This window comes from Tetrao urogallus (genome assembly GCF_951394365.1).
Source record: "Tetrao urogallus genome assembly, chromosome: 3".
Taxonomy (NCBI): domain Eukaryota; kingdom Metazoa; phylum Chordata; class Aves; order Galliformes; family Phasianidae; genus Tetrao; species Tetrao urogallus.
Window position 1 is genome coordinate 80,568,578 of NC_136815.1, and position 72,089 is coordinate 80,640,666.

Below are 72,089 nucleotides of genomic sequence, written 5' to 3' on the forward strand. Positions count from 1 at the left end.
CACATGAATAATTCATACTCTGAACCTCTCCCAGTTGTAGAGACCTGGTCCACAGGAGAAAGTTGCAGTGATTTAACCAAAGGTAATTTTAAATTGATTTTGTGCACAAAGCAATATACACAGTCATTTACATTCTTTTGATTTATCAAATAAATAGATTTTAGTGAAGTGAAATAAGTTACAAAGCAACACCACTTGAAAATACTTGATAAAAATGGCTTTTGAAAAATCCAAGCGAAATGGTGCAACTTCTGTTTGTAGATGAGCTCCTTTGCATTACACTCCTCCTTCCATGAAGATTTCAACACGCATGCAACTGTTTTCAATGAGGAATGTGTTTTTACCTTTCAAGAATTAGCAGTGTTTCTCTTTCATTTTTAAATGATAGATCTTAAAGTGCTTTGAAAGAGGTAAGTAATCATAATGGGACTAACAATTATTAAGAACATTCAAACAAACCAGGGGAAAACAGCATGACAAAAAACAATGACACTTTGGTGCTCTAGAAAACATAATTCTAGGAAAGACATGAGGAGACAAAGTAGATTCACCAAAAGCAACATGGTATGCTGACAGTAGGACATCAAATATTTGAACTCTCAATCCAACACACTTATTTACTAGATACTAACCCACCACGGTTAACTTAAATCACTAAAGAATTGAAAAAGAATTATAACTAACAAAATTAAAGACAAACAAACAAAAAAAGAAACACATTTCAAACTCAAAAGTCTGTTCAAAAAGCCTTGCACAAGTATGGACACATCCCCTTCTATTTCAGGAGTTTAATGTACAAAGATCTGCACGATGTTCAAAAAGGTTATGTGCCAGACTAGTTTTCAGTTAAGGTTGTAAAAGTGCAGAATTGCTCCACTGAACTTAGTGGTATTAAGCCACATGCACCTATACACAAGATCAACAGTGAGGCTAAGAGCTTTCACATAAGCATGTAATGTATTGGCTGTTTAGGCAAGACATGCAGCACGGGAGAAGTTGTGTAAACTCAGCATTTTTTCAAAACTACAGGGAACAAAGAGGATTTGGCATGATTGTGAAAGAGTCTTCAGAGATGGAAAAAGAAAAAGAAAGAAGCCACATCTCAAGCTGCAGAAAGTGTACTGAAGGTGAGTTATATTTTATTTCATTTAAAATATATTTTAAAAACATACTGTGTAAAAGAATTGGGATTCTAAATAATTTATTATTTACATTAGCAAATGCTGTTTGACTGTTATTCTACAGATAGAAATGAGAAGTCTGCAAAGGAAGGGAGTTGTACCAACTTCTTCAGGACAACGTAAGCCCCACTACAAGGAAACATGTTCAAAACGTCCTCTTTCACGTTTCAATCCCTTCAATTTCATATTTGCAATTAGATCACAAAAAGCTCAATGACAGGCCACGACGGTGAGTGCTGAGCTCTCACTGCGAGAGCCTGGAGATCATAGCACTCTGCAAGAGAGAGACCCCAAAGAGATTTTAACCTTCCACTACTCAGTAGTCAAGAGGCTGCAGGTTCCAATCCTGCTCGTGCTCCCACTGTCACCAATGCATTCATGTAACAACAAAGCCTGCACCCGGCCCTGCAGGCGTATCTCAGAAAGCCAGAAAGACCCTTTGAGTCAGGCAGGCCTGGGAGTGGGTGTTTTTCCTACTATTGTAGGCACACTGTAGCTTATTGTTCTTTTTCAGTCCAAACACGCAATCTCATTGGCTTCCTCCCCATTCTCTGGGGAGAAACATACATAGGGAACTATCACTCTGATATAAACAACTGTAAGCACCATTCACATTTTCTGGTCCACGTGACAAAATTCATATCCAAGTGCCTGTCGTAGCATTGACTGCCCTTAGCAGGGCAGCTCAGCTTTCCCATCAGCTTTCCAGATCTTTGACATCATTCAGGTACCTAAACATCATGTGTAGCCCATTGCAATGCCAGCTGCTGTCTGCTTTACTACTCATGGAAAGAGGGAAAGAGTAGTAATCTCTTCAGTGATTACATGAAAACCCATGATTGAAAGAAGTAAAGCAGTCAGCTTGTATTCTGTATTCTAGAGGCACTCAATGGTGTTTCTGACGTCTTGTGTAAGGCACCAGTCATCCGGCAGCTGAGCAAGAAGTAACCTGCAAGGCATCCATTAAGCAATTGCAGACGGAACTGACAAAATTCAGCTGGTTGGCTTGCCTTCTCACTTACACAGCAATAAAAAGAGTGGGCACGACATCTGGGGAAGTTTCTGGTGGTATCCTAAAAGAGGAAGCCTCAACTTGCACTGCAAGCCAAGAAGCACAGGTGATAGCACACCACAGCACGAGTTCTAGCGGCTGTATCAGAGCTGTAGTTACCACAGACATTGCAGAGATTTCCTCAAGTCCCAGGAGGCCTCTGCTGCCTTGTTTTCATGGAAAATGAGTTTGTTGTTCACAGTGAAGCAGCTACCTCCTTACAAGACGTCTCTGCAAGACACAACAGAAGGCCAGACTACAAAGCCAGCTTTGTGATGTACTTGCTGCAGCTTCTTAGCTGTTGGTCTTGCCTGCAGATCCTTACTCACTGAGATGCAATGCTGGAGACAGCAGAGCTTATGGACGAAGAGGTTGGCTGGATGCTGGCTGCCTGTGGCATTGAGCAGTCTCAGTCCAGAATATCAGTCTCAAATGGGACCAGGTGGTAGTATGTCAAATTGGTGACATAGGCTGTTGGGTCATCACTGTCTTCTAGCTCTGAGGTAAAGTCACTCACACTTTCAAACCTGAGGAGAAATTAAAACAAAACAAACAAAAAAAGGCATTACATCATAGGGACATCCACAACTTCTCTGGGCAGCTGTGCCACTGCTTCACCATTCTCTGAGTAAAGAATTTCCTGTTAACATCTAATCTCCACTTTTTTAGTTTAAAGCCCTTCTCCCTTAAAACCATTTTCCTTTGTCCTACCATTCTCAGAATATGTAAAAAGTCAGCCTCCCTCCTATTAATAAGCTCCCTTTAAGTACCGGAAAGGCTACAATAAGTTCCCCCCCAAGCTTCCTCTTCTACAGACTCAACAAGTCCAGTTCCTTCAGCCTGTCTTCACAGGAGAGGTGCTTCAGCCCTCTGATCATCTTCTCGACTCTCCCCTGGACCTGCTCCAACAGCTCCATGTCTTTCCTGTGCTGGGGTTCCAAGCCTGGACACAATACTACAGCTGAGGCCTCACAAGGTCTGAGCAGAGGGGAACAATCACCTCCTCTGCCCTGCTGGCCACCCCTCTTTTGATGCAAAAAGACATTAGTATTGATGAAAAAAAAAAAAAAAGTAATTGATATGAATTTTAAAAATTGAATGTAGATGGAATTTGAAGAAAAGTACTGGGGGAAAAGGGAAAGGCTAGAATATCTGGAGACTGATCCCCAGAAATTTTTGAGAAAAGACATTTCTGCGGGGGTCATTTGGAAAAAGAGCTGCAGGCAAGAATGTCTCTACCAGTATCTCAAGTTAAGTTTCTGAGTAAATTTAACACATGGACTTGCTTTACAGCAGAGTAGTGCTGCAGTAGTAGTACTTCTAATGCTGGTTTACAGCTTGAGCTTTGCGAAGCTCAGTTTGCAAGGCAAAGATCTAGAGTCCCAGTTCTTTTTTCTGAAATCATCAGTGTCTCGCTCCCTCTCCTGGCAGCTTGAAATTAAAACATATGCAAGAAGTTCTCAAGCAAGTCCGTGAAAATCAACTGCAAATAGTGAAGTTACAGTTTCGTGACATTAGCCTACATATCATTCTCCTGATGCTGAAAGGTCAGAAATTATATCTTCCATCACTTCTGTAAACCAAAATTCAGCACTCACTAAAGAGGGTTGAGATATAAGTGAAAAACATTGCCCTCCATGTCCTTAAATAAACAGAAAACCTTCTTTGTAACCCATAGAGACGAATGAGCAAAGGAGTTGGCTTACAGTAAAGCAAGAGAACTATTCCCTTTTACAGCTGTGCCGAAACACAAATATGCAGCATGTTAGGAGAGCAAATTCTCAATCTCTTTAGATAGCAGTCTGCACTGAAAGGGGCTTTTTATGACTTCTCTGCAGCATGGCACAGACTCTTCACAGCTCTTGTCATTATCATACCTGAAGTTTACATCTCATGACATCTAGTCACTATGTTCAGTTGAAGTTGACCTGGATTAAAAACACAATAAATTCATTTTCAACTCCTAGGGCTTTTCTCCTACAAACAAACGAATAATTTCCTGGGACACAACCTTTATTAGGCAGCTCTAGATACCTCTGGAATTAGAGCTTTCTGAGTCTAGAAAAAATGCACAGCTACTACTCAGAACTGATCCCATCCACCTTCTCATCGTACAGCCACGTTTATGAATCAGCTACAGGACAATGAGAACTACGGTGCGTGCACACAACTCATATTGTTCTCTCTGACTTTCAAAGCTACTAGTGTTAAGGAAGGAAGCAGCAAGTGAGCTCTGGAAAAGTGAGTCATGAAGCTGAGGTTCACATTCTTCCATTTTATTCTCACAACATTTGGCAGTGTCATGAAATGCCTCGGTTCCCACACAAATGCAGAACGGAAACTGCCTTTGTATGCAGATTGAACTTGCACCTATGAAGTGAAAGGGTGAGAGTCTCCTCCCTGCATTTGTCTTATTATAAAGACAAATGTTCAAGACAAATAGGAAACAATGACTACAGCATCCTTCCTACAGAGTCTCACTGCACTCCCTATGGCAGTTGGACTCCTGCAGTTAAATAATGCAATTGCAGATGTCCTTCTAACTTCAACTGAGAGAGCCCTAAGAATCAAGTACTTCAGAAGGTCTAAAAAGACTGGTAGGATAAAGAAACAGATAACATCTCCCACTCCTCCCTCTTCTCAAAACTCAGTTTCTTGGAAAGCATCACAGCTTTTTGGATAGCAGAGTGCCTACATCCTAGAATGCATGGACACAGATGGCTCTGTCCGTTTTCCACACTCCTTCCTGGTTCTTCTCAATCCTAAACTATGAGAACCACAACTTTTTGAACAGAAACTCAGGGATTTTCTCCTGCAGTTCTGTTACTATGATCTTTACTTACAACCATGGAAAAAACTCAGTGTCAACTGAGCTTCAAATGTTTATTGCCTTCATTTCCCTGCTCCCTCCAAGTTGTTTGCTTGCCTGCATGCGTGGGAACACGTGCAGAAGGGATTTGACTTAGTTTCTGGCAGCTAACTCCCAGCTGATGTTGTGCTGTCTTACAGACCACTGGAGGCCCAGGAACAACGGGTTATGAAACACCAGTGGGGCAGACAGAATGACAATGCCAGAAAAGGAAGCAAGAAAGCTATTTGGACTCAGCTTTCTTTCTCTTGCCAATTATAGAAAATCAGACTTGCACCTGGAAGGCCACATAGATTTTGTGGTACTTCAGTCTCGCTGATAAGGTAGTACAAGCAGCATGTGAGATACAAAGCAGTGACATTCACATGCTGCGGGAAGGCAGAAAGCATTCCTTGCTGCTGGAAAGAAAGTGCAGACACAGGAGTCTGCAAAGCAGTGCTCTGCAGTGCTTGGAAGAAACCAAACCCAGTAAATCAGAGTTACAGCCAGAAGCTGTGTAACACATAAAACTACCAACAGGTCTTTCCCTAAAATAAAGTTTACAGAACTCTCGACACATTATGTGCAAGCAGTACCTGAACAGAGCTCCTTCCATTTAAGAATAAAAAGCATAGGAGCAGCATTTCCTTTTCTTGTCAAGCGTAGGATTATTTTTTTTCTGGAAACCTTCTGCACCTAACTTTACCAGCTCCATGCTGCTTTTGCATTGCCACACATGAAAGTTTCTCCTGTGGACAACAAGATGCTTGCACCAGCACCACCACTGTCCTGAAAATACATGCCTGTTACTGGAGCAAGTTTGCCAAAAAGGCAGCATGTCCAGTTCCAAAGCCTCTGCTGCCTGCTGCTGGCTGGAAAGACAGAAGTGCAAACAGCACCGGCAGAGGAAGGCACTTCTATGTAACAAAACAAGGAGTTTGGATGCATTTATTTGCCACCTTTGCTTTGAGAAGCACTGCAGAGTACAGAAAGCATGTAACTGCTGCTTTTGCCACATGGAGGCTGAGCACACTGGGTTCACCACATTTTGCAACAATGTGGTATTCTGCCAACCAAAATTAGAGAAAATGAAGGAAGCAAAAAGCAGTAACAGAGTAAGCAACTCCAGCTTGCAAAAACACGATAGTTTCTTTTGCAAGAAGTTTCAGATTTTTCAGGTGATGGGCCACTCAGTGGCTAACCCAGCAAGCAAGCCGACAGTGGCTAACCCAACAAAATCCAACAGTGTAGCAGGGCCTTGGCAAATGAATGCTATTGGGTGCTTCTATCAAAAAAAATGCTTGCTTTGCAAAATGTCTGATTCAAGTACATCAGCAACCAAAACCGATATGGATTTTTACTGAAAGGAAAAACTCCCCATTTGAGGATAGACAAGTCCACAAGGAATTGATTTCAGAATAGAAAATATGAATTCTGTAAATCCAAATCTACAGAAAACAAAAAGGAACTGCATAGGGTTTTGAAAGGTTTATAAACTTTCTTTCTAGGTTACTAGTCTACACTTAAAAATATAGGAAACTTTTGTATTTAAAAATAATTCAGTCTTTACAAGATAGCTTTTCTATATGAGTGCCATTACTTCCAGGCCACTACCTCCCTGATACAAAATACAGCTAAGTTTAGGTCATCATGTACAACAGATATTTAAAATGTATTAACTTCTTTGTACTCAATTTAACTTCCTTCAGGGGAGTTAAAATACAGATGCACAAAGCTGAGCTGTTATTTTGGATTAATTTCTTCCACCACTGTTTCTGGGAATCCACACCTACCACCCGGTCTTTATCATATCAATATTTTCCTGCCTGAGTATTTTCTGATGTGTAGGACAAACATTGGGATGACAACTAGACGACAGAAGTTTTCCATCCCAGACCAGTAAGTTTTCCTTGGGCCAAAGCATTCTTTTAAATCAATACCTTTTGAAATAATAAAAATGAGGCAGGATAAGGCCTTCTTTGGTAATCTGCTCTAATAATTTCATAGAATCATAGAGTGCTTTGGGTTGGAAGGGACTTTTAAGATCATCTAGTTCCGAGCCCCCTGCTGTAGGCAGGGACACCTCCTGCTAGACCAGGGAGACCATTTATCACTCTCCATACTAAGAGATGATCTACCAGGAGCTATCAATTTTAATGTCCAGACAGTGGCCTCATTGAATGATGTTCAGCTCATCATTTTGGCCTCATTAGTACAAGCGTATGAATTGAAATGCTGTTAGTAAGTTTTAGGCTCAAAACAGCAAGTGTTAAACACTCCTTCTTATAACAGAAAGACTTTGAGAAATTACAGTGGAGCCAGATACATTTCAGACTCTGAGAAAATCTTGTCAACCTGTAAACCCTTCTGCAGACTGGCAATGATCACATTTCAAACGTGACAAGATGAATTCAAAGATAAAGCCTCCATAAGGCCTTTAGTGCTCTGTTTCCATCATTTTGATTGCTCTAATGAAAATACAGGTCAATGTTTCTCATTGAAAACATTTAAATGCTTCATTACTTGAAGCTCACTGAAACATCAATCACTTTCCATGACAGAAATCAACAGGAGCTGACTTCCATCAGTACCCATCTGTCAATACAGCACTGACTTAAGACCTAAATGAAAGCCCTTCTGGTTACTGGTCTCTGGTCCAAAATATCTACACGCATTAGCAGGCAGAATTTACAAATAAGGCTAATCTAACATCCTTCCTCCTTAATGAAATACATGTTTCAGCAAGTCAAAGAGTGTAGCAACACCTGAGCAGCTGCCCAGCTTCCTTTGATAAAAAGAATGGTGTTTTGCTCCCCTGATAAATATTTGGGATAGCCTGTCTGTCGGGATCCTTCAGTTTCCACATTTGGGCTCAAGTCATCTCTCTTCACAATCATGAGAGAAAGAAGAAGTTCCTCTGTTTTCACCTGGCAGGATCCCTACGACAGCCACAGCTTTTTTCTTACAGACAGGACCAAGTGAGGTCAATTTCCAGAGAGCCATTTTATCCATTTTAATGGAAAGAACTGTGAAGCCTCAGCTATCAGACCCAGTAATCTTCAGCCAGTTAGAATGACAACTGCACCAGTCTTGCTCCTACTGAGAGAATAGCATCTTGTTATGGAAATAAAAAACAGCCAAAAAGTGACTGTTGATCTGAAACCTGACAGCATTACTCGTGGATAAACCACACTTACAAGTGTTCTGCTGAATCCACATCCAGGTGCTTCTCTTTTCCATTGGGTATACTGTGGTCAATGACTATTGTTTCAGTGTTCGCTAAACAAAATCCATTTGATCGCATGATTTCTGTCAGAAGAATAAAGAGAAACAAGATGAGAGTCCAAGAAACAGAAAGCTGGAAATAACTACACGTCATACATACTTGACATGATTGTGAAAAGGGATGTAACACTGAACATCTGTAGAGGAAAGCAGAAAGAGAGTTTGTTTCACAGCTTCTTACACCTACAGATTGCCAGTGCTTAAGCAATCCTATTCACATCATCAATTCCTGATAGAGAGCATCTGAAGCAAGGCCAGGTCTCAGTCCCACTATTGCCAGTGGCAAAATAGGCGTCACTTTTAGCAGAATGGGAGCCCATGCATACAGTTGCAATTTACCATTTCTCATAATTGTGTTTTTCCTGGACAGATTTCCAAGGCTTAAACAAGTTAAGCAGGAGGAAAAAAAAAGAAAAAGAGGAAAAAAAAAAAGCCCATAACAGAAGAAAGGAAATAAAAAGATACATTCCAAATTATCTGAGCAATCATCATTAAGTTATGTAAAACAATACTGTCTTCTACGCTGCCCTCAATTCTACTTGTTTGTCATTGTGTAACAAGTCTCCAGTCCAGAACAGCTAAACTTACATCTAATTCCACTCACTAACTACCAGGGAAAGTGTTCAAAACTAAAGAGCAGTTTATCTGTTGTGAATAAGAAGTTTAACCATGTTGGTATTATATAGAAAGGCAAACTAGGCAAATCGCAAGGACTTTTTCTAATTATACAATTTCAGATGATGCTAGTGCCAACACAACAGGAATGTACTTCTCTAATGAGTGGGAAAGGAGAATGGAGAGAGGAATGAGGTAATTTTTAAGTGTACATTACTGCATAAAAGCCAAGCTAGAATTCACTTCCATATTTTTCTGAAGAAAGTCTGTATTGTGTTGCAACCTGCTTCAGCAGAATATGTTTGGGGGTGGTAAAGACAAAGAAAACCAGCAGAATGACTCATATTAAGCAAGCATCGTGCTGCAGAATACAATTTACACCATAAATTCAAATTCAGCTTCCATCAAAGAGGAGGGGCTTCCTCTCTTCCCCATCACTCATCACTCTGAACAGGCCCACGCAATGGGCAGTTTGTTCTTTCAGAGAGCATAGAATTTGTTGGTCTGTTTTTCTGAGCCCGCAAGGCATGCAAAAAGCTGAACTATGACCAACAAGAATGCCACAATTTTTCCTACTGTCCTTGCCACGACCTAAAAAATTACAGCATTTTATTGCAGCGCAAACCGCTTTGTTAACATTTACTGCCACCTACTGACAACACCGACAGACTCCAAAACCATTTCCCCCAGTGTGCAAAATTCAGATGAGGCAAATGTCATTTCATCATCAGGTTTTCACCTAAGTTCTAAAAATCTATTTGTGGCAACCAGTTAGATGATGACACAGACTACCACATGGTGCTTCTGAATAGCTGCGTAAGTCTTCCTCTGTTCTTCCTCCAATTAATTAGGTATGATTCAGCTACTAAAATCAATTTAGTTCACTTTAAAACAAAACATGTTATTGTTCTGCAGACATGGTTTCCACAGCTCTTCTATATGCAGGCTGGCAGGAGGCTTCCCTTTACTGCTAGCCTGTCTATCAGTCAGACACCCTGACTGTGAACTTAGATTTCTCTTGATCCTCTTCCCTCTGTTGTATCCACCACATGCTGACAACCAGTGGAGACCAACCAGTGGATGTGAGCACAGTGCCAGCGGTTGGTGATGCATTTCAGCAGCGATGACAGTGGGTCACTTCTGCTGATGCAGATGTTTACAAGTGCAGCATGCAGGCTCTTGTACATTGCTAGTGAAAATGCTGAGTTAATGGGGGTGACTGTTGAAAAATAGTGTTCTGTAGCTGAAAATTTGCTCTCTCGAATTGTGTTGTTGTGCTCTTTATATTTGTTGTAATTTGCATAGAAATAAGTAGGAGACACTACTTTCGGAGTCACCTATGTACTGCTGGATCCCTCAATTCATAACAGGCAGGTGCAAGGACTCACTTTGCAGCCCCTGCTCTCACAGGGCAGCAATATATTTCGGACAGAAAACAGTGAATATGTTCTCAGGGTTCAGTACTGAAAACACTTCTGGGTGCTCAGAAGCAAAGCACGTAAACCACATTCACCTTTGGAGGCTGACAAATATCAGGAAACACACACATGAGAAATTTCACCTTCGATTTCTACAGCAACTCAACACACCATCCAAAGCTCGCTACTCACAGCTGGAACATTAAACACACTTGTTGGCTCCTATCTGCCGGGCTCAAGGAGCCAGACCTGCACCATCCCCTTCGCAGCATGGCCCTGAGGCGCTGCTTGATGAGCACCATCCTGTGCTGCGCTGTAGCCTCTGCTCAGGGGCTCAATGAGAAAGCACCAGACTGGCTGGCAAGACCACATTTTTTGCCTAGGCACCGTGTTAGGCAGTATGCTTCAAGATAGTTATTGGTGGCTTCCTAAGCAATTTACCATTTAATTAAAAGAATATTTAACCCATAACTAATTTGCTTAGTACCAAAGCTCAGGACCAGAAACAAAAATAGAAATCTACCCTGTTTATGAATCAATCCTTAAGACATACTGTCTACATCTTTAGCACGTTGACACGCTACCTAGTCATTAAACAAAGTATTGTTAGTACCTATGAAAGCTGATGTATTCCATACTAAAGATCTTATGCACCTTGGAGAACTATGCAGTATTTCACTCTTATTTCACTCACCAAAATAAGCCCTTTTGGTGACACTAAAACTGCCACCTCATTGGATAGCTCGCAGACTGCAAGCTCCTAAGGAGAAATCTGCAGTTCCCATTAAGCCCAAAGGAAACTTTTCAACAGAGAAATACAAATCTGTACACACCAAATGTCCATACACCTTCTAACAACAGACAATAGCAGATTCAGTGGGGGTGGGCTAAAAGGACAGGCAAGTATAGAATGATACTGCTCTCCAGTTTACCTTCCAGCAGGCTGTGGTTTAGAAACTTGCCACTGTCTCCATCTGTGTCAGGTCTCAATGTACTCTTCATTCATTTGCTTGCTTAATTCCTTTTTGAAGTCATTTTTACTTTCAGTTCCATGATATGCTATGACAATGACTTCACTCCCTAGCCAAGCTCTGGATGAAAACAGCAGAATATTTAACCTTTATTTTGTTTGTTTATAGCCTATTATCTGCCAGCTTTACTGGATAATTGATGTTATTGTTTGGTGAGAACAACAGAATAATTAAACCTCCTCCCATTCAGTTTTGTAGGCTTCCATCATAACCCTACTGTTATCTCTTTCCAAAGTTTAAGTGTAGTTCTTTGACCTTTTTCTTGGAGAAGCCGTTCAATGACTTTAATCCCTATCCTTTATTTGTGTGTTTTAAGATTTAATTATTTCCTGTCTGAGATAGAGAGACCAAAATTGCACACACTGTGTTCAAGGTGCGATGTTTCTCCTTCCTTCTCTCCTAACAGTATTTAATATTCTCACAGCTTTTGCTAGTTGCTTGGAGAAAGAACAAAGAGAACAACAAATAAAGTAATTTTCATTCTTTAATTCTCGAGACGACTGTTGGAAGCAAACAACTCTTACCTGATATTTTAACTGGACTTTGAAAGCTTGGCTGAATCTTATGGACATTGTCATTCTTTAGAACTTGGTCCAAAGGAGATCTCTCAAAGAATGTGAGGACTACTTCAGATCTTGAATACTTAAAAAGAGAAAGAGACGTCCGCTTTTATTACCAACACTTTGTTTTGTTTCTCTCCTCCCTTTACATCCCTTCCTAGTACAACAGAAAGACTTATTACAAAAAACTGCCTGGAGACATCATTACATGGTTCTGACACTCAGCACTTCTCCAAGATATTCAGTGGATTGTTGCTTCTTTTACATTTTGGCACAGGCCATCACTTTCTAATCTGCATGCAAGTGTGTGCCACCATCAAGGCAGAGTCAAGCTGGGCTAAGTGTGGAGCTTGGCTTACTCACCTTCCATGGCATGTTTATTATAGTCTTCAGAAGCTTTTCCACTTCATTAAGTCTAGCTTCTATATCATGGGCTTCTTTTATTGTGATGAGCCCTAGAAACAAAGTAAACAGACTGTGGGCATAGGCTTCGTACACATTTTCATGTGTATACACACTTCAGCAGCCAGAAGCACCAGCTCAAGAAGATGTGGAAAGAACTCAAATATTATGCCTTCCAGAAATAAGACTTCTAACCCACACTGATGATAAAATGTGTGCCCAAACAAAGGTGGGTGTAGTTACACAGTCTCAGGCCTGACACAAGTTCAGCTGTTTATGATCACGTTTAGGAGCTGCAAGACAAGCAGAAGTAGAACCACCTACACCCTCACCCAGTTTTGCTACACAATATTGCCAGCAACAATAATCAAAATGCTGTTTTCTGCTTCCCAGAACCATGATTCATCCTTTTTCTGTCAATAAAAAGCAGAAGAAAACCAAAGAAAGCCAAAAAACACAACCCACAGATCAGATGAAAAGACAAAACACAAACTAAACAGAAGGCTTTGAGAGCAGACATGTAAATCCCAATGGCAAGTCCACAGATTTCTCAGTACCACATTCTTCAAGTACAAAACAACTGTTTGGATTTTTGTTTTTTTTTAATTACAGAATTATCACAGAGCTGCAGAAAAGACCGACATGGAAATTTTGTGTTCAGTTGGCCAGAATGATGCATTACAATGCTTCTAATTTTGAACTGCTCGATAGCGTGATTTTCAAGTGTAATATCACATTCCATATGCACACTCTGCAGGGCGTCCATAGCTTCCCTCTCCCCTAGCAGGGGCAGGGAAATCTACCACAGGCCATATGCACGTACAGGAAATATGAGGTGAAGCAAACCCCATCTCTCTAACAGCCCCATTATTTCTGGTGTTGCAACTGCACTTGTTCTAATCCAACCACTGATTTGCCTCTACATGTGTGCAGTTTTTCCAGTGCATAACATACACACGTGGACTGAAATACCTAAGAGACTACTAAAGACCACAAGTTTCACTAGTTAAAACAAATAGATGCATAAATAAAATGACTGAAAGTTGGAGCAGAAAAAGACTTGATAAACCGAAACCATCTACACAAAAATTGAAACAATGAAAAAAAGAAAAAACAAGCCAAAAGTAGCAAAGCCGTCTGTGAGAAGCCACCTCGATGCACTAAAATGCTAAGCGCTAAACTTGTCTAAGTGCAGTCTCTCTTTTGCACAACCATCTCTATTTAAAAGACAGAGGTACAGAAAGAGCTGCCAAACCCACCCAGTCTGGGGCCAACATTCATGGGATGTTTCTGCTTGCATCAGCCCAAGCTGAGTTACTGGTGTGATGTGACCACATGCAAACTTTCCTGACAAAAGCATGACTTTGGAGCTGCCAGCTCTCCTCAAATTACAGATCCGAACAAAACGAGACTGTCTCTGGAGCAGCCAGGCTTACTTGACAGTTGTCACATAAAATAATAAGACTTTCTATTGCTCGACATCCCTCATTTTGCATTTTTTCCTTTACATGATTTTCTCTGACACCTCTTTGGCACAGTGTGCTCTGTCCTCTGACAGCAGAGACAGGCCTAGAAGCACAGCAGCGTTTCCTGATCCAGCTGGTGTACACCACAGTCAAGTAGCTTCGCATGGGTAAACATGAATTAACTCATCTGCATGGGTCCACAGGTTGTGTGTTAGCTGGGTTGTGCTTGATGCCTCAGCCCAGACCTGCAGATCAGCACACTTCATCTTCCCAACTGCTGGGTGCGTGCAGGCCTGGGCGGCTCCACGTTGCCCCATCTGCAAGTATGTGCCTGTCCCACATCTGATGGAAAAGAAAAAAATACACCTCACCAACAACAGTGTGCAGTGTACTCTGAGGAAAAGCAGCCAAGCAGTTGGGATTTTCTCTCATTAGTAATAATCAAGAGAGGCATCTGCAGCTCTGCACAGCCTTGCTGAGCCTCAGTGAGAGAAGCCAGGATGGCCAACAGCCCACAGCACCTCCACAGCTCACCCCAGGGGAGGCTTCACAGCTCTCTGCCTTCACCAGGAAATCCAGCCCCACATACTTCTCGCGTGGGCTGCTGGAGAGGCACCCGGCACACAAACCCACCGGGAAACTGGCATGGAACATTCCAACATCTAACACAGTAACCACTGTTTCCTACTGTAGCTTTTACTGATATCAAAACCAAAAGGCAGACAGCGTAGGAAGGAGAGTAAGTGATGCATCTGCAGGGACAGATGCCTATATACATGCTGAATGGCTGTGGATGTGCAGCTCTGGGGTGCAAAGCTGCTGACCCACTGTGGTCGGTTGCAGGGAGCTGAGCTTGCTGGGGAGCGGCCTTCCTGTGTGGCAGCCCAAACACACAGAAACCACTTGACTGCCTATATATATGCTGAGCCCTGTAATTTCTTCTGCAAGAGCTACAGAGATTGTAAGGCTCTCATTTATCGTCAGTCTAAAAGGCTCTGTTTTTAAGAGTTAGCAGATGTGCCAGCGGTTTTCAACTCATCGTGGGCTATGATCCCACAGCCCAAAGGACTGCTAACAGCCCAACATCTGCAGTGCCCTCAGCCAGATGCCCCATGCACAGGCACTGGGAGGAGTACAGCCTGGTCCCTCCCCTCGCTTCCTTCCAGCCCTCCTGACTGCTTGCTGTCACAAGCCCCAACACAAATGTGCCATGATGTCCTAAGCGAGCATGTTGGTCTTGCTGTTCATACATTGGCCACATATGCAGCATGGCAGCCTACAACTCCAGAGGGGAGTGGATGGGCAGTGCTGATCTCTGCTCACTGCTGACAGTGACAGGACCCGAGGGAACGGCATGGGGCTCCATCAGGGGGAGGGTCAGGCCCTGGAACAGCCTCCCCATGGAAGTAAACTGCTGGAGTTCAAGGAGCACTAGGGCAATGCTCTTAGAAATATGGTTTGAATGTTGGGTGGTCCTTTGCGGAGCCAGGAGCTGGACTTGCTGATACTTATGGATCTCTTCCAACTCAGGACATTCTGTGATTCTATGATCTGTATGGCAGCCACAGAGCATCCTGAAGCCTCTGTTTTCTGTCTCCGCTCACAGACCAAAAGTGTGTGTCTATTTTTTCATCTTTCTGAGTGCCTTTCTTCAGACAGCTCACCCTAAAATAAAAGAGAAGACACTAATGAAGCAACCAGTAGCCCAGAACCAGTTGTGCTTTCTTCCACTTGTTCAGTATGCCACAGAGCTGTGCTCAAAGCTGGGAAATCTCTCAGTGAGGTCATGGTGAAATGCTGTTCTCATGCCTTTCCCTCTGCCCTGACTGCTGGCTGACTGCTAATTGAAAACATGTGTAAACTCCTCCCAGGAAAACTCTGCTCTCTGTCTTGTTACCCCTACTGTGCTTAGACAATTAACTATCATTTCAAGTGATTTAAATACTATAAACACCTGTGTTTATAGGGCTTGAGGTAAACGGGAGCCTCGCTGGCTCCATTTTCTTTATTTATTTTACTACAAAGCTGTCTGCCAAATATGAGAAATCCCTAGGATTTTTTTTTCATAACAGAGCCCACATGCTGGGTCAAGGGAGGGACAATGCAGGCACATCGTGTGACCAAGAGTGGCACCTGCCCATACCTGGGATATTTGTTTTCAGCAGTGTTCTGCTGTGTACACAGCCCCTGCAACCAGTGACCTAATTTTGGGGGAGGAAAACTCCCCTTGACATCTTCCCTGCCCCTTTCCTGACCAAGAGCCCTGAGCAGAGTCCTTAAGACTGGATGAACAGGATTTGCCCACAATTTGAAACCACGCAGACATAGTAACTTCACACATAGCAACACATCTGTGGAAAAACACAGCACAAACAGCAGCATGGGCTGCAGCATCTTTCCTGCTGTGGGACCCTGGTGCCAGAGCAGCTGCAGGAGCCTTGCAAATCAGGCAAGCAGCTGCATCCCTGGCACGCTCGGCCATGGTGTGGGAGAGAGGCCCAGAGCTGAGAAGAAACAGGAAACGAGCTCAGCAGATGAGGAGCATGACCTGGGAGCCAGTTAGTGATGTCAGCATCCAGCCTTGACAGCCTGTCCTATTGCTGCCCTATGAGCCACCAAGCCTGAGTCTGCAGCTAATGACATGCTGACAACCACTTCTAACACACCACACAGCTTGTTGTGAGACTGTGACGTGGCCCTGATGGCTGATGCCCTCGATGAGCAACTTGTCTCAGGAGTCCTTTAGGGCCTTCCAAAGAAGAGTGAATCCATTCCTAAATCAAGTATTTCTCATAAATCATTCCTTGCTGATGATCTGTTTTCCTGGAGAGGTGTTGCTATGTACAAACTGCTATGTGTGCATGACCTCAAACTGTGGGCAAACCTTGTTTCTCCAGTCTGGAGGACTGCCCTTGAGGCTTTTGGTAAGGAAAAGAGCAAAGAATAACGAGAGATCTCCTGCTTTCTCCAAATTAGTTATAGAATCATAGAACCATAGAATCATTAAGGTTGGAAAAGACCTCTAAGATCATCCAGTCCAAAAGTCAACCTACCACCAACACTGCCCACTAAAAACTTCAGCAAGTATAGGTGACTGAGCAAGAACAGAAGTCAAAGCATACTTTTGAAGATATGTGCAAGATGGAATGGTGATGCTATTAATACTACATATTACAGTATGCACTTGAAGATTAAAATATTGCATTGAGCTCTCCTCACCTAATCTTCTCCCCAACCCCTGTGAGAAAGATGGCAAAGTAGACAGCAAAGTGAAAAAAGAAATAGCAGAGAAATACATGCAGAAATCTCAGTGCATTTTGCTGAATCTCCACTGCAATGAAGATTTACGGCCTATAGATTCTTATCTTGAGCCCACCCTTATCTTTCACACAAGTCCGTGACTGGCAATTATGGATTACAGATCTTTAAGGAAGACACCTAAGCTGTCTTGCACAGATGACTGCTACTCTGGACTCTCTCCTGACCAGATTGTATGGCTTCAACTGGAGATATGCTTCTTTTCCCCACTTGCAGTATTCATTAATACAACAGTGCTCAATCTTTTATATCTTTTACCCTCATTACTTCTTCTTTCCCTCAGATAACTCAAACTCTTGTGTATATGCAAATAGAGCCACATTCCAGGATGAGGATAGAGCAAGCAGGTCCCAGCCACGAGGAGGTATTTGCTATAACAAAATGATGTACAACGGAAGGGACTTCAGGCCATCAGCTGGTCCAATCCTCCATCCAAAGGAGGGTCAGACCAAGTTACTCAGAGCCATGTTCAGTGGACTTCTGGATATATAAATGCTGCTAGAAGGACAAAGGAATATTCAGAGGCAAAAAAAAAAAAAAAAAAAAAAATCCACCAGAAAAAAAAGCAAGATGGGAAAGATTGCTTCACACAACATTTCTTCAATAATTCTGCAAAATAACTCCACAGGAGTCCATTCAGTCCAAAGATGTGATAAGATCCAGAGAAGGGCAGATAATTAGAGGCAATGAGGGATACCGGAGCTCCAATTACAAGAGACCAGGATACCACTTTTCTCCTCTCTGTGGGTGATTTATACTGTCTTCTAGGGCATCTGATTCTCATCACATGGAACAAGATCCCAGAGCTGTGTCTGTGGTTTTAGTCAGGCAGCACTTGTCTGATGCCTCTTCCTTAATTCTACTGCTCTCATCTCTTAGGGAAGATGCATTTGCCCCTTCCCACACAAGAAAATTCATTCCACCTCATGCATATGACAAGCCTCTGCAGTCCCTGAAGCTGTTACAAAGGGTGTGCTATTCATGCAGTATCGCTGACGTGGTACATCTTGGTGGCATTACTCGGGGAGCAGAGAAAAAGATACGATGGAGTTGAAAAGAGGGATGCAGGAGGGTGGATTGGAGTTTGGACTTTGAAGATATTGAAATCAATCTGTTAGACATAGAAAGACAGAGAGTTTTCACAATCCTGAATGCTCTTAGCTCTAGCACAAGCAACCGCTTCCTTGACAGATCACACAGAACAGATGTAAAAACACGGATGGCACAAAGTACAGCTCAAACTGTCCCAGTGACATCGCCCAGAGCAGGGGCTGTGGCCGTGGCCATCTGAGGGCCCTGGTACACTTCTCAGTTAAAGCTGAGCAGCCCAGACCTCCAGCTGCCGGGCTTTTCATGCAGGGTTGGGAGACAGGCAAACGGCACCTCCCAGAGACAGACCTCAGCGGATAGCCCTTCCCCACTGAGCTCCTGTCTTGATGCCTGATGAGCCACAAGAAACGAGATGTCCAAGAAGCACAAGATAAAAGTGAGCCAAGCAGTCAATGCCTAATGAAAAATGCAGGCTCCTACAGACACTTTCAGTGCTGGATTCTTATCAGGTGAGACCTGTCATCAGAAAACAACCTCATTTCCATTCCTCCCCACCAAAATCCCCCCATACACGTATTGCCTCAGTCCACCACAAAAAGGCAACTTGTGCCCAGCTTTATAACAACACGGCAAGCTTCGTTTATCTCCAGCATTACCGATGAACCATGAAATTCAGCTAATAAAAAACCCAATCCCAGAAGCCCCAAACTCAATTTCAGTCTCACAGCACTGCTAGAGTCTGATAACCGAGAGCAGCATCCTTTGTCGGCCAGACAGACGCTCCGAGTGAGCCCCACTAATGAACTGCTGACAATGTCAACAATGGGAAGAGCACAATAGATGCAGTGTATTTATCTGCATTGTCACAGCACCCAAACAGCTGCTGTCTGTGGAAAGCACTATGCTGCTCCTGTGGAGTTCCCTCTCTGCATAAATCACGCTCCCAGATGGCCCTGTAATCAACAACAGTGTAATGCAGCATATAGAAAACTGTAAGCTATGAATACGGCATTCGTAGCAAAATATGCAGGAAAACATAACATTCCCAGGCGGCTCTTCAGGAACTCTGCTGTGCACAAGGCCTTTAGGCAGCCCTGCAGGATTTCCCAAGCACTTCCTGGCACATCTTCCTGGTGATGCAGGAAAGAGATGGAGCTCGGCATCAGCCACCAGGAAGGGCTGCCCAGGGGCTGCTGCAGGAGAGGGGAGAGTTGCTCAGTGCTATGAGCATGCTGCACACAAAGCTTCCATAGGAAGGCTCCTCTGCGGCTGGACAGCTTTTATGGTTGGACAAAGGTTGCGCGCCAGCACAGCAGATGATAAGAGAAAAGCTCTGGGGAGCTACAGGTAAACCCTGGTGGCAACAATCAGGCGAGGGAAACCTGAAAGGGAAGAGAACCGAAAGGTCTGGCACTGTCAGGAGTTGGACTCAATGATCCTCATGGGTCCTTTCCAACTTGGGATATTCTGTGATTCTGTAATTCTGTATTCTATGCCTGCACTGAGGTTGGGGCCAGATGCATGACTGCACTGAAGCTCCATCAAGCCTTAAGATAAATCTTTTCCAAGAATCTCCAGAAGTAATATTTAGAGAAAACAGAAGGCTAGAAAAAAAAAAAAAAAGAGTTCTTTCCCAGATTAATACTTCACTTCCAGCATCTATTGGGTCTGTCGTAACTACTGCAAAATCACTGATTTTGACTCAGCTTCCAGGTCCACAAGGCTGTTTTTCTCATAAAAAAATATAAATACAAAAGCAGTTCACTCTGCATACAGAAACAGACTAGTGGCATTAAGAGTGAACCAGCTCATGCTTTTCTGTGATCTTCTTTTGTGCACTTGCCTAGAGGAAGGGAAGGGCACATTTCAGACACAAATCAGATACCAGCAGTGAATCATACTCAGTCACACTGCAGGTAGGCACTTACCAGGCCCTGTTTACTGGCTCCCCGGCTTGCCTCAAGTTGGCCCTCCGCATCACAACGCACTCCAGATGTGTGCGTGGAATGCACTTTGCCACATGGTGTTGTCAGTTCTTAAAGGTGTGTCACAACCCCCAGGGCCTCCTCTTCCCTCCTACCAAGGGATGGATAAGGCAACAACGGGTGCAGAATGTCATACTTCCCATCCCCTCCTCTGCAAACACCCACACATCCAAGGAAGAGGAGTGAGTGCACAATGGTAACAACTGGCTCCTGCTGATACTGCTTACATTTAAAAAATAATCATCTTTCTTTGTAAAGGAGTTAGAAAGGCGAAAAAGCTCAGCCTTGCACTCCTCATATCCCTCACACGCAGCATACTGTGGCCTGACCCAGCCGTAGGATAATGCTGGCTCTTTTAATGCTCCTTAAGCAAATCTGTAGGAATATTGGACTCCTTCAACGCAATGCAAGTTTAGTTTGCAACATTTTACCACTTCCTCCAGATAAAAGGCACAGCTAATATTCAGATTCCTTCAGAAAGATAAACACACACATAAGCATACATTTCTTATGCATATACATGATGTTTGTATGCATAAGATGAATATATGAAAATATACACACAGATGTATATGACTGAATGCTCACGCACAAGACTGTGCTTTCACCAGGTGTTTTTGCTGGGTTAAATATACTGAGCTTTGGATCTCTGCCTTCAAACAGAACATAAAGAACCCACGCATACCCCAGAGGTTTCCTAAGGGCCACCTATGCATCACGCAGTGTGCGCTCACAGCCAAGTATCACTGGCATCAGCATCACTTAGCCAAACGGGACTCTTATTCAGGTTCAGTATTAGGAATTCTTCTCAGAAAGAGTGGTGAGGCACAGGAATGGGTTGCTCAGGGAGGTGGTGGAGTCACCATCCCTGGAAGCGTTTAAGGAAAGAGCAGATGCAGTACTTTGGGACATGGGTTACTGGGTGATAATGGTAGCAGGTGGACAGTTGGACTGGATGATCTTAGAGGCCTTTTCCAACCTCAATGATTCTACGGTTCCGTGATTCCGTGTCCCAGTATCATGCAGTTACACAGGCTGTGGGCAGTCACTTTAGAGCACAAGCACACTCAGCAAAGTCATTTTCTTTAGCAGAGGAGCAGCTTCATTTCAAGGAGTATTACTGAAATTGTGAAGCATGCGGCGACTGCTGAGAAGCCATTCCTGACTGTACTCTGTCTCTGCTGCAGAGTGAACCCCCACCTCCTCTCCAGGCTGAATAGATTACCATCTGCTTCTATTAGCTTCCCATTTTTCAAATCCTGGACTGATGATTCGCTCAGTGCAGACTCTACCGGGGTCTGCTTCCTAGGGAAAGGTAGGTGAAGGTTGCCAGCTCCGAGTCTTAGGGAAGAATCGAAGATGCTTCCTCTTGCATAATTTGCAAAAGCAAAGTTTGGAGGCACTTAAGAGAGGCAAAAAGGGCTGCGGGCCGCCTCTGCAGGGGACCAGCAGGGACTGAACCCCGCTCCGCCGCCCCCAGCCCCGGCCGCCTGCAGAGGGCAGCCGGCACCGCCGCGCCGCTGGGGCGATGCCGCCGCCTCGGGATGCGCCGGGACCCGGCACTGAGAGGGGTCCGCTTTGCCCCATTTAACCCCCGGTGCGCGGGGTGCCGCTGTCCCCGGATGGCGAGGATCGGAGGAGGGCTTCTCCAGCTTCTCCGCGAGCAAACCGCACATCGGATACCGGCTTCTCTCCGCTCCCGTTCAGCCGAACTACCCGGACAGCTGGGGAGACTGGAAAGCTGGAAAAGCGCACAAGATAGATGCTCCGTGCCGCCCGACACGCTTGATATAATTCAGAGCAAAGCGCAGCGTTGTCATAGAAAATATTCCCCAAACGTCAAACGCATTAGAAGCGGCCCCAGAGCGGCCCCAACCCTTCCGAGCGCGGTTCGCACCCCCGGGCTGCGTCACCTCCTTCGGAAACCGAAAGGCAGAAGGAGCGCGGCGCGGACTGCTCTGCAATACTGGCTTCGCAGAAAGTTATGCGAGGAATTGCGCTCGCTCCACACTCGCTCCGACCACTGCCAAGCGACGCAGCCTCTTTTTTCTTCCTTTCTTTCCCCCCCCCCACAGTCCCCGTGGCAAACAACACGCCGACACGCGGGGGCTGTCCGCCGCAGCCCCTCTCCCGCAGCCCCACGGGCCCTCCCCAGAGGCACAGAGGGGCAGGGACCTTACGCCCGCAGAATCCATAATAATAATAAAAACGGCGCAATGCGAACCAGCGGCCCGGGAGGAGTTTCCGACCGCGAAAGGCCGCCTCCCCGTCGCGCCCCGTCCCGTCCCGTCCCGCCGCTCGCCCCCTGCCCGCCCTGGGGACACCCGCCCGCCCTGCCCGGGGAAGGCAGCGGGGGAGAGGCGAAGCCGTGCCCGCACCTTGGAGCAAAGGGGAGCGGGAGAGCTCGGGCCGGTCCTCGGGGAAGGAGTCGAGAAGGCGCTTGAAGAGGCGGCCCAGGTCGGAATAGCTGCGGTGCAGGTAGAGGATGTTGCGGTCCGACCACTCGGTGCGGATCTCGTAGAACTCCTCCTCGTCGCCCCGCCGGCTGATGATGAGCCGCCGGATGCCGTTCACCCAGCAGCCCCGCACGTACATGTTCACCAGCGAAGTGCCTTCGAACACGGCCGAGGCCATCCCGCCGCCGGCGGAGGGCGAAGCGAAGCGCCCCGCCCGCCGCCGCCACCGAGTTAAGGGGAGGAGGAGGAAGAGGAGGAGGAGGAGGAGGAGGAGGAGGACGGGGGGTGCCACCCGGCGCACCCCCCGGGGCGGGGGAGCGGGGCGGCCCGGCCCCTTCTGCTCCCCCCCTCCTTCCCGCTGCGGGAGGGCTCAGCCCCGCGGGCGGGCGGCGAGCCGGGGGGGCTGCGCTCCGCACCCCGGCCCCCCTCGGCCCTCCTCCCCGCCCGCCCCTCCGCCCGCAGCTCTGCGGATCCTCCTCTTCCTTCTCGGGACGGTTTCGCAGACGCCACAGACATGACAAGGAAATTTTTCCCCCTCCCAGTGACCCTAGAAGTTTTTATTTTTCTTTGAAAAAAAACCAAAAAACTTTCATCCCGGCCGCTGAGGAAGGAAGCGGAGGAATACGCAGCGCACACCGCCTCCGGCTGCGCCGCGCTGTCAGCGCCCAGCACCGCCCCAAGGCAGCCCCAGTGCCGGAGGGGAGCGGGAAGGCGGCACCGCTGGGGGCAGAGTGCCGCGACACTGGGGAAAAGAGGGACAAAGAGAGGAAGCAGAGGGGCTCGGGGCTTGCTCAGCCTCCAGATGCCCATGGGCTGCAGATATATATGTGGATGAAGGCGAAGCCAATGACAGCGTGTGGTGACGTGGGGTGTGTCACCCGGGATGGTGCCTCTGTGGGCTCCACTAGGAGCATCCCGTGGGAGAGGAGCTCGGGGCATGAATTCCCGGCCTGCCATGACCCAGGGAAGGGAAGGCTCTACCTTGATCAGTAACATCCTTATCAGTGACACAGATGATGGGATGGAGTGCCCCCTCAGCAAATTTGTGGATGACATCAACCAGAGTAGTGCAGTTGGTACGATAGCAGCAAGGGATGCCATTCAAAGGGACCTGAAGAAGCTTGAAAGTTGGGCTCAAGTGAACACAATGAGTTTCTATAAGGCCAAGTGCAAGGTGTTACACCTGGGTTGTGGCAACTCCAGATTCCACAGAGTGGAAAAAGAATTCATTGAGAGCAGCCCTGCCAAGAGGGACTTGGGGGTTTTGGCTGATGAAAAACTTAACATGAGCCAGCAGTGTGAGCTTGCAGTGTGGAAGGCCAATGGTATCCTGGGCTGCATCAGAAGAGGGGGGGCCAGCAGGAAGAGGGAGGGGATTGTCCCCCTCTGCTCTGCTCTTGTGAAGCTCCATCCTGAGTATTGTGTCCAGGGCTGTAGTCCCCAGAACAAGAAAGACACAGAGCTGCTGAAGCGGCTCCAAAGGAGGACCACAAAGATGATCAAAGGGCTGAAGCACTTCTCTTAAGATAGTTTGAGGGAGCTGGGTTTGTTCAGCCTGGGGAAGACAAGGCTCTGGGGAGACCACAGTGCAGCCTTTCAGTACCTAAAGGGAGTTTATAAACAGGAGTAGGACTGACTTTTTACATGGTCTGATAGTGACAGGACAAGGGGGAACAGTTTTAAAGTAAAAAGGGAGATTTAGGTGAGATGTTACTAAGAAATTCTTTACTCAGAGGGCAGTGAGGCAGTGACAGAGTGGCAGTGACTGCCCAGAGAAGCTGTGGGTGTCCCATCCGTGGAAGTGTTCAAACCCAGGTTAGATGGGGCCCTGGGCAACCTGAGTTGGTGGGTGGCAACTCTCCTCACAGCAAGGGGGTTGGAAATGGGAGGGCTTTGAGGCCCCTTCCAAACTAAGCCATTATATGATTCTATGATTCCTGCCTGCAGCATTTTTGGGGAGGTCAGAGGTCATTGTCCTCACACGACCTAATATAAAATTTAAGTTAATTCTGGCTACCATGGCACCCATGGTTCATGAGACCAGGAATTCACATGTAACAATGCAGGGGCTGTTTAGCCATTTGGAAGAATTGGTGGAAGCCAGAGATGAAAATACTGTTAAAGATGTTGACCAATGAATGTTGTTTGGTCTTTATGGTAAACCAATTCCAAACCTACAAGTGCAGTTATGTCTCACTCTTCCTATTCAAATACATAATTGCGTATTTCCTTAACTTCTTTGCCATAAAATTGGTCTTACTTCCATTTGAAGCACAATCAGATGGAACGAATGCACTCAACGAAGCCCTTCCAGAAGCACACACGCACCTGCTTCCTGCAGCCTCACTCTGCAGCACCTGCAGCCATTTCTTTCACGAAACCTGAAGCTGTAAAACCAGGACTTTGAGATGTTGAAGCAGATGCTGGGGAGCTGAGAGTCCCCAGACTGCCCTCACTGTGGCTGGGCTGGGCCTTGAGCTTTCCTACAAAGCCTGATAAAGGGAGCAACCTGGGGCACAGGCTCTCCCTGTGTTCAGTGCAGTGTGTGGCACAGGCCCACCCGCTTCACCTTGGCTCACCACAAAAGGGTTCTCACAGCCCCATTGGGCTTGACATCCCACATTCAGCAGATGCAGGCCCCTTGGAATATGCAATGCAGCTTTGCAGGAAAAGAACCGCTGCAAACCTTTGTCCTGCAGGAGGATCTTGACACAGTTCATTTTGTTCAAGATGGGCTTTTCTAAGCTCTCCTCTTGTTCCAGTACTAGGTGGTCTCCCCAGTCCTTTTGTGCAAAAACAACATGAGAAAATAAAATGCCTTCTCTTCTGAGAGTTGCTGTAGAAACCTGAAATAACCACAGATCTGAAAGAAGTGATACTAATAGGAAGAGAGCTGCAAGGCTTGTTGGAGTTCAAAATGCATCTGGACAACACTCTCAGGCATATGGTGTGATTTTTGGGTGGTCCTGTGCAGAGGGAGGAGTTGGACTCAAAGATCATTATGAGACTCTACGATTCTATGAAGGCCAAGTCCCTTTTTAAAAAGATGTCAGCCTTGAGTTGCTTCTAACTATGCACATGGCTTCTGCTTGCTCTTATTGGCATTTTTTGCCTTTGCAATGGAATGAATGTTGCTGTCATCAGCCTGCCCACAAGCGTATGCAGCCCTGTAGAACCTCTGAGGCTCCAGCACCTCACAGAGCTCTGGCTGCAGCTGGGTTCAGCAGGGCTTTGGCTAGGAGTCCTCCACTTCTGCTGGGTAATGGCTCAAGCATGGAATGGCTGGTTCTGTTTTTCTCTTTCAGTCTGACTGCTGCCACCCTTCCAACTCTATTATCAAGCAAAAGCCTGTCATGCTTGCACATGAAAAATGAGCTTGCACCAAAATTTTTCCTTCTAAAGAACTTGGAGTTGACCAAATGACACCAGATCCCAATCGTTAAGAATATGAAAAGTAGACCTATCCCTGTATTTGGTTCTCATCCCAGCTGGCAGGACACATACTTCTCACCTATGTCCTCTCACCTAGCTGCTATATGTAGCAGTGTAATGCCAGCCTGCTGCTACGCCTGGGCACAACTGCCCTTTGTGAAGGTTGGCTTAGTAATAACAGTCTGTGACTGCATGGCTCTGTTAAAGTTTTATTGCAAAATGCTCACACACAGGAAAGCAGTGTTTGCATGGGAATAGCGGCGTGCTGAGGAGGAAGGCAGCCCTTGCAAGATTTTTTGCACTGTGGAAAATAAAATGGACGAGCAGTGAGGATGGGCAGTCACGAGGGACACAGACATCTTGCAGATGAAAGTATCTTTCATTATCAGCACCTTCTATTGTGGCTATACCAATTGTATCTGTCATGCACTTTTAAAAGTACATAGAGGGCATTCATTTGCATTTGACTAGTTTTTCATATATATGCAGCATGGGCAGAGAGAGGCACTGCGCAGCAGATGCTCTTCAGCAGAAAATGGGGAACATGTATTTGCCTTTTTTAAAAGAAAGGCTGTTATGGAGAGACATTTCATTCCTTTTTGCGTAACGTGTTGGGTTGCTATTTTCCATATTTAAATTTGGAGACAAAAGTAATTAGTGGCAATTGCACCTGAGAGAATAAAGATGCTGGCAGAGTATGTTTTATCCCCTTGTCTTTTTGTGATCTGATTGTTTTACTGGAAGCCTATAATACCACTGGGATGCAAGTATTCTCCTAAGCACTTATTATCTTCATTTCTACCTAGGAATTTTTCAGTCTTGCATTCAGTTTCACAAACCAGTAATCATTCATTTAAAATGCATGTAGAATACACACCACATGCTGCTCATCAGGCAAGGTGACCCAGATTCTTTGAAGATTGATCTGGCTAAAAATTCACTCAAATCTTTAACTGATGCAGCAAAAACTGCCTGAATTTGAGTGCCAAATCATGGGGTTTGGAAGCCTAAGAGCAGGTAACTTCCTTCTTATGCTGCAAACTATTGCTAGGAACACAACTGAAGATGAATGAATCTGTGCTTCTAAACTCATGGTGTGCTGTGACATCTGCTGGCCCTGTCTTTTCAGGCTTCTTTATCCACGCAGTAATGTCAGGGATATTTGCCTTACTCTCACATACAAACATGCTATGAAGACTTCTGAAAGCCAACCCCAGTCAGCCTTCTGGGCTGCATGTGCACACTGCTAACTCACGTCCAACTTTTTTTTGTCCCCAACTCCTTCTCTGCACGGCTGCTTTCAGTGAGTTCTTCTCCCAGACCATACACACATCTGGGACTGCCCTGACTCTCTTCCCTGTGCAAAGATGCCCCTGTGCACAGGTTTGCCAGGAGATGTGGGTGAACACTGCAGCATGGTGACATGAAGCAGGAAGGAGCCAGAGGCAGAGAGGGAAGGTGTTTCCTTCATCTGACACTGCCACCCAAACCCATCCCTTTGGTGCATCTGCTGGAAATAGTCCGAGAGGAGCAGGAGGAGGGATAATATCTGCTGGGGAGGAACAGGCTTTCTAGTTGTTCAAGTCTTCCCTTGCTCAAGGAAGCTGACTTGCTGTATTCCTGTAAATAAGCAAAAATTGCACCCAGGTTCCTGACTCCATTAATAATTTCTCTTTCTAACAGGAACAAGTGTTCAGGACTCAAACATTTCAGCAAGTTGCTTAACAACTCAAAAAGCAGGAATGCTTCCCAGACCTGGAGTCACCAAAGACATCTTGCCTGGTGAATCTGTAAAATTGTTCCTTCTGTGAAAACATGGCCCGGCCTCTGCAGCAAAGGATGAAGTCACATTTCCAGCCTCAGATCTGTGAGCAGGGGAGAACAGAGCCGATGTGAAGACATTCAACTCATTTTGCTCTGTTGCCACTGCAGTACGAGAACAAATAAAATAACATTCCTCTTGCTCAGCTGTACCAAAAATCATTTGGAAAGCAAGAAGAGCTTTATTCACTTACATATACAGCGAAAACAAGACAGCGAGCTTTGAAGAGCAGCCCATGCCTCTGTAATACCTGCAAGCAATGGGGAGTGGGCCACCTTTTTTATTTTCTCCTACGACGTGCAACTTTCTGCCAATTGTTTGGGTTTCATTTGTTTTCTATTTTAAAGAGCAATGCAATGACAAAGCAGCTCCCGATGTTCTAGTCTTCAGTTCACATGACAAGATCATCTGAACACCACTGTGAGATTAAATGAGCTCCTGAGCGAAGCATCCTTTCATGCTCCTGTGCGGCCACTGGACTGCACGAGGCTTGAGCATACAGCCAGAGCACTGCTGGGATTCTCTATTCTCACTTTGTTCTCCTCTCTCCCCCAGGCTGATTCTGTGAAGTACTGAGCCCTCCTGGAGCTAACGCGACTTTAAAAAATGCTCAATATCCTTCCAGCTTTGGCTTCCTCATAATATGGCCTTTAATGTATGCACAACCTATTTTTAGAATCTATAACATGTTTTCTGGGTAAAACACTGCTTGAAAGACCCCTTCCTTTCCCTCTGAGTTGACAATGAATTTGATTTAATAGAAGAGCCTGAAATTCTTTCCATTAAAAAGTGTATTATAAATGCTCAAGAAGCTGTAACTGCAGTTGAAAGCTAGGTATATTCCTGCCAAAGGGTAAACTAGCTTCATCTAATAGGAGAATAGTTCTAGTGGAACAACTTACCCTTTATGAGCCTTTTTCCTAGAGACAACATAGAAAGTATGTCTTCACTATGCTTCCAGCAGAGCAAAATAAATTAAATATACCTGCAGGTTACTGAAAAAAACCACCAAACACTGGCATAAAAATACGCAAGACAAAATTTATCTGCATTTTCAGACTCTTAGCCCACTGCAGTCAACCAAGTGGGCAATAAAAGTCCACAGCGCTGGGATTTGGTACGGCTTGTAATGATCCCGTGTATGGCCTAAGACTGCACATTTGTATTGCACATTGAAATAGAAAGCCTTGAAGTGCTCTGCAATGACAATATCATCATTCTGAGTCTGCAGAAGGGGAGACAGAGCCCTAGAGCAGAGAAAGCAGCTTGCCTAAGCCTGCAGAAAGAAACTGTCTCAGAGGTTGAAATATTTGCAGCACTTGGCACGTGGACTTGTATACAGCCTTTAGAGAACATACTGTTTTGCAGGGAAAAAATCACATTGCGTATTTCCATTAGACCTATAAATGCAAAAGTGAACAATCTGCACATGCTAAGAGGTTGTGGCTTTTTCTTTAATATCATGGTGCTCTAATGTTCTTCTGTGCTTTTCCTCGTTATTGTGAAGAAATATCATCCAGCCTAAAAACAGTAGGGTGAGCATAATAACTTCAAGCTGGGCATTTTTTTGCTACTGTTGTTAGCAACTGGAACAAATTCTTCCTTTGCTCTCCCTGCACCACCCTAGGAGAAGCAACTGGCTTTGTTTTAGATGCTGGCAACTCTGTCTGTATCCCAACTAGTGACAACTCTCACTGAAAACATATGAGCCATCCAGCTGAACTGCAGTACCCTGCTCTTGAACTCAATTTTAAGGGCACAAAATGTTAAGGGCTTAGCTACGTGAACACAGAGCCCTTCAGCACTTGCTCGTGGCAAGGAGAAGTTCTCAATGAAAGGAATACATACGGAAGTTGCAGCAACAAGAATGCTGAATATGAAAGAAATGCAGGATTGGACCCTGAGCCTGATGAACAGGTATTACTGAATTGCATTCATTCACATAGCTGCATCCATAAGTTATAGCTCATCAGTGTTTGCTGCTACAAACGCTTCGAGTCAAAACAAGCGTGAGTGATTGGATGTGTCTACACAGCATAATTAGAGATGTAAACAGTGGCTGCCATTGCAGAAACTAGAGCAATAGGCTAAGTAATTACCTGAGTTATTTCAGTCCAGCTATATTCTGTATCCTTAGTGTAATTACAGGAATTAAAGTCAAGCCCATCATACCTTTGGTAGTTCAGTTTGTGTGCAACAACAACATATTCCTCAATTTTTATGATGCTCCCTCTATAACCAGGGTGGCCCACACTCTCCCCCATTTTTAGTTGTCAGAGCCACAATGTAAAGGCCATTAATGAAAACAAGGTTAATTATGATTCAGAATGGCTTCAGAGGGGATCCCTTCTAAAAAACAGCAGAGTGGGGAGTCCACACACTGTGTCCTGTTCTGCCTTAAAAATGAAGCAAAACCTCACAATGAATGTCTCTATGTTCCTGAGTTCTTTTCATGCTTAATGTGTCTATGTGAATGTACCAAACACAAATGAAGCTTGAATAATACACAACTATTTTTCCTTTGTTTTCCTATATTGCTTAGCATTCTATTTTTCAAATTCTTCCCAAGAGCAAGAAAGAAACAATTTCCCTGCCCCCCTTCTTTTTTGTTTCTTTTTCCTCTTATTCAGGAAGGAGCTTGTAGTGAATCTGTTAGGACCATTGTGCTATACTCACCAGTGTAATTTAGTGCAGCTCAAGTCTGAATTGAGGCTCTCTTTCCTATGAGAAAAGATATTTCCCCATATGACAAGTACTTTCCCTAGAGCCCTGTTATTATTTATCTAATTATGAAGGCCAGAATACCTTGAACATACGTATGGTTCATATATGCATTACACATAGTGAAGGTCATATAAGTTAGCACAGCACCTCTTAATAAAAAAAGACAAAATATAATGGACAACTCTCATTATTCTCAATACAAAGAGGCTGACAAAGCACCTACAAAACTTTCATCTTTGCATAGGCCAGTGATAACTTCTTCCTTAAAAGATAAATTCAGTAACTTCAGCTAAGGGATGACTCTCAACTAAGAGTGAAGCCACAAAGGAACATGAAGAATGACACAAAAGATACGCAATGGTTTCAGTACAAATGACCGCTGCAAAAACAACTTCTATCCATGCTAAAAGCCTTTGGGCTTGGTCCTACAACTGCTCCAAGCAGAAAAATACATACTGTTTCACCATGGTATCTTGTTTGGTATGGTGTCTTGTTTGTTTGATTTGGATGAAAGGGAGATGCAGAGACAGTGGGAATTGTTCCCACACTTGCAGAATATGCTGAGTTGGGAAGGGACCCACAGGGATCATTGAGTCCAACTCCTGGCTCCACACAGCACTACCCAAAATCAAAACCCTCAATTCAATATACAGCTCATTTGCTAATCCCACTATAAACCAGCTTAAGTTACAAACAAGGTCTGGCTCAAATTAGACCAGCTAAAATATTTACAGACTTCTCCTGTTTCAGCACACAGTGTTGTCACGTCCCATGGGACAGAACCCACATGCACTGTAACATGGTGCACCAACCCAACTCACTCTGTGAGACAGGAGTATTTACAGAAGTACAAGACCTTGATTACTGCTGCAAGCAGAGCCTGTGCTAATGCAATATTCTATTGCAAGATTACTGTAATTTTAATGCATATCTTTTTCAGGCCTCCCTAGCATAGTTTTAGCCCTAGTCATCACTATATGAGCCTGATGCAGTCCTTTATCCAGGACCATCTGTATCTTCTGCTGCTTCAGTGAAGCTAATACAAAGAGAATAGAAACAAACAAATAGAAATTAACTGTATTAGAAGTCTGCAGTTGTGCATACAATCACTGACCCCTGAAAATAGCTGATAAATAAGACAGTTCAAGGAGCAAAGGTTTTAATGGCAATAGTTCAAAAGAATGTGACTTCAAAAATCTAAGCATGTAATATAATGAGAAAGCAAAGAATTGTGTAATGCAGACATCTAATGGGACATGCATATTGTTATACAGATACTAAGGAAAATAATTAACCAAAGAAGAAATTGAAGATGTCTAGTGATAAAAACAAAAGAATTCTGAAGAATTCTGCTAGGGAATTTATGAATGAAGGCTGAAAGCTATTCTTAACTTCAGTTCAGGGACTAAGAGTAAAAGAGGTTTTCTCAGCTTCTGTAGATGGGAGCCTCTACACAAACAGGGATTCACTGCTGCAGGAACATCATCTTGGCTCTCTCATCCCAGACCCTAGCAGCTTAATCAGTAACATTAAATGATGCAATTATATAAGTAAAGAGATAGGATAGTACAGTCTTATCTTAATGTAAATACAGTACAAATTGCATCTACTGACTGGTCTGTTGTTTGAGCTGGCTCTCTTCAGTTGCTGCCTGGAAAAATCTAAGGTTTATTTTTCTCCTATCACTTAGGTTTCTCAGTTGTCTAATTTCCCATTTCGCTTACCCAAGCACAGGTGACAAAAACTGCCCAGAATGGTTACATGCAGCTGCTACACAGACTCACAATTTTTCTCTTTTAATGTTTAGCAAACACCTTACACTGGTTCTTACATTATCTCATGCTAACAACCACACATAGGCCTACCAAAAAAGTTAAGATTGAATAAGAGGTATATACAATTAGCTGAATGTTTCTTCTCCAAATGAGATGCATATTCCACTACTAAGCGCAATTTTCCTTGAATTACATACTTTTGGAAACCCACTTGATAGTGTGGATTCCAAGCACGTGCTTTGCTTCAAGGAAGTAATAGTTTTATGAGACTATGTTTTCTTTGCCGTTCAATTGCTTTCCCATAGCAATTGTGATCCAAACAACACAACACTGCCTGCAAAGTGAAACTCCCAAACAAAACAATCTGGAAATAAAAGCACTGCTAACATTACAGGAATACTGTTTGTTCACAGGGTACCAAATGCAAACCAAGATTTTCTAGTTTCTTCGAGAATGGTCTGATCATTCAGCTTGCAAGAGTGGATGGGAACAGAAAGGGAAATGGTCTTTGTGAGGACTAAATGCCTTCTTCCTTAGCGTTAAAGATATTAATTCCCTTAAGAACTGGAAGGTTCTCTGCATCTGAGCATTTTGGAGTGATGTCACTACACAAACACTGCCTCATCAGTGCAAATCTTCAGGGAGCTCTGACTGCACCAATGTACAGGCATGTGTCAGCACAGTTAAACACAGGTGCCAGTTAAACCCATGCTGAAGTAGGCAGACAATTGGAGATTTACAGCTAAATGCTTCAGTGGGGGCACAACTTAAGCTTTCTTTTCTTTTTAGCTTCCTAGAAAGAAGACTGGGAAGGATCTAATGAAGACACAGGCATCTGCATAGATGAAAAAGAGATGAAGATTCTGATAAGATCTACAGGGAATAAGAAAGCAGACAAGTCTATAGCTTCAAAAGCACAGCAGCTTTCTTGTCTTTATTGCTGCACAGAAAAATCAATGCCAGGGCTCTACATCCTCCTATCCTGAAAGGAAGCAAGAAACACAAAGGCAAAACAGCCTAAATAATAGCCATCTGCTTGGGGGGAGCTGTCAGTGGCATGATTTGCAATATGTGATGGACTGAAACAAGCATGTCCTTCTGGCAGGTGGGGTGGCCACAAGCTTTTGTTCTTGCCTTGGCTGGGTTCACAACGCTACCTTCTTTTGAGCTAGAAGTTGAGCAACTTCTCTCTTCTGAGTGACTTGATTCCCACTGAGTGCCAAAAAAACCCAAACATCTGTCTCCATATCAGGAACATAAGAATTTTGTATATAGCAGCTGAGTAAAACAAGGGAAACTCTTTTGACTTCCTCTCCTCCTCAGCTTTCATTTTAAAAAAGTGTGTGTGGGGGAGAGAGTTTCAACTGCCTCCTAATTGTTCCCCAGCTTCCTGTCAAAAGATCCAAACTAAATCCCAGGAAACTTGTCATTCCCTGTCTGAGGCAGAGCTCAGGAGAACAATAGATGGCTACAATCAATGGTTCTGCAAAGACTTGTTAAAATATAAGTTTGCATTGCTACGCACTATTGAATAGCTCTAATGCAGCTCTATTGGAGCTCCTATTACATTTCTGCTTTACATGTTGTGTGTTGAAAGTCACCAACTAACTCATCTTTTAGCTTTTCTGATGGTTGCTAGGACAAACTATCTCTTTCTCAAAAATAGATGGAATATAAAGGTCAACAAAGAAATTTACAATAATACAACATAAAATCATGGCAGTCTAATTTAACACAGAAGAGCTCATTTTTTCCCAAAGCCATCACTTCTTATCTTCATTTCAGTTTCAAAGACTGATGATGCCATAACGCCTAAGATGGTGAAACAGATTGGCCCTTGAGTCATTAGTTATTCTTCATATCCTTCTCAACACTATCTCACTAATTCAACTTGATTAGATTAGCAGTTACTCTTGGTGTAAGCTCCAAACTTGTTTATCTTGAAGCACTAAAAGTAGTTTCCCAAAGCCATATCTGGTATACAAATGGGTTCTCCTGATATTCCCAGAAAAAAACAACCTTCCTTTTCTTTCTGAAGCAATGACAGAGTTGTCCAGTTGAACAGCATGGCAGATGGAGCCTGCGCAGCTCACCCTTCATATGTTTGCCGCTGCCAGGCAGAAACCCATCACAGGACTGAGGGAAATAAAAATCAGAATACAAAGCAGGTTCTATTTTTTATGAAGATGCCACTGTCCTGTGCTTGCTTTCCACCATCAACACAAAGCTATTAAAATGCATAATTTACAGGTTGCTTGAATATATCTGAAAAGATATTCTCTATAAGGGTCTCCCTATTCAAATCTCGCACAGATTTCCTCTAGTAGCAGAGGACATTAAAGAAGTAGGAGATTTGAGTATGATTTATTTGAGAAGAATGTCAAGTGTCATATCTTATTTTCCTCTCTCATTGCTGACACTCATTTGAATCTCCCATTGAGCACTGGGAACACCCACGTTATCAGCTGTTCCCACTCACTTAGAGACTTGAAAGATAAAATCTGAGAACAGTGAACAGGACTGGAGGCCCAAATCCTGTTTGTCTGGTCTTGAGGCAGAACTAACCACATGTTGAATTAGTTGTTTGCTCCACAAGAAAGCATGAAGCATAGATATGTATAAGCATCAGTGGTTTATTTGGAGAGATCCGATCCAACCACGGCACATCAAGGAGATTAAGAGGCCGAGTGGAGCACAACATTCTCTGTCCTGGTGAGAACTGGGAGGTGTAATGACCAAACTGAAAACCAGACTGCTTACAAGAAGCATTTCTGCATATGAGTATCTAGTGCCTACCCACAGGCAACCAAGCTTGACCAAGTCATACAACTTAAAAATGTCAAGGTCACCAAGGAAAGTCTGTGGAAAAGAAACCAAGAATAAAACTCTTATTGTCCTGTCACTACAAGGCTTTCTTTCTTCTTCTGTTAAAGTAATTCATTTTGTACAGACTTAATAAGCTAAATCTTAAATTCCCTCCTAAAACAGTCTTGGATCCAAGCTACCCTGAGCATTAGTTTGGTGTAATTGAGATCAGAATTCAGACTTCCATTCTTCTTCATTCCTTACCAGGCAGCCTCTCCTCTCTATCAAAATAAAGCATAGATTTCAGTTACAGAATTAGGACTTCATCTCTACGTTAGTAATTAGAAGTACATTTTTTGCAGTGTTTTTTGCCTCATTAAAGGCACCATGGTATTTCTGAAAGGTAATGATAGCTGTTACAACTAATGATCATTTAGAAATAGAAGTGTTCCTGCAGGATAAACTTCCTGTCTACGTCTCAGTCTCCCATGGAGATTGTTAACAGAAGCATCGTCACTGCCTTTCACTTCCCAAGGACAGGAAAGACCATTGGAAGGACTCCATCACAGTTATTAGGCCACACGTTTCTTTTGCTCAGAAAGGGTGGCTGAGCTCTTTAACTCCTTAAGATCCTCAGAAAGCTCAAGATCCTGTCCCTGAGTTGGAGAGGAAAGCTATCGAGGAACAAGGCTTCAGGAACTTGGCTTCAGTGGCAGCTCAGGGCTGCCTGGCCAGCAGCAGCACTGCTGAGGAGGTGCCAGGGTGGTGTTGAGCAGCAGGCTGGGAGGAGCCGCAGCACAGCAGCCAGGAAGGCCAGAAGCAGCTTGGGCTGCACCAACAGCACCTCGGGCAGCATACAGGGCAGTGGTTATTCCCTTTTTCTTGGCACCGCATTAAGACTGGAACACGGCATTTGATGCTGGCCCTTGGGACAAGAAGGATGATCACGCAGTGCAAGTCCAGGCAACTGGCAGGCTGCCAGCGAGGAGAGCTGAGGGACCAGGGATTGCTCAGCCTTGAGAAGAGACAGCTTCAAGGACCTGACATCTCTGAGAAGAGACATGGGGGCTCAGTTTGCCCGGACAGTCTGTGCAACTTCTGACCTTGGAGATTTCAAGAACGTGGCTGGTCAAAGCCCTGAGCAACCTGGTCTTATCTCACGCCTAATCCTGCTTCGGGAAGGAGGTTGGACTAAAGACCTACCAAGATCCTTTCTAATCTAAATCTTTTTAATAGATGAAAGATTTCTATGCAAACAAGTTAAAAAAAAAAATCCTTGTCATAGTAGATCTGCAAAGATTTAGGAAACAAAACTTTCCAGATTCAATGTACAGAATAAAAACCAAACAACATCCATTTTCCTCAATGTATAATACTGAACGTTACATTAAAATTTATTCCAGATATTGTTATTTGACATGTAAACTTTTTTTCTGACTAGTCATTTCAGAGATTAACGAGTTTAGGATTTAGAGAAAAGAAATCCCTCATTTCTCCTGGCAGGTATCCATAGCAAAGCAATTATTAAAGATTAACTGCTGCTTAAGCTTCTGAAATAGGACTTTTGCCTGTTTCTTCCAAGAAAATCCCTGCTTCCCCACTGTACAAACATAAAACCAGACTAAATCCATTTGTGTCATCCAGAGATTCTTATCCTGTCTATCGTGGCCTGAGTCTGATAACTCCCAAAGAAAGAAATTTCTCCTGATGTATACCAGAGGGATTGAGAATCGAGTGACCCTCCGAATCTCAGCATAAATGACTGTACAAGAAACAAAAAAGCAACCAAACCAAAACAAACAAAAGCAATCAGGTTATGTGTTTTTTAAGAAGAATGAAAAGTCATCAAAAGAAAACAATGAGTGAATATAATTTCTCATGGCATAAGGCACAAGTAGGAAGCTTCGTAACGCTTTCATAAGTTCTGAAATTTACATGCTATATAAATTGGTCAAAGGGGTCTGTGGGATCTGAGCCAGGGAAATGTGCTCCATGAGGACTTCTAAAGTCCTGTCAACAACATAAGAATAGTCATGAAATGCCCAGAGTGCTTATTATTGCATTTCCCATCAAAGGGCCAGACAACGTACTGCCTTCTTACAGAAATGAAAGGAGTCAGAAACCACTTGCAAGTCATACAGCTGCATTAACTCATTAGACACTGAAAACCATGGGCCTGGTTTAATTCTTCATAATGACTACAATGACGATGACCAACTTGAGAAAGATGTTCAGGATCTGGTTCCACATGAAGAAAAGCTTTTAACTAAACCCTGGGCACATTTTAGCTTTTTGATCTAGACAGACAGTCTTTATGGCAACTTCTAGGGTGAAAAGTAAGATCTGTGCTGAAAACCTACCTCATTTCATGCTTTGAAATGGTACACTTCTATTTTCAAAATAACTTCCTCTCCTCCTTGAGTAACGCATGTCTAAATATTCTTCCATACACATCTGTATTTTAAAAAGCATTCCAGAATGAAACCCTCTCCCCTGACAGGAAAAATGCTTTTGGGAATTTGTAGGAGGATCAGAAATTTAGCAACAGCATGCAGAATAAAATATTAAAATCATATAATGCCTTTTAAGAAACCGAACTTTCAAAAAGTGGCATTTTCATTTGTTCTGGTCTTTGGAAGTTCTGTGATGGAAAGCCCTGCCCATGCATTTTCTTGCTTTGAAGTCCTAACACATTTGTAAAATAGGAAAAAATTGAATCTGGAGCATTGGGTCTGTAATTACATATCATCATACAAAATAAGGGGGAATAAAAGGCACATGCTTCCTCGAGCTGTAATGACCGTGCCCATAATGGAGATGGTAAAGCCTCAGGATAAAATTCTAGCTTTGCTGAAGTCGACACACAAGATTTCACCCTCAGAATTTCCCTTTGAGGACATGACCCTTTCCTTGTTTTGGTTTAGGTCTGTTAGTTTTAATGATGACTTTCAATGACACACAACTCCCACGTACCAAAAGTAAAAAAGCCTGGGTGTGCCAAATTATTTGCTTCATACACAAAAAAGGAAGTTTTCTTTAATATTATGGATGTCATTGACAAATAGAGAATTGATCTCCATACTTTTAAGAAGAACAAGTTTCTATTCTAGGTAATATTTAGCAGTCCATAATACAGTAAGTTGGCAAAGTCTTTATTTTTAACAAAACATAAGGGATATATGTATTTTTTTTCCTTCAGAGCAAATATTTTTCTTTATAATCAAAATAAGAAATTCATTACATGTACCAACTGTTTTCTTTTTCGGAGTGTGTTGTGTGTCTCTAACACACTGCTCTACATAGGGAGAGATATTCCAGTAACAGATGCTGTGTTTATAGTGGGGAAAGAAGGCCACTGATCAGAAAAGATTGTATGCAAAAAAGATTAGGAATAGTAATTTTTACATGTCATGAGATTCTGGGACATGTAAGAAGGAGCTACTAGCAATCAGAAAGTTTATTTCTTCCTTTTCCTGGAATGCTTTCATCATATCTTTCTAGGGTTGCTACTAACAGTAAGTGACAGATAGAAAAATAAGGAATAGCATTTAAAAAGGAATATCTCCTTGCTTATTTTTGCTTGTCTACAATAAATGCATTGCACAAAAAGGAAGACAAAGGAAATCAAAAGAGACTGTTTCTCTTGCAGTGGTAGTAAGCAGAAAAAAGTAGTGTATTTGCTAGCAATCACTTGCATACCATCCCAAATTATGATGAAACAGCAGCTCTCAATTGGATTTAAGGACAATTTCATCTTCACTACACCAATTCACAAAGGGTAAATACTTACATAATGGCCTTGTTACAGCATACTGAACAGGCACACAGTGATGCACTGATGATCAGTGATCCAGGTCAGACATGATAAGTATTTACCAGTAAGTTCAAAAGGAAGCACACTCGAACACTACTGCTATCTTGTCCTATCACATATATGTTGTTAACCTTGCTTTCAAATTATGTTTTGCATCCCGTCTTTAAGCCTGTAATTCTGGTTGGATCAGATCATTTAACACAGATTATTACCAAGACTTGCCCAGAAGTAACAGTTTTGGGGAAGCTTTGTTAATGTCTCTCTGGTCATTCCTTCCCACCTCCTCCTCATTTCTGGTATAGGACTACAACTACAACCCAAGATACCTTTTGCTTATGGCATATTGTGTAATAAAGCACACTGCAGTTGATAACAATTTATCTGCTCTTCTGCAACACGTAACACCATGCTGCTGCTATGTTTTGTTGTGCCCCGAGCCAATCTCAGTAAAACATTACAAACATTTCCATATTGCATTATCATAATTTACCTTCATTTTAAAGTACTTCCAAGGATTAAACCTTGAATTTCCTTGTACCCAAAGAAAATTAATGCATCGGAAATGCTAAATTCTGTAATATTACTGTCTTCTCTTTTGCCATGTTTATGGTCCTTTCTTGTCCACTGATACATGGTGAAGTCATTTCTCTGAAAGCCAAGCTGGCACACTATTGAAGAAAAGATTCTCCTAAACAATTGCTGTTCTTTAAATTTCAATAGCTATTATGGTGATTGATGGTGAATAACAACGCAGTCATGTAAGTGGCAAAACCCTATTTAGCCACTCTTCTTTGGTCATTTAGACTAATAAATGAAGTAAAATCTTTCCCTGGCATCCGTTCCCTCAAAAAAGAGAATAAATCATTTTAGACAAGCAAAGTATAATACTGTTACTGAACATTGCACTGGATCCCCTAACAGTTCCAGACTCATGTTGACTTTTCCCATTGCTGAATCAGTTGCCCTAGAGGAGACATTTAGAATTAAAGGGAACACACAGCTTGGCTCTAATATCTTTTAGTCTGTAGAACACATCCACAGAGATTCTTGAAGCTGATATCTGACAAAGCATCTGTAATCAAGATCTTCAATAATATACAAAATTAAATAGTTTTCATACAAAGTGGTAGCAGAGCAGTGTGGTCTAAAATAACTTAGGAAAGAACGCTATCTACTGCATGCTCTGTGTTGTTGTTTTCATTAAGTTTGTGAGGATTTATTATTTGTTTTACTGTAGGCTAAAACATTCCAAGAAATAATGAAAACATCAGAGTCTGAGGAAAGACAGAAGAAGACGGTACTTATTTGGTGTGCCTATTTTAATATAAGGAAACAAAAGAAATGCCAGAGCGTGCTCCTTCCTCATCTTTCTGACATCACTGGATTTTGGTTCAAGTGCTTACTAAATCCCACCTGAAGAAAACAATCTCCTTTTGGGGCCTAAATAATTCACAAGGCAAAACAGAGGGCTAAAACATGGAGGCAGCATCTTGTAGTTAGGGAAACAAAAGAACAGGAGAGGAGATTAGTGAGACTGAAGGTGCCCTAGAGTCCCAAAGACCCCCTGGTGTCTCCCAAACCTCTACTGTGACGTGCCCCCTGCAAACATAACCAGAAGCAATATTTTTAGATCCTGGGAACAAGAGAGCATTCTGCTTTTCTTCACCCCAAGTACTAAGTCTAATCAGCACTTTTGTCCTGCTTAATTTAGTTAGTCACAAATGCTGGAATGGAGGATGACGTGGCACTCACTTCCAGAGTAATTAATTGTGATTTCATAAAAGCATGGTTATGTTATTCATTCAGACAAAAGGAAGCTGAAATAGATCAATAGTTAAAAGTTACAGATATACCAACTTTAAACACGCTGTGTACAGACAAAACTCTTCATTCAAACAATTACACCACATTTGATTAAATATGATGGAAGAAGATGTAGAGAAAGCATATGTAACAATGCAGTTTAGCAGGGACAAGTGTTCTTCTCCGCAGTTGGAATGCAAGACTGAGGGACACTGAATCGTTAATGCAGAACACTTAACTGGGGTAAAGGACATTCACCTCCAATTCTCCCCAGAAAGAGAAGTTTCTCTTGAAACTTTTAATGAGTCTCTTCTAATGAGTGTTTGGTGTGAAATATTTTCCTCTACTTTAAGAAATTCCAATGTTTTGGTATTTTCCTTATTTTATGTCAGAGACAAAGACTCTAGCAGAGATGGAGCCTGAATGTCTTGATTCAGAACCTGAAGGGACACTTCCTTCTTGCCAACGTGCAGCAGTTCATGAACCTGTAAATCATCTTGATGAAACTGTAAAACCAAATCTTTCTCTGAAACCAAACTACACATCGGAGCAGGCAAAAGAAGAAAGCCTTGCGTGTGGAAAAAAACAAAAGTGGCTTCATCCTTCTGGTTTTGTGGCACAGCCCCACATGCAATTGCTCTGGCTCCTGCTTGGCACAGGAGAGCAGCAGAAACAAACCACACTCTAATTTAGTGGCTTCCTTGCTGAGAATGGACCTGTATTTTAATTCTGTTTCAGTCAGCAGCACTTCTCCCACTTACTTTTAACAGATCTTAAGTTTATACATGTTTGCTTTTATTTGTCACTTCAAAAGCTCAGTTTGTCATAACTGGTTCCTATTGTGAGTTTTCCCTTAAGCACTTGAAATGCACTCTGTCTAGACATTACCTCTATATATCAGGTCAACACTATTTTCTCAGTTGTGCTCAGCTCTGAGCAATAATTCCCTCCTGTGTGGTAAGTGCTACAAAGACCTTCCCCTTCAAAATCCAAAAGGAGGATAAAGATGGTATTTTTCTCACACAGAAGCAGCACTCACCTGCCTTACAGATAGTTTGAAGACCCAAAGAAAACTGTTCTCAAATGAGTTTGCACTGAACCCCTTCCCTCATTTCATTTGCCTACATTTTCATTTTCAGATGTGTTACAAAAAGGAGCTGAAGAACAAGCTTTTTTTTTTTTTTGTATTTGGTTGGTTGTTTTGAAAGCCATCAGAAGTTTTTTTTTTTTTTCTCTCTCCTCGATTTCAGAACCAAAACATTTTCTTGGAAAAGAATATAAAAAGTAATAGACAGAAAGCAATACCAGCTTCTCTTTTCTCCACTAGGAATTAAAAAAAAACCCTGAGAGGAAATGATGGCTCTCTACACACACATATATGCTAACACTTTCATCTTCTCTATTAGAAATCTAGGACATTAAAGAGCATTTCAGCATGCTAGCTCCATTTCCCTTCACAGTTTTATTCATCTTTGCAGAAAATGAAGTCTATTTTCAGTCAGCACTCCGTAACAGCAAAAACATTTTAAGAGCTCGCTTGGACGAACACCTTATCAGAAGGTGCTCCCTATGAATCAGGCAGGGCATTCCCAGGCACACAGCCATCCAGCTGTGCAAACTGCTGTGCAAAGAGAGATTCAACTTTGCCCAACATTTTCTTTCTTCCTTCCCTCCTTCCCTTCTTTTTTCTCGATAAAAATAACTGAAGGGTTAACATTTTCAAGGATTGCTATGTGTTCAGCCAAGATTAGTGGAGGCCAGAATTATCTGGGTGTACCAGGAGTGCAGCACAGAATCCACCAGGGCATGTATGGAGGTAATGAACGCCTCTATGAGGAAGAGAGCAAAAGGAAACTCTTTGCACATACACAAACCAGATTTTTATCAGTTGAAAAGGGTTCTTTTAAGGACGCTCTCCAAGGACAGGTTTGGGAATTTTTTGATAGCTACTATGTCACTTCCTTCTTGTCTCGCAAAAGATGAATTAATGCTTTTTGACGGACTCATACAACTCAAATAATTCACAGCCAGCCATCACATACCATACAATTTAAACGAGCATGAAAATAAAACAATATGAACGGTTTGGAGTCTTTAAAAACAGCCTTTTACAATTTCAGCTCAAATTTGCTGCCACTGAAGATGGTTGGTGCTCTGGGGCTTCCAGCAGCAGCAGACTTAACTTGCAGCTCTGGACACTTAATCCAAAAAGAGCTTATTTTCAGGTCAGTTGTTCTGAAAATCTAAATCTAATGGTAGAGGACACTACTGCTGTACTGCCTTATAAAACCAATTCAGCTATAAGCTTAGGCTACTTTTAAATAGGAAATACTGAACAAAATTTTCACTGGGCTTGCTGGTGTATGCATTTAGAAATGTGAACAAGGAAGAAAGATAAGAAAGGTATCTTTGTACTGCTGTATATCAGCCTATTGCCTTTGGGGAATTCTGCAAACTGCAAATCCCATCAACTGCAAACTTCGACTTGGTGAATTCAGTAATGCAAAGGAGCAACAGAGCTTACAATGCAGGAAAGAGAAGATTCTTAGAAAACAATACCTGGAAGGTTAACACCCAATTAACAGGTAATTTTGGTAACTGAATATTCACCTACAATTTATTACAAATAGGATAGTTTAGTTTAGGATACAAGAGAATTATAGAATGGCTTGGATTGGAAGGGACTTCAGAGTTCACTCAGTCCCAAGCCCCTTCTATGGGCAGAGCAGCCACTCGCCAGCTCAGGCTGCCCAGGTCCCCATCCAACCTGGCCTTGAACATCTCCAGGGATGGGGCACCACAGCTTCTCTGGGCAGCTGTGCCACTGCCTCACCACCCTCTGAGTAAAGAATTCCCCATGACATCTTGTCTAAATCTCCTGTTTTTTAGTTCAAAACCATTTCCCCTTGTCCTATCACTATCAGACCATACAAAATGTTAATCTCCCTCTTAGCTCCCTTTACTTCAGGCACTGGAAGGCTGCACTGCATTCTCCCCAGAGTTTTTTCTTCTCCAGGCTGCACAAACCAAGCTGAATGCAGCACTGCAGGTGGGGCCTCATGAGAGCAGAGTGAGAGGAAAGGGGAGATACAATCACCTCCCTTGCTATGCTGGCCACCCTTGTAATTGAACCAGTGACCTAAGGATTCCCACAGGTGGCACCTCTACAGTCCTCTGCTCTACCAGCTGAGCCTCCATGAAGGCCACAGATACCTTCAATAATGGAGACTGGAAACTGGCCAAAGTGAGAGCTGCTGGTGTCAAAGGGACCTGATGGTACCTCGTTGGCAGGCTGGGCCACATCTGCAGGGGTACAGGTGACAGACCAGCAGGCCTTGATGCTCCTCTCCTTCCCTGGTGGCCTTCTGGCACACTTTTAAAAGGCAAAATGAAATAGGGTGGAACTGACCAGTCTGGGAAACATCAGAACTCCTGGTAGAATGGAGCAGGGAGGAAAAAATACTGATAGCCTCCCCACATTGCAAGTACAGAAGAGGCTGCTATATGGGAAAGGACAGCACTCATATCCCCTGCCAGGTGGCTGCGGGACACACTCTGAAAAAGGGGATGGTAAGAAAAAAGAAAGTACCAGAATGCAAAAATCCTCTCAAATGCAATGAAATACAGCCTATGGGAGCAACAAAGCGTGTAACCTTGCAGTTCAAATGCAAAACCAAGTTATGTCAGTTCTTTGTAGGTGACCTCTCAGATGTACGTACACATTCATAACAAGATGAGACAGTTAGGTGCAAAGGAAGAGCCAGCAGCAATGATTGAATATAAAATGACAAGCCTTTTCAGAATAATGGGTTTGTTTCAGATAAGGTTTATATTAATAGGCTTCCAGGGCAAACTACTGCAGTCTAACTCATCTTACCAAGGCCACAGAGCTGAAGAGTTGGAAACCAAAGATTACATCTGAATATGGCTCTATTTCAGTTTTGACCAAAGCTTCCAGAAAACTCTTCACAGGTGGCAACAGCCACTCTGCAAAGACTTCCAGGCCTGTCCCAAGGTCCCTCCCAAATTAGATCTCAGATCTAGGAAGGATGGAACATCTTGGAATTTCAAATCTCACCTAAAACTACCATTCACAGCTGGAGATTGACATCTGGAAAATACGTATATGTAACAGGGGAGAATGTATGACTTGAGCTTCTTCCTAGGGGAAAAGAAAATAGCAAGAGTTAAGAAAAATGAGATTCCATGCAAAATAGGGAGGAGGTGTTTGCAATAAGTGCTTTTGTCCATGAACAGTAATTTTCAGTTTGGAGGCAAAAAGAAGTGGAGTCATGACCAAAATATGACATGTGACAGAGAAAGTCAGAAAAGTTAATTGCAAGAAAAAAAAAACAAAACATCAGATGTGAAACCCCAGCTCACAGAATAATGTGCGTTTTGACACTGATTTCAGTGCAGTCAAGCCTTCACTGCAGGTTTCTTTAGGGCAAGACAAGGTAATTTCCTTGAGCTGCAAAGGAAAGCGAGTAATTTCCTCCCTCTTTCCTTTGCTTGAGATATTTTCAAGTGTACTGAATATGGCACAGGGAGGACTTTGCATAAGCCAGGGTAAAGCACAGCCTTTGTGTAACTTCCCCTGATTCTGCTGTAACAGCATTCATGCCAGGGCTCGCTTTGGCCTGGTAACCTTGGTTAATGTCTTGCTTGTAGTGACAGCCCCCAGAGTTTGTTCCTGCTTCAAAGCATTATCTAGAATACTCAGGTCTCTGTTAAAGACTGATTTCCAAGTATCTCTTATATCAAATTTATCTTGCTGCACAAAAGTATAGGGCGGAACACAAAAGCAGCACACTTCATCAGAATGACTAAATTTTATGGAATAGGGTACAAGCATATCTAGGACTGTCTTCTCCCAAGCCCATCCCAAATTTATGTTCACCTGACATGGAAGCCCTCAAAGTAGAGCTCTAGAGATGACACAAAAATAACTGCATTCATTTCAAGCCACAACACACACCTAGAAGTTACATCTCTCTTTCTGTGACTCTGAACGTCTCTAAAAAGAGCACTGGTATCGTCCCACTGCCCTTCTGAAGCCCTCTTTGGTGCTACTTCTCCCACAGTAGGTGTATCATTTCTCTTTCGATCTGCACGCTTATTCTTTTGAAAAAGTCAGCCACTATTTTCTGTCTTCTTATCTCCAACCCCAAATGACTGCATTTCAAGACAACCTGGAAAGTCTACAACAAGCCTTCTCCCTGTCTCTGGGCTCAACTACACTTTGTCTCCGTGATTTAAAATAAACCTTTCTGGCCCCTCAAGCAATGTAAACTCTTTAATAAACCTCCATCAGAGAGACACTTCTTGCACAACTTCCTGGCACTTTCCTGCCCTGAAATCAGTACAGTTAACACTCAGTATGAGGGAACAGTAAGGTATTACAGTAAGGTATTGCAACTCACAGCTCTTATTTTTTTTATCCACTTTTAACACCTTTAACTCCTGAAGACACTTTCCCTATGGCCCCAGACTCCAACCTTCAAGTTACACACTTTCTTTGCAAAAAAATCAACAACTACTTTTCGCTCCTGAGCAGTTCAAATGAGCCTGAACACTGCTTTTCCAACACAAATAGACCAATATTTTGTTAAGGGAGGAAAATAATGGTGTAGATTAATACTTCAACTAATACCGATCAAAGAGTAACGTCCAAAATTTTTCTAGCCAGAAATGAAATCTAAAATAAATGTCTCATTGTGTCACCCACATCTTCCTCACCTATATACAGTGGTGAAAGCATAGAACTAGGAGTTCCCACAGCTAACTTTCATTAGGAAAATCATAATTTGCTTGTTTGTTCAAAACCACTAACCTTTAAGGAACAGTTTGCTGGCTACCATTTCATTATCAACTACAGTGTCTGTAGAGCATCTTATAGTGTTGGCAAATACAATGCTAGAGTGACAACAGCAATCCTGTAATTGAAAGAGAGTCACAAGGGACAACCATAATAAAAATCAGCAGCACAGACATCTGGGCTAGCCAGGCCGAATTTCTTACAAGGACTTCAAGAAGCTCTGCAGAAGGGATTTTGAGAAGTACTTCATTTTAATTTCTCTTCATTGCCCAGAAGTCAGTTAAATCACAGCAGCTAACTGCTGCTGGAAAACCCATGTGGTGCATGGTCAGTTGTTTTTTAAATCTGATCTCTTCAAATTCCTCTGTGATTTTTTTTGCTAGCATTATACAAGTTTCAAAGATTCACAACCCTCACAGGAGGCTCACAGGTGAAGAGAAAACATCACCGCCATGTTGTTTTTCATTGGGTAACAGCTGTCACATTAAGAAAAATAACTTCTGTTCTTCAGTATTTTTCTCTGCCTACTGTTTCAAATTAGCATCAGTAACTTATAGCCAGGTAAACAGTCTAGAAAGTCCATCAGGATGTAGCACTCATGCCACAGTTCTTATGAAAACAAACAAACAAAAGAACAAACAAGGAAAAAATAACTTAGAAAAGTCTGCGTCCAGTGAGTATTACTACTACGCAGTCCACAGCAGGTAGTCAAAGTGTCTGCTTCTTACCTGGCAGCTGAGATAATCGTATCGTGTGATCTTCTGGCATCTGCCAGCTCAGTGAAATAATAACCCAGAGCTGTTCCTGCACTCTTCCATGATCTCACAGTGTTAGCCGCCAAGTTCTTGTTTTGACTCATTTGGAACAGTGTTGGTGCCAGTCTCCATTCCCTGCACCGGCCATGGAGCAAAAGGAAATCGAGGTCTGAAATGCATCACTCGTTAGAAAGCACCAGGGTTTCCTTTCACTTTAAACTGCAGTGTTTGGAGTTAAGAAGTTTTACTGTTATCATGTCAACGTGGCAAGCCTTCGGTCTGTGAAGTCATTAATCCTCCCAGCACTTCCCCTCCTAGATTTATGTCCTTCAGACAAGCTGATCTTCCAAGTATTTCACAATGTTGCAATTATCACTGTCTTTTGGCATCAAAGTAAACACACAAGGAGGAAGCCTGTGTAGGTAACCACAGGAACACGTAAGGAGTCAGGAGAGCCAAGTCTGATGCAGAACTGGGTGACATAGCCTCCAGGAGGTGTTCAGCTGCCTTCCCAACCTGTAGTAAACACATCTTTCCTCAGGCAATAAGGAGGAGTCATCAGTGTTGCCTCCTCTTGCAGCTACTTGTGAACTTAAAAATTTTGATACAGCTTCATAGCTTACATCACAAACTTAATTGGATGCAGTTACAGGAGGAAGGTCTGGGCACAAAAACAGGAAAGCATTCAGTTTTTACAGGTATTCAGGAAATACATCCAGGGCATTAAGAAGCCTAGATGTCATTTCCAGGAGTGACTTAGGACTGTGAAACAAAGTCTCAGTGATGCGCAAGAGGGCTTCAGTTGAGTCACAGCCTGACTTCTACTTGTCCATTGCACAGGCCTTGCAAACAGTGGAAAGACACCCAATAACATGTAAAATCTGAGCCTGGGCCCCCATTCACTATGGACCTTTGCCTTTTCTAAGGCATTCACGTCTTTTCCATGGTAGAAGGAACAAACCACTAAGTGATAAACCTGCTAAATAGTACAGGCAGTACTTTAGAAACACCAGAGCTATCTATCTGATGACCTACCAGGTATGCTCCGCTTTAAAACACAAAGGCAGAGTGGTCTTCTGGAATAGTGAGCCAACTAGCAATAATTTAAAAAGTATTTATTTTGGAGCTACAAGTATTTGGAAGGGAAATATGATTTATCGTAAAATATCCCTGTTGTCTCCAAAAACCCCATGGAAAGCATTACTTTATGTGGGTAAAAGGGAAAAAAAAAAAAAAAAGGAGTGCATAAGAAATAATTCAGCCACTTGGGTGAGCAGATGAGGTGGTTCAAATACATTTTCTCTAATTAAATGCTTCCGAATAAAGAATGAAAATATCCCTGTGTAGAGTAGTACATCCAAGGGAACATCGGATCTGAGGTGAGAATTGTTGGGAGCAATCTGCTGCAGAGCAAGAAGGCACTATAGGATGCCTCTACTCACACAGAGGTTATTTCTGCAGCTGAAAAAATGGTCTGGGGCAAACTTCAGAATGACAAAGTTCAGTCCATCATGGCCATATTGTGAAGAAAGATTACTTAAAAACTTAAATAATTGCCAAGCACCTGATAAGTGGTCAATATTGTTGTAGTAGTCATGGCTGCGCTGGGGAGGCTGGTTTTGCAGGCTTGGAAGACCTGCAGTGTAGTTTTTATAAGAAACGTTGAATGTTTCAGTGTCTGGAGAGAAAGCCAGTTGTACTGAGCCAAGGAAAGCATGCAACAAGTCAGGAGCTTCACTGAAATTTCCAACTCACTGCTTTTCAGATCCCTCTTTTGTAAACTGAGGGTGAAATTTCTCTAACTCAGAGAAGCGTTTTGAGAACAAGCTAATGTCTATGCAATACTGTGAAAGTTGAGTAGTTAGAGTATCAATTTACTGTGTTTATCTTCATATTTCCTTAAAATTGCTGTCCCATAATAAGACCTCAAACACTTTAACTGTTTCTTTACATTTATGTGACTAGTCATTATGGATGCATGTGTGGTGCAGACAAAAATCTGTATCAAGACTTTCAATATGACTATCTAGATCATTAAATGGTCACTATTTTGGATAGGGATCTTGATGTGCTCATATCACTGTTATTTTAATTCACAGCCCAGACTGTGCCTGCTGACAGCATGGGCACAAGGGCAGTAACATTGTTCTTCGAATGTACCTGGGAACAAACTGCAGAAGAAGTGTGTACTAAAGAAACCAAGAAAAAAAAAAAAACAAAACATTTTTTTCCCCACAGAAGAATGCTCCTGGTTCTCTTCCAGACATTTTCATGAGAGAAAAGAATCACAGGTCCAGGGCACCTGAGCTGGTCATCTACCCTCCAGATTCAATCAAATCATAGAATCATGGAATCATAGCATCATTAAGGACAGAAAGCAGCTCTAAGATCCTCCAGTCCAATCGCCAACCTATCACCACCTATCACCAACCACCACCATGAACCATATTCCTCAGTGCCACGTCTCCATGTTTCTTGAATACCTCCAGAGATGGTGACTCCGCCATCTCCCTGGGCAGCTCATTCCAGCACCTCACCACTTTTTCAGAGGAATTTTTCCTAACATCCAATCTGAATTTCCCCTGGCGCAATTTGAGGCCATTGCTTCTTGTCCTATCATCAGTTATGTGGGAGAAGAGGCCGATCCCCATCTCGCTACCCTTTGGGTAATTGTAGAGAGTAATAATGTCTCCCTGTCATCATCTCCTCAGTGCCAGCCACTTCTTCACTGAACTAAACAATCCCAGTTTCCTCAGCAATTCATCATAAGACTTGTGCTCCAGGTCCTCCCCAGCTTCTCTGGACATGCTCCAGGGTCTCAATGTCTTCCTTGTGGGGAGCCCAATACTGAGCATAGTACATGAGGTGCGGCCTCAACAACGCAGAGTAGAGCGGGATGATCACCTCGCTAGTCCTGATGACTACACATGTCACACATCACCCATGCAAAGCAAGAATGGACTGTGTCTGAAGGAGCTGCTGGAATGACACTGAAGCTACTAGCAGCTAGCAAAAAATCAGTAACACATTTACAAACTAAAGACCCAGATTGTATGACATACATTACAGTCATATACTACTGTCTGAGAGAAGGGGCAAAGCTCAGTCATCTGGCATAAGGGTCATGCAGCTACTGCTTCCATTTTTTGCAGTGAACAATATATCTAAATAGGATATTTTTTCCTCTCTCACATACTAGCTAATTAAAAGTAGTCATGGTGTTACAGGACATCTGTAAATGGCCTTGTGTGGAAGCTTTGTATTCCACTGGTAATTACAATTATTCTCTTATTGCAACAGACCTCAGCTTTGCTAAATCAGCCATTTATTTTCTCAGCTGCCAGGGCCATAGCTGAAAACACAGGAACCATTCAACTTCCATCCTCCTCTCTCACACTGTAGTATACAAGAAACATCCACATAGCCTTCAGTTTTCATAACACATTTTACTCTTTTAGCTCAGAGCAGATTTCCCCTAATAATGTACACATTCAAGGCAAAATCTAGCTCTTTTGGGACAGCAGATTTCAAATGCAAAATAATCCTTTGCTTTTTTTTTTTAATCTTTTTTTCCCCATAGTCATGTCTCTTCCTCTAAAGTGTTGTGAGAGCAAACCCTAAGATGTAACACGTAAAAACACTGAAAATGTCCAGATCCCATATCGAGCCATAGTCTTTAATACCATTGGACCTTCTGCCTGTGTCAGAACCAGGCAGTTTCACAATGAGTTTCATAATAATTGGCATAGATCTGGTTTTAGGGACTTCCTCTGAAGAGATTTTGCAGACAGACTTCTAAATCTGATTTCAGTTCTTCAGAAATATCCTTATTTACTACTCCTTGCAGAGAAAAGAAATCCACTTTCTTGCAGGCAAAGTCTCAGATTTTTTAAAGGGAAGAATGAAGACAGTATTTTGGGAAATATCACAGTGAATAGTTTTCTATTACGCATGAAAATACGTACAGGAACCTGAATTCCTCTTCAGAATAGAGCAACTAAAGCAGAGGAATGATGCTGATGCTTGCTTATACCCAGATCTGGGCAAGTTAGGGCTAAAATAATGTGTGTGTATATATTTACAATATGCTATAACTACAGCTACAGCATATTCATGCTGTTTCTTGGAGGGGGTAAGTGACCTAAAAATTTGGTACAAAATCATACAACAGTTTAAATTAAAAAAAAAGTGAAAACTGCAGATAGCCAAAATAATTGACTACTTCTTCATATAACATTTTTTCTACTTCAAAAATTGACCAAATGTGATTTGAAAAGAAATTTAAGTAGGTCAACAAAATTTGGATGCTGCTGAAATATTCTACCCAATAAAACAGCTATTTTGTTTACTTTGCCAGGAAAGAGGGGAATTAATTGATTTCATTTGTGCTTCCCACATATGAAAGCGAGCAATCTGCAGCATGTGCTGGAGTCATCGGTGAATGTCTTATCTTGTGACCCGACACGACTAACCCCACAGGGCCTGCTGGCTTCCGACTGGCTGCTGCTCTATGGGAGTGCTCGCCATTCTCCTGTGCACTCTTTGAACTGTCAGGGGAACATCCAGCTCCTCTTCCCACACGCCAACCCACCACTGCCGCAGCATTTCCCTGTATAGCCTTATGCTTTCATGGAGTGCTGTAAACCTGAACACGTGCCTACGCTGACAAAATATAAGGCTTTAATTAAGGCTGTTTTAAACACTCGTCATTCCTCAGATTTCCTCCCACTGAGTCATTAGTTTATTTTTGCAACTCTGAGCCAGCCATGCCCGTGGTGGCAGCACTGGAGAGACTGGCAGGGAAAGGGCTTGTGGGGACGGTCACTTCTCCAAAAAAAGACATTTGTTACTCTCCTCGCACTACCTTTCCTCCTCGCACTGAACCACAGCCAAAGGCAAAAAAAGGAAATGCAGTTCCCGGGTGTGGGGCAGAGAGGCTCTGAAGCAGCGTTGAATACCTGCAGAAGCTAAAACTTTCAGAAGTTTTTCACCCAGAGGGTGGTGAAGCACTGGAACAGGTTGCCAAAGGAGGTTGTGGATGCCCCATCCTTGAAGGCATTCAAGGCCAGGCTGGATGTGGCTCTGGGCAGCCTGGTCTGGTGGTTGGTGACCCTGCACATAGCAGGGGGGTTGTACTAGATGATCACTGTGGACCTTTTCAACCCAGGCCATTCTATGATTCCACCAGAAAGATCCTAACAATGCAGTTTGTAAAATATATTCTGTATTACGAGCTTGTTGTTTTAGACGATGGTTTTCCACAGCTTGTCACAAGGTGTGTCTTCAGATACCATGTCAGTAAAACTTCATTGCTAACAGTAAACAAATATGCATTCCTTAAAAATGGTATATAATGGACAAAAGTAAGCAAATAAGGGAATAGCTGTGATAGTGCCTCACAAATCAAATTAAAAAAAAAAAACCTGAAATCAGTACTCACTTGATTTTCCATTGAGGTATATACCAATGTTACCTTTACATTAGAACATGCAAGAAAAACTAGGCACTGCAAGAAGAACCAGGCACCACTGCTGATTTTTGTGTTGCTTGCATATTGTAGGAACTGCAGAGACAACCACTGTCCTAGGCACTGTCTGCTGAGCTACAGCAACATACTGGTTTTCACCATGTATAATCAATAGATATCAAGATGTTATAATCACAATACAATCAAGAGAGTTAGGCAAAATAGACAACAATCACAAAAAGAGAACAGGTGGAAGAGCTCACCCTTCGGCTGGGCTCACCACAAAACAACAAGAGAGGTGATCTCTAGAAGAGATCCTTCCCCTCTGGTAGCCAGCTCTTAAATAGGTCTAGGAGGGGGGGGGAGCCAGGCTCCACCCCTTCCAGCAGCACAGGTGAATTGCCTTCACCTGTGCTCCTCTGGCTGACTCATGGCTCGCCTCAGGTGATCAATCAGAGGTTCAGGCCGTGACTCAGCAGTTCCCATACACACCAGGTCTTATCAGCTATGCCACTGAGTGGTCCTTAAGCCAAAGCTCCTCTTTGAAAGGAAAATACGTCATTGCAAACATGCTACTTTAGCATCTCAAATTTTTACAAATAATCTCTTCTGAGGCACCAAAGCACAGTTTCAAGAATCAAGGGACAAAAGATATATAGCTGTCATGAGTGTCTGGCAATTTCCTTTTCATAATCCTGGAACATAAATAACTCTTTGCTAGCTTTTTGCTTGCAGAATTCACAGGAATCGTCACCTAGGCATAATTTCTACTTTTAAGAAAGAAAAAAAAAAGAATCCAGCCACGCAAACCTGTGCTGGCAATCCAATAAAGAATATTAAAAAAGATTAGATGCTCCTAACAGTTTCTGTACTTTTTATAGGTGCAGAATTGCCCATCTAGATTGGATTTTTCTTTGGTATTTTCAGCTACTTCCCTTGCTACAACTTACATATCCATACTTCTCCCTTAACTACTCTCTATTGGTACATCTTACAAGACCATGACTAGCATTATTTTGCTGGCTTGTCAAAATGCCAAACTGCTTCTGCCTCCAAGCATTGCATTGCTCTGCAACCCTTCTTGCAGCAAGGGCTGCATTTTCCAAGGCCTGGGATAGGATGCCAAAGCACTGATGTCATTTGCCTGGACCGCTAAGCCCTTCTTTTCCTGTTTCTCTTCGCTCAACAAACTCCTGAATCATTCCAGCTCCACCATGTGACTCACAGTTTGTTCCATAAATAATTGGAAGTAAGAGGGAGCCCAGAGCAATAAAAACAGAACCTGAAAGTGCTGGAATGAGACTGGTTGCCTTGGTGTTGTGAGGCGGTATTTTTTTCCTTTTCCATAAGGAAATCTGCTCTTTAAAAAGGAAAAATGAAAAGTCATCTGCTTTATTTAGAAAGAGTTAGCAATACATGCTTTGTTCCTTGTATGAGGCAAGCTGATGTCACCACCAGCAGCTGGCTGATTAATATTTTTCAGTATGGCTTCATATATTCCTTAAACCCTTATACTGAAGTTGGGACGAGAGGATCTCAAATTGATTTGGCTGAATGCAAGTCAGAGGAAAAATTTCCTTTGATGGCTCCAGTTGCACTGTTGTAGGTATTTATTAGGCAGCAGACATTTTACTTGCAATAGTGATAAGACCCTGCCATCCTCTTAGCACCTTCCAGACAATAGTTAGGACATATTAATTACATTAACCTTGAAAAACTGCTGTGAAGTAAAGAAGAATCTTTACCTATCTTATCTCCATTTTGAACACAAGGCAACAAGTCAAGGGCAAGAACAGCTATTTATGCCAACAGCCAATAAATCTCCTTTAAAACATGAGTAAAATAACAGGACTGGGTTTCTGTATCACTCACATGGTCCATATTAAAGTAAAAAGGTTACGTACTTTGTTAGGTGGATTGGATGAACTACACATAAAATAGTGTTATCTAAGCAGGAGCAAGGAGAAGTATGACAGAGTTCTGACATACTGGAAAAATGTGGGAATAATATCGCATGGTAGCAAGCAAGCAAAAAAATAAATCACATTCAGGGCCAAATATCTCACTGTACAGTATGCTCCACAACAAGGATAATGTAGACATATGAGAGGAATTTAGCTGACCTATTTTCCAGTGTACACCATTGATCTAGACAGTAGGTATTAGCGGTGACAGAAGGTTACTGCATGTTTGGGGCAGTCTGATATTGGAGGCATACCCCAAATAGGCCTACGCCATTTTCTTGAGGCACCGCTGACCTGTGTGGGCACTGCTTCTACTGGACAGGTCATGTCTGAATGTACCATATCGCCTGTTCTGACCTCTGTTCAGCTACTTTCTGTGTTGCCCAAATGGATTAGCAGACCCACAGTCATACAGCCATGAAAACAGTTTCAAGACTGACAGGACCGTGTTTGTACTTCAGAATTATCACCATGGGAACACATGTGAAACAGTTGTGCTTGTTGAAGGCTGGAGCCCTTTTCTGTTGGACATGTCCAAATCACTCCTGTGATTATTAACTTATCCACGATTGGGCTCTGTTGCTCATTTTTACAGGTTCGAGTGCAAAATGGGAATTGATGTCAGAGCATCTCTGGTAAACTTCTGATAGGAAAGAGCTCTCCTTGAAGTGATCACAAGAAGAAAAAAAGAAGCATCAAAATAATAATGAAGCAAGAAAAAAATAGTAAAATTCTCACTCACATTTATTCATCACAAAAGGCTGCTCTTCAACGATTTTGCCAATGAATGCTTTAGGGCATTTCTTCTGCCTTCAGCCCTCAGGTACAAGTTCAGGATCTGCCATACGGGTCTGCAGTGTCTCAGCTGCTCATGGCTTGGTCATCACCCATGACTCAGACCAGAGCCATTCTCCACAGAAAGGCACTAGTCTTCTCATCTTCTAAGGGCAGTCTTTCAGTCAAACTGTGACACTCATACCTTCTTGGTGTGATTCAGCAAATTTTCTCACCCATTTTGATGAGACTTGACTCCATGATAAGAGGGAAATTTCTTCCTTTCTTGCTATACTTTCAGGAAACATAAAAAAAATTAAAAAAAAAAAAATTAAAAAAATTGTCACTTACTGGCCTCCATTTGTCTGCTTTTTAGGACAATCTAAGTTTCCAGTGTACAGGATCTGCTTTTTTTTCATTTCTTTCAGTCCATATTAACTTAGCCTTTTACTTATGTTTTTCTTTCTTCCACAACACAGAATAATCTTTCTTGTCCTCATGTGGCTGGAAATTCACCAGCACGATTTGATCTGTGAGGGAAGGGGCAATCCCAAATGTCCCTTTTGTAGGATATTTCAGGAACTGCTTGCCTGAGAATGCTGCTGTTGGGCCCTCCTGCAATAATCCTTGCTGAAAACTGCTGAAAAATATCAGTGCTAGAGTAGGTAGAAATATCTGTTAAAATATGCAGGAGTATATCTCTTCACAATGCATTCTGCAACAGGTATCCTGACAACAGCTTTATTTCTCCACACCAACCCTTCCTATTTGTAATCATAGCAAGTTAATCTTAAAAGCAGTCATGAATCCTATTTGCAGGGCTACTGTTAGAATGCCTAGAAACTATTTTCCAATTTCAAGCTTAAATTTATTCCTAGTCATTTGTATTCTGGAGCACCCATGGCTCCTTTTCTCCTCTCTGGTATTTACCCACCTGATACATTTCCAGACAGCAAACACATCCCATTTCTGCTTTTGTTTTGTAAAGTTAAACAAATCATTCCCTTCAATTTCCTACTGTAAGGCAGGATCACTGTCACATGCTGATCTTTCTCACTGCCCTCTTCTGCATCTACCAGTTCTAATTCTCCTTGCTTCAAGGAGAGTGACCAGAAATATTTGTGGTATTAGTATTAAAATCCACAACCTGAAAATAGGGAGAAAAAGGATCGTTTTTGAAGACCAGCTTAAAACTTGTATAAAAAATGTCTCAAATTAGAACAAAACTCTTTCATTCCTTATATTTGTGGAGAAAGACTCTAATAACAGCAATATGTGGCTTCTATAAAAAGAAGATAGATGGCTTATTGGCCATCATTGCTAATATCATGTATAATTGTTTTACAATTGAATATTAGACTCAAAAAGCAGCTGATAGAAAATAAACTGTAAAGTTTGTGAGATGTCTGCTGTGTCACATTGACATTGTTCCTATCCCTACATACAGGTTTAAGGGAGTAGAACTTAAGTGAAAGTCTATTCAGTGATTTCAGCAGAAAAACAGCTTCAGAGATGTGATTCCAAATGTTTGAGCCAGTGAACTTCTTCAAGTTCACAAAATTTTCCTTCTTTAGTCAGAAGTAGAATGTAATGCAGAATAGTGAGGCCTCTTACATCCTTGCAGCCCCAGCATTTGCCACTTACTGCAATATATCCAATCTAAATCCTGATACAACTCCTGCAACCAGTCAAAATTATTTTCTGTATCCTCCTGCACACAGTAGGTTCCATGGAGCAAAGTTTGGTGGATGCTTTCCTAGGAGCATTCTTGGACAGGCACAGAAGCTTTCAAAGATTTGTGAAAGACCACAGACATTTTCTTTTGCTAGGCCAGATGTAGAAATGACCTCACACTGAAAAGTGAATGGCTTTATGTGGCAATTATTTTAGTGACTTTGTTCCTGCAGTCTCAGAAAGGATTGCCATCAACTGTGAAGTAATCACAACGTCATTGCAGCAGATACCATCAGTTTGCCACAATAAGAGACCATCCAGTGAAAACATGTCACCTTCTGGTACCATACTATCTTGCATGAGTGCATTCCACAGGCAGGAAAAGGAGAAAGCCAGGAGATTCTCACTGCCATTTGCATTCTGTCCTTCACATCTGAAAAATTATATTATGAACAAAACAAAGAAATGTATGCAGGCACTAGAGCCAGAACACCAGTAATGCCCTTGGAATATTGGACTGACTTTCTTACTAGGCTGTTTCTGAAGCCATCAAAAATGGAGGGTTTTCTTCCATACTTATAATAAAAATAATGTTCAAAAAAGACAAAAAACATGTCAGAACTGACTCAAGCAATCGCCCCACTTCAACACTTACTATTCTCCCATCTCAAGAACAGTTATTGTCCTTATTTGACCAGGTTCATTCAAATTGCACATATTTTGTGGATTAGATTTATGTATGCATAAGCTAGCATTCTACTCGTATATAGTAAACAACTCCCTTGGGCTTTAACTTCTCCAATATTCTGTCATTCTAGGGTTTGTAGTGCATGCCCAGTTGGGTTTCCGTAGCAATGGGAGTTGTTTCTAGTTCTGTTCATTTGGAGATATTTGAAACATAAATCTTGTTTATACCACAGAAGATTTTTCAAGGTATCACACGGGGACAACAAAACACACTTTTGCTGTTATTAGCTGAAGTCACAGAGAATTCACTGTCTTAAAGAGGACTCTCACTCTTGTGTCTGTACTATTTTCTTGCAAGAGACTCTGTCCATATACTTATTCATGGATGAGAACAGTTACAGAAGAGATCTAATTGAGTTTTAAATTTGCTTACTAATTCTTGACCTAAGGCTCACCATATCAGTTACCACTAGTGAGAAAAGCATTAAAGTAACATTAACTAGAAAAGTTCTGGTATAAAGACAGAAGCCAATGCAAAAGGCTGAGCCGTTCCCTCCCAAAGTCTTCAGCAGGCTAGTACTGGGAGGGAATCTGGGTTATCTGACAGAATTTGATGTCTCAGGAATAGGTCCACAGCCTAAGTTTAAATCTTCCATTCTCATCCCAAAGATCTATTAGTTCTTCTGCCTTGGATGCTAAACCTAGTAAATTCAAGCACGCTCATGATGTGCCTATGAAATTCCAACACTGTTACCTATGCTAATAAACTGTGACAGAGAGTTCCCTGGCATGAAATTAGCCTGCTCCAGCTATTGCTTTCCCAGGCAACTTCTGCACCTGTTTTGGTAGTGAGAGCATGCCAGGAACCACCCCCGAGCAGCAGCTTGCTTGTAGCCACCTAGCACAGACAAACCCAGTTCAGCAGTATAGATAGAGACTGTTCCACAGCAGTTGGCCTCAGTGGTTGGGAACACTCACAGGCAAGTTGAGTTTACTAGTATAAACCCAGCCTAAGTCCTTTTACAAAATTACAAAATCCTTGCTGAAAAGCTGTTACAAGAATGGTTTTAATTGTGTACTGTTTTGTACATAACGCATTTTCTGGGCTTGCTACACTAATTAGTGTGTTCCAGTTCTATACACTGCTAAAATTTTACAGTAGAGTTAACAGTAGAGCTGCTGTGATGCAGAACTCCTGCAGAAAGGCTATATGATGAACCAAATCCTTTAGAATGACAGGAGTGGATGAGCCTAAAAAAAGACTTGTTGAGGACAAGTTTCACCATGACCTAAGTTGCTATTGCTAAATCTTTTCCACATGTGACAATCTCATGAAAATTTTCTCCTGTGTCACTGTAATTGCCCCCCACACCCCAGAGATAGGCGCAATCTGAAACAATTCCAATTGCTCTCTTATGACAGAGCAAACTTGGAAACACAGACGTGAAGGACTGGAGGACTGACGAACTCTAAAGTACAATGTTTTTAACACCAGTCACATGACTTAGGGTTGTCCCATTCAATTCCTGAAATAAATAGAGTATCTTATTTTCTTCAAATACAGCATTCAAATTGTAAGGGAACCCCAAAGGTCTCTAGTCCAACCTCCTCCTCTAAGCAGACCTAGTTAAATTAGGTTGTTCAGCAGCTTATTCAGCTCTGTTCTGAACATCTTCAAGGGTGGAGAGTTTATAGCTCTTCTAAGAACACATTCCAGTGTTTGACCATTTCAATGGGGAAAAAGAATTATATGAAGTCAGGTGTGTTTGTTGCCTCTTGTCCTGTCATGGTGCAACCCCTTAAGCAGTTGTAGACAGCAGTAAGATCTCTCCTCTGCCTTTTCTTTTCCATGGGGTGACAGACCCAGCTCTCCCATCCTCTTAAACATCTTGTGCTCCAAGTCTTTAAACATTTTGGTGGCCCTCCTCTGACCTCAGCTCCACTGTGTCAGTGTGTTTCTTGTATTGGGAAGGTCAAAACTAGACATAATACTCCAGATGCTGTTTCACAAGCTTCTACAACCCTCCCATGAATTGAGGGAAAGCAGGTGTAATGTTTCCTTCTTCCCAGCCATCAGGAACCCATCTCAATCGCTGTAACTTTTTAAAACAGATGGAGAGCAGCCACTCTTTTACAACAGCTGGCTTCATTCTCACTTTTTGGTGCATCCATTTGTTGTCCTATGTACTTCTGTATGTGACACTAATTTAGTACTCCCTAACATATTTATAGAAAGTAGCAACATTTGTATGCCACAGACTCTGTTGGAGCAGTAAGCATGAAATTAGATGTGGCTTCTGTACCTTTTAAACATATATCTTGTCAGTGATGTGAACCAAAATTGTAAACATTTTTATTCTTCTCTTTATGGCCTAATGGGCCGAACTCAGATTGCACTACGACCAGAATTCTTGCTTTTCTCAGTTTCCAAGGTCAAGATTTGGGAAGTATATTTTAAACATATGATTTATTATGTGAATGAATACAGACAGCTCAGCGTTTAAAAGTCCACTCCTTACCCTCTCAAATTAAAAACACAGATGAGTGAGGGCCAAACAAATATTTTCCCTTGTGTATCAATATCTGTGTATATGATGTCAGCTAGGTAGATGAACACCAACAAAAATAATTGAAATGTGCAACAGTCCTTACAAGAGTTTATAACATACAACCTTTAAAGCAATTGGTCTGGGCCTTTAATAATAAGGACAGCTGAGCTCAGTTCAGTTCACTGTGATTGATGATAATTCTGATTGCTCCCACTAACAGGCTTGCTGTAGGATGAACAATAAGAAAAAAAATTCCACTCCTTCACCCTGAGTACCCACATACCATTTAATCAGACATGAATCCATCAAACCTATGTGTCACAAAGGCTACTCTCCCTGTTAAAACACTTTATTGGGTCAGGGCAAGAGACTATCCCATTCACTGAGCATTTAGGGCAGCACAGGTACACCCTGTCGCATGATTAGTTCCCTAAGCAAGCACTGATAGGATTAATTACAGGACATTTTTTTCTAACAAAGATTCAAAACCTTGTGACAGATGATATACCATAACCTGACTGCTATTTAATTCAGTCTTGAACAGGCTGCTAATATGAGCTTTGTTATTTGGTCTGCATCTTTTGTAGCGGCTCATGTTGTGAGACATTCGTCAGGGGAATACTCATACATACAAGAAATAATACAAACAGAGGGCAAACAGACATAGTATTATAAAGGGAGGTCAAATTATAGTTCCATTAACCTTGAGAGCATCTTTTTAAAAGGAGATGGAAAAAGAAAACAACAAAAACAAACGAACTTAACCTCCAGCTAAAAATAGGAGCTTTTCAGCTGAGTTCTTTTTACCAGAGCAAATATTTATAGATTGCTCAAAAATCCTGAATAATGGGAGTTTCAGTGGAGACTGACAGGTTCTTAACTAAAACAGTGTTAATGGGTACCATGATGAAGCTTCTCTGCCTTTTACCACAGGACCATCGTGCAAGCAGACTGTTTGCAGTCTCTAAAACCACGCATATTCATACCACATAATTAATAACTCCTCAGAGTAAAGCAAATGATCATTCCAGGAGCTTAAAAAATAAGTTAGTAAGTAAATAAATAAAAACTACGGCTTTCAGATTTCTGTCACATCCATCAAAAAAGTCTTGGAATAAAATGGAGAGAGAAAGATCTGTTCAAAACAAAACAAAACCAACAACAGCATGCCTTTGACTGGCATCGATGTACAACAGGAAGCAATGGGGGACTCGGGACAGAGGGGCAGAGTGCTCAGATTCTTAAAACTGCATTTTGTTAGTTAAGAGCTACCATTGTTAATTTTTTTACTTTCTACTAGAGAATCAATGGCTCTTCGTAATGTCAAGAACTGTAAAGAAGTTAGCAAGAGACCTAAAAAAAAAAAAAGGGAGCCTTGGGAGAGCTTTCTCTGGTGACAGTAATAACCCAGAGTGTATTTAAGTAAACTCGCATGCTAAATCCTGTGAAGAAATGATGGGTTTCATTCACCACCAGTAACTTTAATAGAAATACCCTCCTTCCCATTCTTTGCAATTCTATCCCAACTCTTTTTTAGGGCCAGTTGAATAGCTAAGGTATCAGTGTAAGCTCAAGATAAGCAGATATTTGGCTAGAGCTTGGATTTGGCTAAGTGCAGACGTGTGGTAGAGCAACAAGGACCAGAACCGGGGCAAATTCTGCACATGTTCAGGACTCACCATGTCCACACTCTTCATCTAGATTGCCTGTTCACCTCCCCAGCAGAAATGGAGCCTATGATGTAGAAGAATTAACAGTTACAGAGACACAAGGTCTCCATTAATCCCTATGACTTATCCATCTTTGTCACTGCGATTTTGTTTATGACTCAGTCACCAAGATAATTCTGGAAGCTTTCATTGTGGTGATTCCAAAGCATTCTTTTCTTATTATGATGATGTTAGCATTTATTTGGGGCGTGGCACATAACTTGGATATAAATTTTGGCTGAGGGCTAAGGCTAACTGAGAACAGTGAGAACGTCGTTTTGCAAAAGATGAACTTTCTTAATTTATCTCAGTACTGTGCAAACCTTAAATATTTAATTTTGAAACAACAACCTAAAACACATCTTAAAAGGCTATAATAGACACTGCAAATTACTGATCCTTCCTATTTCAGATATAGAAAAGTTTTTACTAAGAGAATTGGCTTTAAACCAGTAAATAAACAATGCCTCTTGTTCTGTTTCAGATAGCTTGAGGGGGTGGAAAATCAGGGAAAAAAAATTGTCTGGCTTTTCTTATTTTGTTAATAAAATAAATGCCATATTGGTGTTTTGCTCTCCTAGCGAACACCTTATAGTAATGATTGCTTAAGGAATTCATTACCTTTCAACACAACACTTATTTGACTTTGTGTATCATTAGATTTTCGCTCAGTGCCAGTCATAGCACCAATGCATGCCAGCTACTGTCCTTCTCACAAGTGGCTGCCTTCCAAAGACTTAGGCTATATATAACTTCTTCAGTGTTTGAGGAATTCAGGGAATGAAAAACTCCAGCAGATTAATTTGAACAGGTCTGTGGTAGAAGTATGAGACCTATTCCTGCACTTCCTAATTAATGGAATAGATATTTTGCTGGACCATGTTTAGTACGTTACACCTCCAATCCACCTAAGGTATGGATTCTGTATCTCCTCCAGTAACAATGCTCTCATGAACTTCTATCAGCTACCATTCTCTTCAAAGCTATTCAGTTCTACTACTCCAGCACCCTCCTAGTGATGCCAGGACACCTGTAGATTAGAAATGCATGTTTGAATAAACCTCAGGTGGAATCAGTTTGCTGTTAGGGACACCATCTAGATGGACCTCGACAAACTTGAAAGGTGGGCCTTTAATAATAAGGGCCTAATGAGGTTCAGTATAGCAAAGTGCACCTGATGTTGTACAGCTTCATGCAGTTGGTGACTGCCCACCAACTGCCCTCTCTGATTTGTCTAGAACGCTCTGCAAGGCCTTCTCTGTCCTCAAGGCCTTCTCTGTCCTCAAGGGAGTCAACAGCTCCTCCCAATCTACTGTCATCTGCAAACTTAGTAAACCTTCAGTTCTTGTACCCAAGTAATTGATGAGGAATTAAAGAGAACTGGCCCTAAAATGGAGTCCTGTCCACCAGTGACTGCCTGCCAGCCTGATGTAACTCCAATCATTAGAAACACTCAAACCTTTGAACCAGACTCATCAGTCACTTGCTCACCCACTGCACTGTGCTTTTCAAGCTGTGTGCTGGACATTTTGCTGAAATCTAAGATTACATCAACTAACTTCTCTTCATCAACTAGGTACCTTGTTATAAAATGAAACTTAAGTTTGTTAAACAGGGTCTTCCCCTTATGAGCCTGTGTTGGCTGTGACTAATGACAGCACTGTCACTCAGCTGTTTTTTAATAAATCCTACAATAATCTCCATAATTTCACCAGGCACTAACGTGAGACTGACAGGCCTGTAATTATCAGGTTCCTCTTTCTTGCTCTTTCTGAAAACAGGGATGTTTGCCATCTTCCAGTTGATTCCAGTTGATTGGGAATCTCTCCAGATTCCCAAATTCTGGAAATTCCCAGATTCCTGAAAAATATGGGAAAGAAGTCTTGTGATGATGTTATCCAGCTCTTGGGATGAACCCACTAGGCTCCAAGTGGTTAAATCATTGCAGAAGGACTCCGGGGTTTATCTCAGGATGCAGCATATCAGCTCAGTTCAAGTGGAGGATTCTCACTGCCCAAGTTCAGAATGCTTGTTTTAGTTAACGGAGTCAAGAAACCTCCCTCATGTAGGCACTCTCAATCACTCCTTAGAGGTTCCACTGGCTGCACATGATGCCTACAGTTTTATTTCAGCCTTTCAAACTAGATGAAGAAAACCAGCTGAGGTGAATATTCCCTATGTCTCTGTACTTACTTTTGTCACTTTGTGGGCTAAAGGAAATTAACAGGTTCTCCAGCATTGCAGATTGCTCATATCTCAGAAAAGCTATTACAAATGGATATTTGCAAAAGCCATTCAAACAACAGTATGTTACAAATTGTTCTGAAAAAGAAAATCCTCACTTAGCAGTCGAAAATTAGACAATTTCTAAATATTCTCTTACTTAATTTCTCATATAATTGCCAGACATTGAAATTTTATCTGGACACTCTTGTACACACAGTAACAATTTCTACCTTTTTTGTTTTAACTCCATACATGGTGCTGTACAAAGTTCATCTGGATCTCGTGTTTTTGCCTTACAACTCTCCATTAAGAGTGCAATTGCAGCAGATGCACCAGAAGCAGCTAAGTTTCAGACCATCTAGGAGAACGTTACAATTTTGAAGTTCTTTTTCTTTCTTTGTTCAAATTTCCTATTCATTGAGTAGAGTGAGGATATGTATCTCTGTTCTTTGTTCCCTATAGATACACTTCATTCTTCTTCAAAGATGCAGGAGGAAAATCAGCTTCTCATACAGGACAGTGTAGATAAGTTCCAAGATAAGGACAGTGGTTTCAGTAACTATTATTACAAAATGTAAAGTTAAAGGCTCTTGGACAGTGGAGACCACCCCCAATAGAGCTTTATAAGCTATGCTAAAATAATTCTTCATTGTTCTATCTTTACAGTATCAAGCATGGGAGCAGAACACAATGGCGCCAGCAAATGATTAAGAGGTAATATGTAACAACCTTCCACAAATTTTGGAGCTTTTTAATACTTCAATTCACAACCTGATGTAGCTGTAGGTGTGTCTGTTTACTGCAGAGGAGTTGGACTAGATGACCTTTAAAGGTCTCTTCCAACTCAAAGAATTCTATGGTTCCATTACAGAGTTCTTGTGTGTTTGTACACTTGTGTAGCAGTTCTCAGTGAGGATTTTGCTGGCTGTCTCTCATGCTCACAGAAGCAGGCATGCGGCAACTGGGGCTGAACATAAAAAGGAAGACACGGGAAAGTTGAAAGGTGTTAAAATGCTAATGGCCACTTTCTTTTGTTTTTCAGTACATAACAGCTAAACATATTCATCTTGTTAGCACCGTCATAGTAATGAATAACCCAGTCTGTTCTGGTTTCTCATGATATTGTTCTCCTAAATCTCCTCTGCATTATACTTGTGTGCACACATGCACACACACTCTGATAAATTGCTGTGATCCCACCAGCTAAAGGGTATTACAGCCAGCGCTGGCACCAGCAGAGCAGGGAAGGAAGTACAGCATATTTTTGAACAATGATGCTAAGCAAGCTATTAATTAGAATTTGTTATGTTCAGCTCATTCCAGAATACTATACTGAAGGCACAGTACAAATGTCCTTTCTAAAATATTTTCCCCCTTGTAAGACTCACATTCATGCAGAAGGCAGATGTGCATTTGTGGTTTGCAGCCTTTCATTAAATAAGTTGTCCTCCCAACAAAAACTCAACAACCCAGAGAAAGCAAAAGATAAACCCAGTTTCTAAAAAAGCAAGACATTTTCTTGATACGAGGATGTCACACATAAATGTACTTGAACAGAACATCTGTTGTGCATAATCTGATAGTAGTTTAGTTTTTGTAATGCATAGATTCTAAAACACAGACAGATGCATGATTAAAGGATGGTTCTCATCCTGTGCTACACCCTCCCCATAGATAGAATATAACCTCACTTCTGCCAGATCACTGCCTCACTGTCAGCAAACATTTGGACAGCCTACGACCCTACAGCTTGCTTTATGGAGTACCAGCCTTGTATCAGCCAACCTGAGCCTTTGTCCTTGTGAAATCATGCCAAAAGCTGCTCAGGCCAGGGACAGATGTCCTTTGTTCCAGAACAGATGCGGCCTTGCTTTGTGCCCTTTCTTTCACAGCCTTCTGGCTGGGCTGCAGTGGCACCCTGTCCCCTAATGTGCCATGTCTGACATCTGCCGTAGCAGCACAAGGGACATCCTTGCCTCGGATGTGGAACAGCTGTGTGCGTCGTAAAGGCGCTGCTGCTGTGCAGCTGCCAGCATCCACTGACTGCTGTTACCACATATGTGCATGTGGGGGGCTGCTCGCCCCTGTGTTTGCCTTCACTGACTGCAAGAGGTGACATATTCATGACTGCCTTTGACTGAAATCGGTGACATCGGTGCTGAGGAGGTAAACCAGCAGGATGTGGGGAAACACTGGAATCACTATGGCTGAGTCAGCAAGTCCAGCTACACTCCTGCCCATTGATCTTGCAGCAGTCTGTGCAGGAGGCTCCACACTGCACCACACTTGATCAGTACATTCGAAAATGTTTAAGAATGGTGCCAGCTCTGCAAAAGCAGAACAAAATATCTAAATTTGCACCACTGGCTGACTTTTTCTTGCACTTCTCCCTCGGGCATTGACACATTTCGTCTCTCCCCCAGCACTAAGCATCTCCCAGAGATTAACATGCAGCTTCTTCCAAGCAGACTAATCTCACCCATTGTCCAAACTTGTACAATGCACCCTTCAAACAAGAAGTGCAAGTAAGGTCATTTGTACATCCTCTCTTCGTCCCTCCTACATGACCAGCCAAGAGACCAACACCAAACAGTTATAGACCTTACATTTGGTTTATACACTGCAGTAAAATAACTCTCCAAAACATAACAAGACAGGAGAAACATTCCTTGGGTATATTCATAGACTCCACAGGCATTTCCTCAGAGATACTCTTTGAAACTTGGCAGACAGCTTCCTCCTCAGACAAAGGCTCTTCTATCTTTTCTACATGACTTGTTGCACAGGCCCTTCCTTGGCTTGCCACTTGGACTCTGATTTTCAGTCACAACCTTCATCCGAGAGGCCCTCAGAAATCCTGCAGTGCTGCTGTCAATCCCTGTGGGAAATGCTGTCAGTGCCAAGGAAGAGGAGGTGATGTTTATCACAGGCAACAATTGGGTGGCTCTTTGCCAACAAGAAGTGAGGTCCAAGGGTCATGTATGCCCTTGCTCTGCTGCCTATTCTGAATGAATACTAAGGACTCCAAAAGGCAGCAGTGCTATTGCCTTGTGCTGTATGTTCTTTGTTGGTGTTTCAAGGATATTTTTAAAAATTATTTTTCTGGTCACAGTTTACATCTGTTTTGTCTTTTTTTTGTGGGTTTTTTTTTTTTTTTAATTTTTTCCCAGAGTTGGTGGATGGTCAATTAACCAGAGTCTGGAGAAATCAGCAAGTTTTTGTTTGCAGTCATTCATGCAAATCTTTCTCTGCTTTCAGTCTGAGCTGATTTGCAATGACAAACAACTAAAATAAACACAGTTATAACACTGTCTGATTCGTAATCAACTGAAGTATTGCATGACTTTTAGTTAAAAGTGTAGATCAGTCTAAATTTACTTCATGTTTGAAAGAGATCCATCAACAGATAGGCATTCCTTTAAACCAAAAGCTGATACAGTTACACTGAGATTTCTTCCCGGAAGCAGCAATTTCAGGGGAAATATTCACAGAGTAAAAGCTGAACCATGAGCAGGAGCCTCTCACTTCAGTCTCCTGGGTTAACTACACTGAGCTCCTGCACTGCATAATCAGGAGAAAACACCCTTCAAACAATTCCCTGGATATTCCCTTAACGTGCCTGCTCCTCACTGCAGATGGTTCATCTTTAGCTCTGTCAACACACCTCTTTGTGAGGCCAAAGTGTAAAACCAATTAAGGGAAGGATCTGGTTTAAAAACAAGCAAACAAAAAAACAAGCCATAATCATTTGTGGAAGAGGAAGGGATAAGGAGTTATAATCTAAACTGGTTCCCCGATCTCATTTAGAGTGGGATCCCACAAGCCACTGTTTTAGCCCAATTGGGTGGGGATCCTGGAAAGTAGAGTGGGAAGTAAGAGCAGGCAGAGACAGAGCGAGCACGATGCCTTGCCAAATCATGACCTTCCCCACAGGGACGTGGGCTCTGTAAGGCAGTTCTGCTGCTGCAGCGCCCCTCGGATCATGCCACACCACAGGGCAGCCTGAGAATCAGCTTTAAATCCCTGCAAGTCTTCAAAAGAAGATATAACATCTATAGCTTAGTGGGGAAATAGAACAGAGGGTATATCATTGCTCCTTGCCTTTTATGATTAGATACTGATCTAGAGTCCACTGAATTCATTTGAAGGGCTGTTACTGAGTGCGTTTTTTCAGATTCAGACTTCAAATCAAATATTTAAAAGACTTTATCAATTCCTCCATTGGATGCAAAGCTCTGAGAACGAAGCATGGGAAAAGATACAAAAAAGGAGAATTAAACACAGAGAGACAGAAGCAGCTGTACACCACTGAAACAAGATGTTACTATGAGATACAGTTTATACTAATTAGTTGATCAACATGCTATGCAAGGGATTTTCTCCATTTTGAACCAGTAGAAGCACAGACGGGGTCTCTAACAGAACGGGCATGTGTCTGGATCTTTCTTTTTTTTTAAGGCTGCGCAATTTTATAACCACTACTAATGTTTGGGTGTTGTTGATATCATGCTAAGAGTACTCAAACTTTAGAGAATTAACATTGTCACTGGCTTTCTGCCCATCCCACAATGTCCCATTGTGACACTGAAATTGCAATAGTCCTTGTCCAGAACAGCAGTAGTAGGGCCAGATGGTATAGATCCTCAAACTTCTCCTAAATAGTAGCAATAGTAGTAAGGTGTTTGGAAGCCACTTAAGAAATGTACATGCTTTCAACAGTGACACAGTATCTTGATGAAGCTCAAGCAACAAATTTGCTTTGGAGGCAAAATAAGAAACAAGCTTTCACAACTCCTGTTTCAGTACTTTTGCAATATATGATACGGTTTCCAGGTGAAAGCAGCATCAGTACATCATACTCACCAGGCTAACCAACAAGCCGTGCTCAGGAGCATTCCAAAGCAATTCACCATGCTCCTGTCCATCCACTAATTTCCCAAATGTCCTCTCCGTTACAAGTTTACTACTTCAGACACCCTCTTCAAAACGCCATCATAGACAGCCTGAAACTTGGGATGATCTAGGGACCTTTCCCAAGAGGTTGTTCCAACCACAAGAGGCCAATTTCAGAGGTGACAGTAGCCCCTTGGGACAAAGGTGGACTGTCCCACATGACAGCCATCTGGTCCCACAGTCCACTTACTGAATCTTCTGATTGCCTGTTCACAGGTGAACTAAGCGGGCAGATTTTCTATAGCAAATTTTAAGAAGAATCATTACCTCTTCCTCATTCATCTCTGTCACTGACAACTGACGAAAATAAATCAAGCAACACCATCAGGAATAAAAAGCCTTAGAAAAAGAAATGTGCTTTATGAAATGTGTATTCTGCCTTTCTCCAAGGACAGTGCTGGGAACACATTTTGTCCTAGAATTTCCACAAGGGAGCAATTAACTGCTGGAGATCAGAAAATTAGTATGAGTCAAGATCATAAAACCTGGATGCATTAAAAAAGATCAGCACTAGGGGAGCACACATAGACACACCTTCATCATTTACCTAGTGCTATCAGTTGAGCTGATCTCCACCAGTTCATACTAAGTACAGGAGGCCCTCCAAGCAACTCATCATCTTTGAAATACTTATTTTAAAAGGTCAGCTACAGCAAGAAAGTGTAAATGTAAGCTAGGCGTCTATCAAAGACTTACACATACAAATATTACACCCTAAGAAGCTATTCCAGCATTCGCAAACTCCTAATACCAGTCCAATTATTCTGCAGAAATGTTAGAGGATGTGTCCAGGCTCCGTGGACACCACATATTTATATGCTACTGCAGTTTTTACCTGTTTTTAAAAGCACAACTATCTTAAGAAAACAGTAAAGCATAGTAACTGAGGCAACCATAATCCAATACTATAGGAATCAAGAATATCTCTGAAAGGCTTCTTTCAATGGGCTGTACTACAAATAAACTTTCTGTTAGTTTGATTTTATTAGCAACATCGGTGGATCAACAGCACTGAGAACTGATATACAGGCAGCCAGTGCACGGCCTGGCATCAGGATGAATGAAACTGATCCAGAATAAGCTGCAAATTTTGGGACATCAGATGACAAAGGAAAAAAACCAACAACCCTCAGAAATCAAGCTCTGGAGCAGCTAACATAAAAATTGCAATGCCAGTAGAGCCACAGATTTTCTCCAGTATGTTTGTCATACAGATTATTGCCTCCTCAACTTCTGGTAGCTTAAACAGAAGCTTTCTGGAGGGAAATTCCTCAGAGATAATCAATTCAGCTTTCTAAATTCTTCAGCTCTGTACTAGGCCCACTCATAGTTTTGGCTCCCTATTGCAGATCTCTGCTCAGTGTAAGTTCTTTTCTTGCTCAGCTATTTAGAGTTCCCAATTAGTGCAAAATGTCTGCAGGGCACTTATTAAAAATAAGTAAAAAAATCTTCGTATCAGTGGTGAGGCCAAATTTGGAAAGCTAAAAGTATATCAGGATACATCCTATTTTTTTTTTTTTTTTTTTTTTGTTCTTTTCTTTGCCTGCTGTCCTGAGAGTCCCTAAAATTGTTACCTATGATGGGCAAACACAAGAAAAATACCATCACCTATAGCAGCAATTCTCAACTGCAGATTGTGAACCACCATATACATACAAACACACACACACAGTGCTTTTCTTTAAGAGAAATACTCTCTTAGTCAAATAGTCTCTAGAAGGAAAGTGTCACAAACATGTTAACATCATTGCAATACAGACCAGAAGGACTGTATGGCTACCTTTTTTACATTATGCTTTTATATAGAGAGGGAATCTTTACAGAAACAACAAAGCCCTGTTATAACTCATGAAAATATTTCACAGTTCTTCCATGAAAGGACATAACCAGAATCAACATCTAATTGTAATTCTAATCTAATCTAATTAACATCTATATTAACACCAGAAATAGTGCTGCCAGCAGGAACAAGGAAATGATCACCCCATTGTACACAGCACCTTAAGCACTGTGTTCAGTGTTGGGCCCATCACTACAAGAAAGACAATGAAGCCCTGGAGAGTGCCCAGAAAAGGGCAACAAAGCTGTGAAGGATCTGGAGCTTGAGTCTTATGGAGCAGCTGAGGAGAGTGGGATTGTTCAGGCTGGGGAAGAGGAGGCTCAGGGGAGACCTTGTTCTCCACAGCGACCTGAACGGAGGTTTTAGTGAGAGGAGGTCAGCCTCTTCTATGATTCTACTGTAGGTTACATTCTTCAGGTTCTGCACAAAACTTAGACTGAAATAAGTCTTATTAGGTTTTTGTTTGCTTGTTTTTAATAATACACATTTCCTACTTCCAATCCACTCCCTGGTACTGGTATATGCATCAAACTTTCCATGGTACAGTTGTCTTATAGCCCCTGGAAAACACTGTCTTCATTGCACTGCCAATTTATTCACTTGGTGCAACTATAAATTAGTGCATACATCTGATCAATATTACCACTAGTGAAGTAATACATTCCCTTAGCCCAAACAGTAACATCTCTTTTATAAAGTGTATTTGGTTTTTGACACTTTATTATGTTGACTCCTGAAAAACTGAAGCAATACTTTCACCATTTATATAGCCAAAGTCAAAGGATGCTCAATTCACTTCCTCCCAGGAAGAAAGGATGTTGAATATCTGATA

At 42.3% G+C, this 72,089-nt stretch overlaps 1 protein-coding gene across 1 annotated transcript; it reads right to left on the reverse strand.

Moving 5' to 3' along the window:
* Positions 1-2,641: 2,641 nt before the first annotated feature.
* PXDC1 (PX domain containing 1) lies at positions 2,642-22,844 on the reverse strand (the record flags this gene model as incomplete). Its single annotated transcript, XM_079533515.1, has 5 exons — positions 2,642-2,759; positions 8,278-8,389; positions 11,954-12,071; positions 12,353-12,444; positions 22,589-22,844. The coding sequence occupies 5 exons, from the start codon at positions 22,842-22,844 to the stop codon at positions 2,642-2,644; spliced, it is 696 nt and encodes a 231-aa protein (XP_079389641.1).
* Positions 22,845-72,089: the final 49,245 nt, after the last annotated feature.